Source organism: Nuphar pumila, chromosome 5 (genome assembly GCF_984573655.1).
Source record: "Nuphar pumila chromosome 5, dmNupPumi1.hap1.1, whole genome shotgun sequence".
Classification (NCBI taxonomy): Eukaryota; Viridiplantae; Streptophyta; class Magnoliopsida; order Nymphaeales; family Nymphaeaceae; genus Nuphar; species Nuphar pumila.
The window spans coordinates 4,272,647-4,344,735 of record NC_143253.1 but is presented as its reverse complement, the minus strand read 5'-3'; the positions used below and the strand labels follow the sequence as shown (position 1 = coordinate 4,344,735).

The window sequence follows — 72,089 nt, the reverse complement described above, 5'->3', positions numbered from 1 at the left end:
ATTTATTTGGGACGCTTACGCCTCGCTTCATAGTTGAGTTGTATGCGTTGCTACGCCTCAATGTTTTCACCAAATTGCTAGAAAAATACATAATAAGAAATTTTTTTAAATAACATGATTATCATGATAATATCACGATATTTATATCCCTGATATTTTGAAAAGTATGGCAACATATTTGTGTTTTTATCGGCCAAGGAAAAAAACTGATAATATCGCATTATTTTCAAAAGATCGGCAATATTGATGACTATGGACGAAAAACAAATAACACCATTAGATAATGGCACTAAGCTGGAAACAGAAGATCAACCCTATAGTGTCCTTTAGCCTTAAAGCTTTAGCAAAACTCAAACGGCAAAAAGGATGCTTAGAGCTCTTGTAAGCAAGCAAGCCATCCACTCAGAAAATTGAATGAAAAAGAACTGTTAACACAATGGAATGTCATCTGCAGCAATAGTATGACCACAACAGCATCCTTACAGGACCATATGCCTACCTTTCAGAAATGTTCACATGTATTGAGATGATACAATAGAATATTGAGATGAGAAACTACATGCACAGCCACAAACCATGCATATAAACTCCCATGCAACACAGATAGTGAGGTCGATTTAAAAGATCCACACAGGCAAAACAAGACCTGGTTAGCAAATGTAATTAGTTATTAACATTCCTAGCAACAGATACCTCTAAAATAGCAAACTATCCAAGTCCTTGACTAAGTTCCATAATGGTCACCCAGGTCCTCAACAAAATAAGCAAACTGATAATTTGCTTCATGGTTAAAGCCTTCATATACCGGAGTCACCTGATTAGAAGCCACATGCGCATTGGCAGCACTACCCTTTTGTGTAGGCGTTACCCTGGGCTTAACAGAATTTTTGCTATCCAGAGGAAACTCTGCTGAGAGCCTACCCATTTGCTGCTGCAAATACACAAGTGGATCACCATTTATCTTCCCTTTGGAATTCTTCTTTCCACTAACCATCTTGAACTCCAACCTGTATAGCGCACAAGCATCACAGTTGTGCAGTTCATATTCGTAAAGATGCCACTCAAACTGGCCTACTGGCTGAGGATCCATGTAGTATGACCTCTTCAAACCTCCAAAATCCTTCATCACTTGCTTCCTTGATTCATGCCAACCACGGCCACTATAATCTGGCAGTGACCGCTGCTTCCTGTTCCCACTTTCAAAGGCCCTTCTAGGCTTATCAAAGAATAACCATTCTCTCAGTGTTTCCCCATCAAGAACAGAGAGATCAAAAAGCTCTGCAACAACAGAGAATACACATATAATAGATTTCAGATATTATTTTGCTTTACTGTGGGATTATGAAAACCTACAAACAACAAAATAAACTGCAAGAGTAAAAGACAGTAATGAATGAAAACAATTCAGTCATACCAGGTGCATTCCATGGTGACTTTGTGGTTGCAGCACCTTCACACTCAGGAATACCGACATCCTTTCCTTGTGTTTTAGCACTCAGAGCTGCGAACAAAGGTCCATCTTTTAGGTCAATGCCTCCAGGTCGAAGAACAGGCTTCATCCCAGGTGGGCCTTCTTTCAATGCAAGACTAGCATGAAAATTGCTGCAGTAATCTCGATACCATTCTGATCCTTGAACAGGCCTAGGGCAATCCCATAGCGCACATTTTGGACCTAAAAAGGCTGCTGGAGGGGGGCTGATACCAGGAATATAAAGTATAGATTCCTCAACCTGTCGTTGGCCAGCATCCGGGAAACTAATGCAAATATCATCAGGAAAATCTTGATGCAAATCGAAGTTAAACTGATCTAATTCCGTGGTTGCCAGAAGGCTATTACTGCCAATAGCATGCAGCAGTCCCTCTCCCAGTGGGCATTCACATCGATCAACCACCTCGTGAAAGCTGTGCTCGGCTTGTGTATGATTCACATAATAGTCCTAAACAATCGAGCAACAATCTTGTTATCGCTCCATTAACAATAAGAAAACATGGTACTCAACAACTCTAAACAAAACCACGAATGAATACTAAAAATCATCAGCGACAACAGAATAAACTATTAGGGCAAGAAAACCTCCTTAAATAGACACGATTCCCCACCAAATGATCTTCAGACACAAAGAACAAAGTTAGGCAACTTGCAATAATGACAACCCTGATCATGATTTGACTGAATTGGTTCAAACCCAAAATTCCATTTCCTACCTAATTGCCAATATTATACCCGCCGCAATAAAAAGAACTAACCAAAACTGTAATGATCAATTCATCATAAATTGGTTCATGCTATGTATAAATTGATCAATCTTACTGAACTTGATAAACGGTTTCGGAAAGTTGCAAACAATAATGACCATGAATCGAAGTATTTTGAATCACAGAATGTATGAGAGTACCCCAATCTTTGGGCTTACAGGAGCAGGCGCTAATTTGCTGGTGGCATCATCATCCTCTTCACAGAGCTGCAATAGCCGACGGATATCTGATGACAGATCCGACGAACCCCTACTTGCCTCCTGAATTGCAACATAAAGAAACAGAGAAATAACAACAAAAATATGAATCCCGGAACGAACTGAATAAAAAAATAGAAGGAAACCACATGATTCTTCAAGTGTTACCAGCAACGAATTCGCAGGAGAGGGCTCGTTCAGCTCCGCCTTCCACTCGCGCAGCATCTGCTGGACCTGCTCCTCCAGAAGGGCCACATCGCTTGTCCGGCTCCCCTTCCTCGCAAACTGCAGGTTCGTGAAGACCCCCTCCAAATCATCGACCCGGTTTCGAGCCTTGTCCTTGAAATTTCGGTGCGATGCCGATCTCGTGTGGCCGTTCAATCCCTTACCCATCAAAAAATCCTTTCAGAACCGTACCCTCCTGTTCTCCTTCAATAACCGAACAATTCCCCCCAAAAATTCCCGCGAGACGCCTAATTCTTGCGGCCGTCGATGCCCTTCCTCATCCAAACCCTACACAAACACAACACACAATCAAAACCCTAGTTCTTCTTCCCAATTCCGCCAGAAACCCCCACAAGGCGCGCAATTCCAGCCTCCGTCAAAACCCTTACCCCTCAAATCCTCCCGGAAGAACCCCGCACGAACTCAAACCCTAACTTTCCTTCCTAAAAACTCCCGCGATCGCCTACTTCTCGCCGCCGCCTTCGAATCCCTTCTGATCAACACCCTACAGAAACAGATGCAATTCCAAACGCAGTTCTATCCAAACACGGAAGCAAAGAAAGTTAGAAACCACCAATTACAACTTCTCCACGCATCGGTTCTCCTCTTCCCTTGCCCAGAAACCAACGGCAGCAGTCTCTTGCAGAAGAGTCGATAAACCCGAATCCGGGAGAAACGATCGAGGAGGGATCGAAATCGGGGAAGAAGAAGGGAGAGGATCTAGGGTTTGTGGATAGAAGACGAGAGAGTCGTTTCCACTCGCTCTTTCTTCGGAGGCAAACTGCAGATGACTGAAACTAAAAGAGGAGGTTGTGTGAGAGAGAAGGAAGACGCCCCCGCTGGTGAGGGAAGACCAGGTGCAGTCGCATTGCATGCTAAAAGTGTGGTGCTGCAAGCTTTGAGCCCAGCACGTTGGGTTCTGTGGGGCCCAACAACAAGATGGTGGGTCAAGATAAACAAGCGGTTTTTAGTGTGCAAGATGACTGCACCTGATCCTTACTCTCGAGATAGTAGTAGTGCGGCTGCTTTCCCTCCAAATTTCTTTTTTGCCCCCTGGCCCCGCGAAAATTCTTTTGCCGTTTATCAGTGTAATGAATGACGGATTTACCCTTTTATTGGGGACGATGGCTTCCTCCTAAATGACTTGTCATTGATGAAAATCTTTGGATCCAAACTGGAGATTTTAAGTTTTTTTTGCTTCTTTTCGAATCCTGTTCGATCGCAGGAAAAACTTTTGGAAGAGAAAAGTAAGGTTCTCTGGCAAATCGCGGGCCCATGCATTTTATCAAATACGTGACGCGTGGATAAAGTTTCTCTTCTTTTTTTTTTCCTTTTTTTTGGATGAATGAAAAAGACATGGTTGACATCTATATCACAAAGACACGGGAGGATACGGATACCCTATTCAGATATACGACACAGATTAGAGCAAATTTTCAAAATTATAACATGAGGACGTGTGTGTATTGCAAACTAGTAAAAAAAAAATCAAATTTTCTAACTTATCATGCATTAATCCTAACAAGCATCCGCTGATAAGTAACTAACAGAAATTTCAAATTTACAAACACAAATTCAATACTAGGGATGGCAGGAGGAAACGGGGCAGCTCTGCTTCACCCCGTTTATCACCCCGTTTAGACCGGAGATGGAATACATAAAACGGGGATGGAGGATAAAATCAAAACTTGTGTAGGGATGGACTTATGCTTTTCTCCGCCCTGCCCCCATCTCATCCCGATCCTCGTCTTGCTATGCCCCCACCCCCTCCCCGATCCTTCTTTAGAGATGGCAATGGGCCTAGGAAAAACGGGATCTACCCCACCTCGCCCAGTTTGATCTGAGAGATGGAGGACATGAAATGGAGATAGAGGCAAGGATGGACGTTAAAATCAAAACATGTGCCAGAATGGAGGCGAAAATGAAGGGCAGGATTTTGAGATGGGGCGAGGGTGGAGACCTTGTCCCCTGCCCCCGCCCCGGTCCACTGCCATCCCTAATCAATATATTTTTTGAGGGGAAAGAAATGATGAGGAGGGAGAGGAGAGGATAAAGGGGATCCTCCAACTGAACGCCTTTGTTTCTAAAACATACTGTTGGGATACAGTATAAACCACCACGTTGGTGGTGGTTATCCATGATGTTGGTAACGCTACCCATAAAGTGCTCATTCCGTTAAACCTGCATAAAATCAGAGGTAACAATTACTCATTCGTTCCCATTTTGTGTTTATAAACGGGTATCCATGAGCGACCCTTTGGATGTACAAAATACAGAAACATTGAGAAGGGAAGTGAGATCTTGTTCACTGATTGCTGAAGGAGCATGCGCTCATTGGAAGGCTGCAATCCGGCTGAGGAGCGGAGCTTTCCCTTACTCTAGCCACCACTTGCTCCAGCCGATCTCCAGTCACCGGCAAGCACAGCAGCCCGTCAATGGTTGCCTCAGGTATGCTGTCATTAGTACTTTGTGTTTTCTGTTTTTTACGCAGGGCCACCGCCTTTTAGGGGAAGCGATGTGTTTTGCCAGACGAGCAATCCCAACAATGGGTTATGGGCCCACACCAGTCTTCCATTGCGGGGTGTGTTTTCTGATCGTCCAGCAATGCAGGTCGTCGTGGGACGATGCTGCAGCCGGCGACTGTCGTTGTTGGGTGATATGACAAAAAAAATGGCTTACCTCCAGATTTTTTGGGGGTTTCAGTTGAGAATGGTCGTCGCCGACTGTTTTCCCTTCTTCCTCTATCTTCGTTAGGGCGCTGCAGAGTCGTCGGAGCTGTCGCCGATGACTGTCGAGTCGTCGGACCTCTATAATTTTGTTGTATTTTTCCCTTGCCCCACCGTCAAATGCCAGTGACCATTGGGTCACTGACGGTGGTGGTTGCCGTCGGAGTCATTGACAATCGTCCGATTGCCGAACCGTTGAAGTCGGCAGCAACAATCTGCATTAGGGGAGAGAGAATGAAAGAGGCGAAATAAGGTTTCAAAAACCCTATTTCGCATTTTCAGTCTTCATTTTTAAACAGTTTCGGGTTGGGTTCATTTTTTGAACCGGACCCGCCCCACCCGAATTTGATCCATAAAGTTGATTTGGATCGGATCTGAGATTCGGGTGGGGGACCCGTTTCTGTTTAGATCCCTGACCCGCAGGGATTTTGGGTCCAGATCGGATCCGTGATTAGATTTGATCCATATTATCTGACCCTATCCAAGAAATTTTCTTTGGATCAGATTCGTTTCTCGGGTAATGGATCCAAATCCATATGACCCTAACTTGTTATGTTTTTGGATTCGGATCGGGTCTGTGAGATCTGTTTTTGGATCTCTGGAACCACATCTTATCCATAAAGTCTCTTTGGATCGAGTAGTAGTTCAGACCTGAACCTGATGACCCGTACCGACCCATAATATCTAATTGGGTCGGATCTGGATTCAGATCTCCGAATCTCAGATCCCAAATCTGAAAACATCCTCTAGATCGGATCTTGGTAAGCCAGACCCGGTTCTTTTAGTGACTGATCTAAAATTCGATTAAAACCGGATTATATGGTTCTGGATTCGTCAGTCTGACAGAACTGGATCCGGATAAACCATAACTGGGTACGGACCGGTTCAGCCGGTTTAACCTAATTTTGAACTGATCCAGATCTCTCTGGAACCGATTCTCATACAACTAAGACCGGTTCATTGGTGCAGAGACCGGTTCAGAGTATTACAGACCTGGTTCGGTATATTCTGAACCGATTCAGAGCTTGATTCAACTGGTTCATACGGTTTTAGGACCAGTTCGTGGGTCATTTAACAGGTTCATGCAGTTTTAAGACCAATTTGTGGGTCATTTAACTGTTTCATGTGATTTTTAGGACTGATTCATGGATTATTTAACCAGTTCATCCAGTCTTTGGACCGGTTTATGGATCATTTGACCGGTTCATTTAGTTTTCAAACCATTTTTAAGGGTCATATGACCGGTTCATTCGGTTTACGGACCATTACAAGATGTTTTTCATATTGGCATTAAGGATGGTTAGATGACTTAGTGTGTTCACGTCACCAAAGTGACTGCATACACGTATGTCATCAAAGAATTTTTTATACTATCATACAATTTAAGTCGATATCCACATTGTACTTAGATTCATGAAATGATAAACGACCCAAAGATAGTTTTATCATGTTTGGAATTTAAGTAGGGTAAAATAAGGTAAATGTGTCGAGATACATCACACATGTGTATCCAAAGGTACCTTGTGTTGATGGTCTAACTTCACAAGAACCTTAGTTTTACCGAATATGGTCGGTAGGCGAAGTGGTTTCGCGTGTCGGAGCTCTTACCAAAGTAGAAGTTCGATGACCCCCTTCACTCACCTGGAAATAAGCATATTAAGGGCCTTTATTCATTTGCTTTTTTCATTAAAGTTTTAGTCTCGTACGAATGTTTCTTGATATGTGTCTTTTGTCGTGCAGTTTCTAGTTTTGTGATTTTAGATGACTCAAGCTATATACATTTTCTTGATGGATCTAACTTTAATGATTGGAAAGAAACTATTCTTTTTACATTAGGGTATATGGATCTAGATCTGGCACTAAGGATAGAAGAACCTGCTGCCCTCGCTGATCAGAGCACTGCTGATCAAAAGATTGTTTTTAAGAAGTGAGAGTGCTCGAATAGGCTTAGTCTGTTGCTTTTGCAATCTAAAGTGGCTAAGAATATTCGCAGTGCTATCCTACAATGCAGAACAGTGAGAGAATTTTTGAGTGTCATTGAGGCACAATTTGTGAGTTCAAACAAGGTCATAGCCAGTACCCTGATGTCAAAACTCATATCTATGAAATATACTGGAGAGGAAAACATTTGCCAGCATGTTTTGGAGATGAAAAATATAGCGTCTCAGCTAAATGACATAAAGCTCACTATCTCTAATTCTTTCCTAGTGCATTTAGTTCTAACGTCCTTACCTTTGGAATACAGACCTTTTAAAATCTCTTACAACACGCATAATGATGAATGGACGTCCAATGAACTTATGTCTAAGTGTGTTGAAGAAGAATAGAGGTTGAAAGGGGAGAAGGTTCAGAGTGCACATACGGCTTCTCATACATTCAAGGTAGGACCAAGAAATGATGCATTTAAGAGAAATACTAAGAAGAAGCCAATTGGGGATAAGTCATCCCAAGACAAGCAATCTGACTCTACTTCCATAAGGTGATTCTTTTGTAAGAAGAAGGGACACAAGAAAGCAAATTGCATAAAGTACAAGAAATAGTTGGAAAAGAGAGGTAATTTGTCATTTGTTTCTCATGAATGTAATTTATTACAAATTCCTGAAAATAGCTCGTGGATTGATTCTGGTGCTACTGTTCATATTTTCAACTGTCTGCAGTTGTTCCTGAGCAAAAGGGAACCAACAATGCATGAGAAGAGCATCTATTCGGGAAACAATATGCGTTCACATGTGAAGGGTGTTGAAACCTGCATGGTTACTCTAGATACAGACATAGTTTTAGATCTTCATGATGTCTTTTATATTTCATCATATAATAGAAAGTTAATTTCAATTTCGATGTTAGATAAATTTGGATATTGTTTTAAGTTTGAAAATTCTAAATTATTCATTTATAAAAATTCAATTGAAATTGGTTTTGCATTAGTTTATGATGGTTTATATAGATTGAATGTGAAGATCCAAACTCAGAAGTCTCTGACTCCTAAATACGCATTGGTTGGAAATAAATGTAGCTTGATAAATGATAAATCTTATATGCTTTGGCTTCGAAGGTTGGGTCATATATCTGAAAAGAGAATAAAGAGACTTGTAAATGAAGGGATTTTGAAATCTCTAGATTTTACCGACAATGACCCATGTGTTGATTGCATAAAGGCTAAGCATGCAAACACTTATAAAGAGGGTGTCAAACACAGCAATGAGATATTGGAGATAGTCCACACGGATGTATGTGAACAGTTTTCCCCTTGTTACACATGAAAAAAATATTTTGTCACCTTTATTGATGACTATTCTCGGTATATGTATCTCTACTTGATCTTTTAAAAAACTGATATTTTTCATATATTTAATAAATTTAAGAAATTTAAGAAAGAAGTAGAGAAACAAACTGATAAGGTTATTAAGATAGTCAGGTCTGATAGAGGTGACGAATATTATGGTAGATTTACTGAGATGGGGTAAAGGGAATGATCATTAGTGCAATTTCTTAAAGAGAAAGGCATTGCGCCTCAATATACCATGCATGGTAGTGCCTATCAGAATGATGTAGCTGAAAGAAGAATTTGTACGCTTAAAAAAATGGTCAGAGCCATGTTGAATTATTCAACACTTCCCATAAAGTTGTGGGGTGGAGCCTCAAGGATTGTTGTACATATTTTGAATAAGGTTCCTACAAAATCTGTGCCTAAAACTCCTTATGAGTTATTGACAGGTAGAAAACCATCACTGTCTTATATGCACATATGGGGATGCTCTGCATAAGCTAAGTTGTATACCCCCTACATTAAAGTTTTTGATTCAAGAACAACCAGTTGATATTTCATTGGTTATCCAAAAAGATCAAAAGGGTACAAGTTTTATTGCTCATCTCACTCACCACAGATTTTTGAAATGGATAAGGCAAAATTTCTAGAAAATGGTTCAGTAGGATTGAGTGCACTTCAAAGCCTTGGTTTTGAGGAAGTACAAGATCCAGTTTTATCACCTGTTAAGGAAAACATCGAAAGATACCATATTATTATTCCTAATGATGATGTGATTGATCATTCAGTTGTTAATACACAAATCCAAAGTGAACCTATTGTGGACAATGCAGAAGAGCATGAACAGGATGATCAGGTTCAATCTGAGCTTGGAGAATGACCTGTTTGGGGATCCACAAGGATTAGGAGACCTGCTATACATCCTGATTATGTGGTGTACCTTCAGGAGCCTGGTGATTTCATAGATATGGATGATGACCTGTTGACTTTTGTGAAAGTTGTTGAAAACAAACAATCTTTGCACTGGATAAAAGTCATGAAAGAATAGTTAGACTCTATTGCTAAAAATCAAGTGTGGAATCTTGTCACGTTACCTGAAAGAGTAAAACCCGTAGGGTGTAAATGTGTCTTTAAGATCAAGAAAGACTCCAAAGGTAATATAGAGAGACATAAAGCAAGATTGATTGCTAAAGGATTCACCCAGATGGAGGGCATTGACTATAATGAGACATTTTCTCTTGTCTCAATTAAGGAGTCAATGAGGATAATTTTGGCTCTCGTAGCTTATTATAACTTAGAGCTACATCAGATGGATGTGAAAACAACATTCCTTAACGGGGATCTGAATGAAGAGGTATACATAAAACAATTTTTTGGTTTCTCTGAAGATAATCATTTGGTTTGCAAGCTTAACAAATCAATATATGGACTTAAACAGGCCTCTCAATAGTGGTATATTAAATTTTTCCAAGTCATTGTGACTTTCGGATTTACAGAAAATATTAGTGATCAATGTATATACCTTAAGGAAAGTGGGAGTAAGTTCAGTATATTGATGTTGTATGTGGATGACATCTTACTTGCAACCAACGATATAGCGTTACTTTCAGAGACAAAACAATTTCTTGCATCACATTTTGATATGAAAGATATGGGTGAGGTTGCTTATGTTCTTGGCATTGAGATTCGTCGAGACAGAGCAAAAGGTTTTTTAGGCTTTTCCCAGAGATCCTATATAAAAAAGGTGTTAAAGCGATATGGGATGGAGAATTGTTCTTCTAGTTCTATACCTATATCAAAATGTGACAAGTTGAGCCTAAAGGATTGTCTATAGAACAATATTGACAAAGCACAGATGAGTGCTTATCCATATGCATCAGCTGTTGGCAGCTCGCAGTACGTGTAGACATGTTCTCGACTGGATATTTCTTTTGCAATAGGGGTGCTTGATAGATTTCAGTCTAACCCAGGTTTACCCCATTGGAAGGATGCCAAGAAAGTCTTGCGGTACTTGCAAGAGACAAAAGACTATATGTTGATGTATCATAAAGTTGATCACCTCGAGGTCATTGACTACTCAGATGCGGATTTAGGAGGATGCCTTGATAGTAGGAAGTCTACTACTGGGTACGTCTTTTTACTTGCTTGGGGCACGATCTCTTTGAGGACTGGAACGCAAACGACCAATGTTGCCCACATCATGAAGGCAAAATTCATAGCATTGTACGAGACTAGTTCACAGGCTATATGGTTAAAGAACTTTATATCACAGTTAAAAGTGGTCGATTCCATTGGAAAGCCACTGATGGTCTACTGTGATAATGAAGTTGTAGTGTCCTTTTCTAACAATAACAAAAGTACTATGTTGTGCAAGCATATGAAATTAAACTATTTTGTTGTTAAAGAAAAGACGAAGAATTATTTAGTGCATATTGTTAATATTGGTACCAAAGAGATGATCATTGATCCTCTTACTAAAGGGTTAGCACCGAGATTATATTCCGAACATGTAATGAGAATGAGATTGTTAAACTCTTTTTTGACATATGCACATAAATAAAGTGATCATTTTCAGTTTTTTTATTCTCATTATGGTTGTTGTTAATTTCATAAGGATTAAAGATTCAACTAAGGACCTATAGAATAAAACAAAAAGGTCATTATATTCATCAAGTTATTCCCATAAAGTTTTCTGGTTAAAGGATTTATCGTCGGAATAAGTGGGAGAATGTTAGAATAAAGTATAAACAATCACGTTGGTGGTGGTTATCCACGATGTTGATAACACTCCCCATAAAGTGCTCCTTCCGTTAAACCTGCATAAAATAAGAGGGAACAGATACTCATCCGTTCCCATTTTGTGCTTATAAAAGGGTATCCATGAGCAACCCTTTGGATGTACAAAATACAGAAACATTGAGAAGGAAAGTGGGATCCTGCTCACTGATTGCTGGAGCCTGCGCTCGTTGGAAGGCTGCAATCCGGCTGAGGAGCGGAGCTTTCCCTTACTACAACCACCACTTACTCCAGCCGATCTCCAGTCGCCGGCAAGCACAGCAACCCGTCAATGGCTGGCTCAAGTACGCTGTCCTCAGTGCTCTATGTTTTCTGTTTTTACATAAGGCCACCGTCTTTCAGGGGAAGCGATGCGTTTTGTCGGACGAGCAATCCCAACACATACAGGTCCTGGCTCACTATTGATAACCACACAAAACTTAGACACATTTCATAATGCGATGAAATCAATTTCAGAGAACCCAAAATGCTGAATGTAAAACCCGAGATTTCTTATTTGAAAATATCTCAAATTTTTCAATTTGGGCCTAGATCCACATTACGGATCCAGGACCCATAAAGGGGGGGGGGTAATTAGGATTGATTTTTTTTTTAGATAAATGAAAATTTTTATAATTTAAAATTTTAATTTAATTTGAGGATCCACAGTGGATCCATTTGGATCCACTTGTGGACCCATTTCGTTTTGGGGCTGGGTTGCGGGTCCCGGGTTCGGACCCGAGCCCCACCCCAAACTAATAGCCTTTTTAAAACAGAAAGGGCAACCCGATAAGGGTTGCCCGATAAGCCCTAGCAGGAAAGGAAAGGGGGGAAGGGGGGGTTACGCAAGGCGTAACCGACCTCCCCCTCCCATCTCGGCGAGGAAGGAGGGGGGCTGGGGTCGATAAAAGGGGGGTGAAGAGAGGGTTATGCCCTCTTCACTCGGGCTCTCTCTTCCCCATCTTTCCCCATCTCTCTCTCTCTCTCTCGCTCGCTCGGTGTGCGCACGCCGGAGGGCAAACCACCATCGTCAGGCAGCGTGGGCTACCGGCTGCCATTGAAGGTCGCGGCAAGCAACATCCACACTCCCTTCTTCACGACAGCAGCCTCCAGCCACCGGAAAACCACCGTGAAAAAAAAAAGGTACGAGTACCTCTTTTTGATTTCAAATGGGGCATCAGTGGAGGTTTGATTTCATGCAGCAGTCGATGGAAAATCTTGGAGAACAGTTCCACTGTTACTCCCTTGCACCTTCTGTGCTATGGTTGTATTGAAGAAGAAAAAACAGATTTAAAACTTTCCCTGCATGATTTGGGGCCCAGGTATGCAGTCGGTTGGTTTGGGTATCTTTTTAAAAAGGAACTTTTAGTTGTGCAAAATAGGTTATGTTGTAGATTGCTGACAGCATACACAGGCCCACACTGGGCCTGTGTATATGCTATTAAGCCCTACTGGCTGAAGAATATTTGAGGAAAAATTTGAAGCTTAACCAAAAATTTGTTGGAGAAAATTTTGTCTTTCTGGCTTATTTTGGTGGTGTTCTAATGTTGGGATTTTAAAATTTTAAATCACGTTTTATATTAGAAAGTAAGGAGCATGGTTTCTATCTGAGTGCATTCCTTTACTTCATCAACATTAAAAGTTATTAAGGCTTCTAGTTGGGAGACTTAGTTATTAAGCTTACACACGCTTCCAACATTATTATTCTTTGTATATCTGCTTACAATTAAATAGGAAAACGTGCATTGGCAGATGGTTATATTGTAATAGATTGATTGATCTTATAAAATTGTTGTTATGATGTCCTGTGTATATGCTGTTAAGCCTAGACATCAAGGTCGGCTGGGCTGGGCAGAGTTGCAACAAAATCATTTATAAAAAAAAAAACAGTTTCTTGTAGCAGGTATGCTGTTCTTTCTGATAGCATACACAGGCTCAAACTGGGCCTGTGCACATGCTGGTGGACCCAGCCGACAGGGTCGGCTGGGTTGGACTGGGTGTTTTTATCTTTACAAAAAAAAAATATAATAACAAAGATGCTTAAACTGTTGGATCAAGTTATGGACAATAAGAGAAGGATGAGATTTAAGTTATAAGCCTTTTTGGGCTGATTTGTTTTTCTACACATCATGTTTAATCTTGTTTTTGTTATATAGATAACAAGTATCAATTTGTATTTTTTTTGTACATGAATATATATCACTATGATGCATGTACGTATCTGTGATCCATACAGTGTATGTTCTCTTTCAACCTGAATCAAGTCAACACTCTTTGTGATCTATCCTAATCTTCCATTATGAATATAAATATTTTCTTAGCTTCTGATCCATCCTTGTTGACCCATTTTGTGTTTTCATGTACCGATATGAAATTTTATAGAAAAACATTCAGATTTATCAAGCTGATAGGTATTCTTATTTTAATTTGAATGGTTAGAATATTGTTGATATTGTTTAAATGGAATTTGGCACCAGATTTATCATGCTGTTAGGCATTCTGATTTTAATTAGAATGGTTAGAATAAGTTGATATTGATTAATGAAGTTTTGCATCAGCATTGTCATGTTGATAGATATCTTTTATTTGAACTTGAATGGTTAGAATGAGATGATAATTCATCCATGGTTTGATTCTGATATGTCCTAGAAATTAAATATGGTATTGAAATTGTGATCCCTGCCTTAGTGTTCCGGTGATCAAATGAATCATCGAGGGTTTGGTAAACCCGAGCTGTGGGAATATTTTCCCTTACTCATTTCAATGCATTTCAAAGATCATGCTTCATAAATATTTCAGCTTTATTGCACTGTTCTATATGTTTCCACAGGCCGGAGTCCTGTGATGACTCTCGCGAGGTAGATGCGAGCTTTTGTCTTTCTTTTGCATATGATGTTGCAAAACTTAAGAAATTAAATCTTAATAAAAATTAATAATAAAGCACAGTGTAATAAACCTTCTGGGATCACCCATCTGGAGAATGGGAATCTTAGAAATCCGGTCTTGGGGAGACTGTGAGGATACAAAACTCCGTGTGCTTAATTTTGGTCCCCTGAACCCGATATTGAGGTTCCTTCTCCTGGCCACGGTTTTAGTGAGAGTCCGCCACTTTACCCGGGAGTGGTGTGTTTGACACAGCTGTTGTTTTTTGGTACCAAGGAAGTGGCACTTGTGGGCGTGGGGTGTCCCTGGTGTCCCCGACATTAGATGTGGAGGTCTAATGTTCCGAAGGTGATTCGGTCGAGGGATAAGTTGGAACCCAGTAATAAAATACAAATTGTGTGCTAAGCTACCCTGGGAACCGAACTTAACCTCGGGGTTTGTACCCGTTTGGTGTATCCGCGGGCAACGGTAATTAAAAAGAGAAACTTAAGCATTTAATAGGGCATGCATAAGGAAACAAAGGACTTAAATGGAAGATAATAAAATGCTTCATGCATTGCATAAAAGACATGCATTTTTCCTGTTATGCATTAGATCATGCATACTTTAATGGTTTCCTTACTCAGTGCATGAGGGTAAGTGTTGAATGTTTAATTCTTGTTGCATGCTGAAATTTTAGTAGATGCTGCTGCTTTACTGTCTTTGCATGCTTAGCAATTATGATTGTTGCATGAATAAATTCTCAGTTGCTATAAACTGTCTTGTATGTCTTTCTATTAATTGTTGCATGATATCTCATCTTCACTCTTTATCTCACTTGTTTCATTAAGAAGTAGCTGTGCTCAGGATTTCGATTCTGACACCCTACTTTGTTGGTTTTTCGCAGGAACAGGTGATCAGTGAAGACGACAACTACTGCGAGGGCACGAGAGTCACAACGAGTTCTGACAGTCTTCTTTGTGGATAGAGTGGCTCTTTGTTTTGGTTTTTCAATCTAATGTTCTTGTTATTTGCTTATTGTCATCAGTAGTTACTTGAGTCAGACACTTTATTTTGAGATTAGTTTTTAATTCATGAATAAAGGTAATGGTTAATTATGGATGTTAATTGCAAGTTCCTTTGTGGTTTGTGACTATCCAGTTGGAATTGGAACTGTGAGGACCCCGGGTCTCTGGAAAGTTTTCCGCACTGTTTTAGAAAAAAAAAACCGCATTTTCAAAGGGGATGAGTTGGGGTCGTTACAGGTTTGGTATCAGAGCGACCACAAATACTTGCAATTTTATCGTCTTTTAATGTTTAATTCTCATAATTGGGATGTGAGCCCTGTCCTGAAGCGTCAACAAGTGTTGACTCGTCCTCTAGAGCAGTCTTCTTCACTGGTATGTTGCTTAATACTTTTACTTACTTTATATTAGTCCTGTGTGATTATGTTACTTAAAATTTAATGTTCTTTGGTGTGAATTAAAAGTCTGATGTGATTCGGGAATGAATACTGTTCATGATCAATCCTAAAGGGGTAGTGTTAATAATAGTCTAATTTGAAAAAGGTGGTGTATTGTAGATGTCGCACTATACCCGTAGAGGCGCTTCGTCTTCTACTGCTGCTCCCACGAACTGGCAGGAGGAAAGAGATTTCATGATGGAGACCATCTATACCCTAACAGAGACTATGGCGGCACAAGCTGCACAAATGGCTCAAGCGGCACAGGCTGCACAGGCAGCCGTGCAGGCAGCCGTGCAGGCAGCGACTCGTGACCCTCCGGTCAACATTGTTCCCAACGCAGGTGGCGTTTCGTTCAAGAGGTTTCTGAAGTTGGACCCGCCTTCCTTTTCAGAAAAGGCAGACCCAGAGGCTGCCAAGAGATGGGTCGAGGAGATTGAGCGGGTGTTTGACGTCTTACTGGTCCCTGAGGAGAGAAAGACACCCTTTGGCACGTACCGCTTAAAGGGCGATGCCATGAACTGGTGGGACACCCTGCGAAGGGTGAAATTTGCTGATTGGGATGAGATTCCTTGGGAAACGTTCAGGGAGGAGTTTCTGGACGCCTACTTTCCCCCTTACGCCGAGGAGCAGATGCAACAAAAATTCCTCGATCTGACTCAGGGGACCATGAGTCTAGTAGAATACACTACTAAGTTCCGGAGTCTTGAGAAGTATAGCCCAAACCTCTTCAAGAATGAGAAGGCAAGGGCGGCTAGATTCGTGCGTGAACTGAAGGACGGGTTGCGGACTCGTGTGCTCGGGGGTCGTCCTTCTACCCTGGCCGAGGCGATCGAGTCGGCCACCGCACTCACCGAGGACTGGGAACGATCCAAAGGTGGTTTTCAGAAGAAGAGTGGCAGCGGAGGAGGTTCTTCAGGCGGGACCAGGAAGAATCCTCCAACAGGAGGGGGAGTGCAGAACGGGAAGAAACAGCGGACCTGGGACGGGCGACAGCAGGGTGCGCAACAGGGCCGACCTTAGCCGCGAAGACAACAGGGGAAGGCCCAACCGGCATGTCGCAGATGCGGCAAGAATCATCCATTAGGTTTTTGCCCATCGTTTAAGGGGGTATGCTACCAGTGCCAACAGCTAGGGCACATTGCCCCCTTCTGTCCGAACAAGCCTGCGGTTTTGGTTGGACAGTCGCAACAACCACAGCAGCAGAGGCCTCAACAGCAGCAGGGTTAGCGCAAGACCAATGGACGGGTCTACGCAGCAACAACAACCTCCCAGGATGATCAGGCTGATCTGATCGAAGGTATATTCTTAGTCGCCGAACACTTTGCACGTGTTATGTTTGATTCGGGTGCAACACACAGCTTTATTTCCTCTTCGTTTGCAAAGTTGCTTGATGTGGTTCCATCTAGCCTCGAAAGGGCTCTTGATGTGATGTCACCTATGGGTGCATCCTCTTCCTGCGGGAAGTATTTTCCGTCCGTATGCGTGGTGATAGAAGGCCATGAGTTGTCGGCCGATTTGGTCATTTTGGATATGACATTCTATGATGTCATCTTGGGCATGGACTGGTTGTCCAAGCATAATGCGACCCTCCAGTGTCGGGGCAGGAAGGTAATCTTGGAGCACCCCAACTTGTCTGCATTGTTGTGCCATCCGACGAGACCAACCGATGGGGTGAAAATCGTGTCAGCTTTGAAGGTCTCCAAGTACCACAAGAAGGGTTGCATGGTATTCTTGGCTAGTGTTTCTGCTCAAGACAGTCAGGCGCCGTCCTTGGAGCAGTTAGACGTTGTCCACGAATTCCTGGATGTTTTTCCCGAGGAATTGCCGGGTTTGCCTCCGCATCGAGAAATTGAGTTCTCGATCGAGCTAGTGCCTTGTACAGCACCAGTTTCTCGCGCTCCGTATCGCATGGCACCTACTGAGCTAGGGGAACTGAAAAAGCAGTTGCAGGAGCTTCTTGACAAAGGATTTATTAGACTGAGTGTATCCCCTTGGGGTGCCCCGGTCCTCTTTGCTAAGAAGAAGGATGGTTCAATGCGACTTTGTATTGATTACCGCATGTTGAATCAAGTGACGGTGAAAAACAAATACCCTTTGCCTAGGATCGATGATTTGTTTGATCAGTTGAGAAGGGCCAAGGTGTTCTCGAAAATCGATCTTCGTTCAGGATATCATCAGCTGAGGATTAAAACCGAAGATATTCCTAAGACAGCGTTCAGGTCCAGATATGGGCATTATGAATTTCTAGTGATGTCTTTTGGACTTACAAATGCCCCTGCGGCATTTATGGATCTGATGAACTGGGTTTTCAAGTTGTGGCTGGATTCTTTTGTCATCGTGTTCATAGATGACATTATGATATATTCGGAGAGTGTGGAAGATCACCGAGAGCATTTGCGACTCGTGCTGCAGACACTGAGAGAACATCAGCTTTATTCTAAATTCTCAAAGTGTGAGTTTTGGATCGATAGGGTGATGTTTCTTGGTCACGTGATATCCGAAAGAGGTGTAGAGGTTGATCCAGCCAAGGTGGAAGCCGTTTTGTCATGGGAACAACCGAAGACGGTGACAGACATTAGGAGTTTCTTGGGATTGGCGGGTTATTATTGTCGATTCATTCAAGATTTCTCGCGTATAGCGGCTCCGATGACTCGGTTGTTGCAGAAAGGAGTGAAGTTCGAGTGGTCCTCTCGCTGCGAAGACAGTTTCCAAGAGTTAAAGAAGAGGTTGACCACAGCGCCGGTTTTGACATTGCCTTCCGAGACAGGTGGTTTTGTGGTATACAGTGATGTGTCGGGGACTGGACTGGGCTGCGTTCTTATGCAGCATGGAAAGGTCATAGCATACGCTTCCCGACAGCTAAAGGTGCATGAGAAGAATTATCCCACGCATGACTTGGAGTTAGCGGCAGTAGTTTATGCGTTGAAGATTTGGCGCCACTACCTTTATGGGGAAACGTTTGAGGTCATGTCCGGCCACAAGAGCCTCAAATATATCTTCACCCAGAGGGACTTGAATTTTAGGCAACGTAGGTGGTTGGAATTCCTAAAGGATTACGACTTCTCCATCGCTTACCATCCGGGTAAGGCGAATGTGGTGGCAGATGCACTTAGTAGAAAGGCGTCAGTCACAGCGGCTAGCTTGATTGGACACGGTTGAAATCTGGTCGAGGAGTTCGTGTGATGGCAACCTTTTTCTGATGACTCTGAACGCATCCTTTGTGCCGGGATGTAGGCACGACCAGAGATCATAGACCGAATCGAGGAACTTCAATCAGAAGATCCAGACTTTGAGAAGTTGTGCGATAGTGCTCAGAAACCAGAAGCGCAGTTTCGCCGGGAGGAGGGCGGAACCATTATGTTCGGGGACCGATGGTGGGTTCCAAAAGCATTACGGGAGGAGTTGATGAGTGAAGCTCACAAGTCGAAGTATTCCGTTCACCCTGGTTCCACCAAGATGTTCAAAGATCTTCAAAGGACTTATTGGTGGAATGGGATGAAACGGGACATCGCGGAGTTCGTATCTCGGTGTCTTACTTGCCAACAAGTGAAGATTGAACACCAGAGACCAGGTGGACTTTTGCAGCCTCTTGAGATTCCAGAGTGGAAGTGGGATGATATCTCGATGGACTTCATCGTAGGGCTGCCTAAGACCCGACGACAACGAGATGCCATATGGGTGATTGTGGATCGTTTGACAAAGAGTGCTCATTTTCTTCCGATCAGGATTAGTCAAAGCTTGGAGAGTTTGGCCGATCTCTACGTAGAAGAGATTGTTAGGCTTCACGGAGTGCCTCGTTCGATAGTGTCAGATCGGGATCCGAGGTTCACATCTCGATTTTGGCGCCAGCTTCAGAAAGCCATTGGCACTACCTTGAAGTTCAGTACTGCTTTCCATCCGCAGACAGACGGGCAGTCAGAGCGAACGATTCAGACGCTCGAGGACATGTTGAGAGCGTGCGCTTTGGATTGGGCCGGTGATTGGGACAAACATGTGAAGCTTGCAGAGTTTTCTTATAACAATAGCTTTCATGCTAGTATTGGTATGGCCCCGTATGAAGCACTGTATGGCCGATCATGTAGATCACTGGTTTGTTGGGATGAGGTTGGAGTGAGAGCAGTAGAGTCTCCAGAAATCGTCCAGCACTATGCGGATCAGGTGCGTTTAATTCGACAAAGGTTGATTGCAGCTCAAAGTAGGCAAAAGAGTTATGCCGATCAGCGGCGTAGAGAACTCAGTTTTGAGGTAGGCGATCACGTGTTCGTTCGAATCTCGCCTACGAAAAGTGTCTTCCGGTTTGGAAAGAAAGGAAAGTTGAGTCCTAGGTATGTGGGACCCTTCGAAGTCCTTGGACGTGTCGGAGAGACTGCGTATCGAGTAGCCCTTCTTCCTCAGTTTTCGCAGATTCACGATATTTTTCATGTCTCGATGTTGAGAAAGTACGTGCCTGACCCCTCGCACGTAATTCACTATGAGGCGATCGAGGTACAACCTGACTTAACAACGGACGAGAAGCCGATAGAGATTGTGGAACGCCAGGAAAGGGTACTGCGCAGTAGGACGATTCCGTTCGTAAAGGTGCGATGGCAGCATCATGGGCTAGATGAATGCACCTGGGAGCCTGAGGCAGACATGCGTCATCATTACCCTCTTTTATTTGGTACGTGCTAATTTTGCGGACGAAATTCTTTTAAGGGGGTAGGGATGTAAAACCCGAGATTTCTTATTTGAAAATATCTCAAATTTTTCAATTTGGGCCTAGATCCACATTACGGATCCAGGACCCATAAAGGGGGGGGGGGGGTAATTAGGATTGATTTTTTTTTTAGATAAATGAAAATTTTTATAATTTAAAATTTTAATTTAATTTGAGGATCCACAGTGGATCCATTTGGATCCACTTGTGGACCCATTTCGTTTTGGGGCTGGGTTGCGGGTCCCGGGTTCGAACCCGAGCCCCACCCCAAACTAATAGCCTTTTTAAAACAGAAAGGGCAACCCGATAAGGGTTGCCCGATAAGCCCTAGCAGGAAAGGAAAGGGGGGAAGGGGGGGTTACGCAAGGCGTAACCGACCTCCCCCTCCCATCTCGGCGAGGAAGGAGGGGGCCTGGGGTCGATAAAAGGGGGGTGAAGAGAGGGTTATGCCCTCTTCACTCGGGCTCTCTCTTCTCCATCTTTCCCCATCTCTCTCTCTCTCTCTCTCTCTCTCTCTCTCTCTCTCTCTCTCGCTCGGTGTGCGCACGCCGGAGGGCAAACCACCATCGTCAGGCAGCGTGGGCTACCGGCTGCCATTGAAGGTCGCGGCAAGCAACATCCACACTCCCTTCTTCACGACAGCAACCTCCAGCCACCGGAAAACCACCGTGAAAAAAAAAGGTACGGGTACCTCTTTTTGATTTCAAATGGGGCATCGGTGGAGGTTTGATTTCATGCAGCATTCGATGGAAAATCTTGGAGAACAGTTCCACTGTTACTCCCTTGCACCTTCTGTGCTATGGTTGTATTGAAGAAAAAAAAACAGATTTAAAACTTTCCCTGCATGATTTGGGGCCCAGGTATGCAGTCGGTTGGTTTGGGTATCTTTTTAAAAAGGAACTTTTAGTTGTGCAAAATAGGTTATGCTGTAGATTGCTGACAGCATACACAGGCCCACACTGGCCTGTGTATATGCTATTAAGCCCTACTGGCTGAAGAATATTTGAGGAAAAATTTGAAGCTTAACCAAAAATTTGTTGGAGAAAATTTTGTCTTTCTGGCTTATTTTGGTGGTGTTCTAATGTTGGGATTTTAAAATTTTAAATCACGTTTTATATTAGAAAGTAAGGAGCATGGTTTCTATCTGAGTGCATTCCTTTACTTCATCAACATTAAAAGTTATTAAGGCTTCTAGTTGGGAGACTTAGTTATTAAGCTTACACACGCTTCCAAAATTATTATTCTTTGTATATCTGCTTACAATTAAATAGGAAAACATGCATTGGCAGATGGTTATATTGTAATAGATTGATTGATCTTATAAAATTGTTGTTATGATGTCCTGTGTATATGCTGTTAAGCCTAGACATCAAGGTCAGCTGGGCTGGGCAGAGTTGCAACAAAATCATTTATAAAAAAAAAAACAGTTTCTTGTAGCAGGTATGCTGTTCTTTCTGATAGCATACACAGGCCCAAACTGAGCCTGTGCACATGCTGGTGGACCCAGCCGACAGGGTCGGCTGGGTTGGACTGGGTGTTTTTATCTTTACAAAAAAAAATATATATAATAACAAAGATGCTTAAACTGTTGGATCAAGTTATGGACAGTAAGAGAAGGATGGGATTTAAGTTATAAGCCTTTTTGGGCTGATTTGTTTTTCTACACATCATGTTTAATCTTGTTTTTGTTATATAGATAACAAGTATCAATTTGTATTTTTTGTACATGAATATATATCACTATGATGCATGTACGTATCTGTGATCCATACAGTGTATGTTCTCTTTCAACCTGAATCAAGTCAACACTCTTTGTGATCTATCCTAATCTTCCATTATGAATATAAATATTTTCTTAGCTTCTGATCCATCCTTGTTGACCCATTTTGTGTTTTCATGTACTGATATGAAATTTTATAGAAAAACATTCAGATTTATCAAGCTGATAGGTATTCTTATTTTAATTTGAATGGTTAGAATACTGTTGATATTGTTTAAATGGAATTTGGCACCAGATTTATCATGCTGTTAGGCATTCTGATTTTAATTAGAATGGTTAGAATAAGTTGATATTGATTAATGAAGTTTTGCATCAGCATTGTCATGTTGATAGATATCTTTTATTTGAACTTGAATGGTTAGAATGAGATGATAATTCATCCATGGTTTGATTCTGATATGTCCTAGAAATTAAATATGGTATTGAAATTGTGATCCCTGCCTTAGTGTTCCGGTGATCAAATGAATCATCGAGGGTTTGGTAAACCCGAGCTGTGGGAATATTTTCCCTTACTCATTTCAATGCATTTCAAAGATCATGCTTCATAAATATTTCAGCTTTATTGCACTGTTCTATATGTTTCCACAGGCCGGAGTCCTGTGATGACTCTCGCGAGGTAGATGCGAGCTTTTGTCTTTCTTTTGCATATGATGTTGCAAAACTTAAGAAATTAAATCTTAATAAAAATTAATAATAAAGCACAGTGTAATAAACCTTCTGGGATCACCCATCTGGAGAATGGGAATCTTAGAAATCCGGTCTTGGGGAGACTGTGAGGATACAAAACTCCGTGTGCTTAATTTTGGTCCCCTGAACCCGATATTGAGGTTCCTTCTCCTGGCCACGGTTTTAGTGAGAGTCCGCCACTTTACCCGGGAGTGGTGTGTTTGACACAGCTGTTGTTTTTTGGTACCAAGGAAGTGGCACTTGTGGGCGTGGGGTGTCCCTGGTGTCCCCGACATTAGATGTGGAGGTCTAATGTTCCGAAGGTGATTCGGTCGAGGGATAAGTTGGAACCCAGTAATAAAATACAAATTGTGTGCTAAGCTACCCTGGGAACCGAACTTAACCTCGGGGTTTGTACCCGTTTGGTGTATCCGCGGGCAACGGTAATTAAAAAGAGAAACTTAAGCATTTAATAGGGCATGCATAAGGAAACAAAGGACTTAAATGGAAGATAATAAAATGCTTCATGCATTGCATAAAAGACATGCATTTTTCCTGTTATGCATTAGATCATGCATACTTTAATGGTTTCCTTACTCAGTGCATGAGGGTAAGTGTTGAATGTTTAATTCTTGTTGCATGCTGAAATTTTAGTAGATGCTGCTGCTTTACTGTCTTTGCATGCTTAGCAATTATGATTGTTGCATGAATAAATTCTCAGTTGCTATAAACTGTCTTGTATGTCTTTCTATTAATTGTTGCATGATATCTCATCTTCACTCTTTATCTCACTTGTTTCATTAAGAAGTAGCTGTGCTCAGGATTTCGATTCTGACACCCTACTTTGTTGGTTTTTCGCAGGAACAGGTGATCAGTGAAGACGACAACTACTGCGAGGGCACGAGAGTCACAACGAGTTCTGACAGTCTTCTTTGTGGATAGAGTGGCTCTTTGTTTTGGTTTTTCAATCTAATGTTCTTGTTATTTGCTTATTGTCATCAGTAGTTACTTGAGTCAGACACTTTATTTTGAGATTAGTTTTTAATTCATGAATAAAGGTAATGGTTAATTATGGATGTTAATTGCAAGTTCCTTTGTGGTTTGTGACTATCCAGTTGGAATTGGAACTGTGAGGACCCCGGGTCTCTGGAAAGTTTTCCGCACTGTTTTAGAAAAAAAAAAACCGCATTTTCAAAGGGGATGAGTTGGGGTCGTTACACTGAAGGCTATCCTCTAAGGCAAACTGTTCATCTCATTTCCCAGACCTACTGACATGTTTTTTATTCAAAAACCTTAAAGTAAAATTTGAATATTTATTCCCAAAAGGTAAATGTTTGCTAAATTAATTTTGGATTCAGGTCGGAATCAAATCAACGTTTTTAGGCTGAATCTACTCCATAGTCAGATTAAAACTCGATATAATTGCATTTGTTTACAACTAAAGATCAAGTTTTCAATCTTTCTTACTAGATCCAATATTACCATGTATATTTTGAATCCGGATTGAACCTTACCTTGTCGAATCTGATTGAAATGGGGGCTCAGACTTGGATTGGGTGGAATCTAGCATGATTCAGCATGTATGCAATCTGTTTTCACCACAAATTTTGAGCCGTCCTTATGTTGCCATCTAAGCAAAACATGGACCATAACAGTGGGTCTGGAAAACCAGACGAGCAGCATGCTGTTAGGCTCGGCTTGAAAATTGAGCTCGGCAAGCCTAGCTATGAGCCAGGTCGTTTAGATGAACAAGCTGAGCACAAACATGGCAAGCTCAGCTCAGCATGTATAGGCTTGTTTTACATATTATATACTTATATACTTTATATTATATATATTTTATGTATGTTATATATTATATGTGTTATATATATATTATTTATATTTGATATATTGTGAAACAGAAAAAAATAATTATAAATAATAAAAAAATGAGCCAGCTCATGATCTGCTCACCAAACTCGGCTGGTGACCAGCTCAAGCTGGGGTGTACCCTCTCAAGCTCGACTCTTTGGGCTCGTAACAGGATAAAAAAAAAGGTGGGGCCCATCCAATAAGTGGAATTGAGTGAGGCCAGGTTGCCCAAAACTGATCCACATGAACCAATCCTACACAACATACTCGTGTATATATATATATATATATATATATATATATATATATATATATATATATAGATAGATAGAGAGAGAGAGAGAGAGAGACTATCCAACTTTCACTTTTTAAAGTTGAGCGTGAAGGGGAAGCTGGTGGCTCCCCCCGGTCCAAAAAGTAAAGATATAAACACTGTTATAATTCATTTTACATTTATTACCTGGTTTAGTAAAATGTCATTTCACGCTAACAACACACTAGCGTGGTGATACCAAAAAAGATTGAGAAACATGATCTCAAACTAATCACCCTAAAGCCAATAAAAGTAAGTTATTTACCAAAAATTGCAGGGTAAGCCCTCAGCAGACAGAACAGCGACCGTAAGTACAGCAGGCTGAGCGAACGCGGCTAGGTCTCTGCCCCTGAGGCGGTTTCTGTGAGTAAAACAAAAAGAAGAGCGACATTATCCTTTTATAGGATAACTCACAAAAAAACTATTCACTTGGTGTTTTGAGTTATTAGGGAATATAGAAACTACTCATCATGCCACTTCCGTGTTTTAATGTTTCACAACATCACTGATTTACAAAAAACCACCTATTTTTATTACATATTAACAGAAAGCTGCACAACACTTTTCTTATTATAATTAGCAGCCTTTTTAAAATAATTTATGTTTCAAAGACATTCTTGGCCCAAAAAACATTTGGTTGACCTCTGTTTAGTTTTAAACGACAGGGTCAAAATGTCCTCATTATTGTCAATGAATCAGATTTTATTTGATATGTGGTTCCAATTAGTTGCATTTGGTAAGCTAAAACCATATTAATTATAATCTGCGGATGTGATTTTGATTTTTTTTACCGAATCCTACAAATATCAGAATTTGATGGATATCCAAATCCGTTTATATCTAAAAAAGCAGATCTGGCACTAGGTTTTCACCATTCAAATCCATTCAGCCAATATCTTATTAGTCCAATATGGTATCAGCCACACCCTATCCGAATCCAAACCGTTTACATCCCTACCTCTGGATAATTTAGGACAAAGGCCGGTGGTGTAATAAGTAATAACCATAGTTTTCAGAAATATCTGATAAATTAGGATCGTTGTTAGAAATATTCAATAAAAAAAGAGAAAAACGAAAACCCCACTACAAGATGATCCCCGTAAGGCCGGGTTCGTGGGGCCCACCCGGGGTTTTCCCTCGCTTCGGTATCTCGTCGTAAAAAAAAGGAAAGAAAAGAGAAGGGAACCTCCGCGATCACATACGTGATCTTCCTCTTCTTCTTCTTTTCAATGGCGGTCGATTTCAGAACTGCGAGAATGGATCCCTCTTCCTCCCCGTCGCCGTTTTCCGTCGATCTCAGCGGTAAATTTCCGGCCGTCGACTCCCTTTCCGACAAGAACCCCCCCAATCACCTCTCTCGATCTTCATCGACGTTCGAATCTGTAGATTTGCATACGTCGTTTCTAGGGCATCAGAACTCGACTTCTTCCGAAAATCTTGGGGCTCAGAGTTACCTGGGAAACCAGAGGAGACTGGGTTTCCTCGAGAATTTTAGGGCGCGAACGCTCGATAGCCCGTTCCTACCGTCCGTGCCGCCGTCGTTCTTATCGGAATCGGCGGAGAAAAATCAGAATCCGTCGAGGCATTTGCTCTTCAAGGTGAAGAAGTGTTCGACTTTGCAGAAGGGGAAGGTTTCTGCTTCGGGCGGTTCCGGCGGCGTCCTCGTCGATGACAAGACGATCGGTACAGCGTCGGATGATCCGTTTGGATTGAGTTCAGTGCCTGGTGAATCTTTTTCGGATTGGAATGGCAGTTTATTTGGAAAATCTGGTGATCACATTGGGTTGTTTGGTTCTGATGGTTCTGGGGTTGAAATTGGCTCTGGTTCTGATAATTTGCACGGTTTTGAGAGTGACGGGATGCCAGAAACATGCAATTCGGATGATTCTAGGGATCACGTTAGCTCAGATGAATCAAGGGATCAAAATTTCATGGGTGATTTGAGATTTAGCGATGTGGGTGGTCGTAGGATCAATAATGATTTCGTATTCGGCGATTCTGTTAGTGGTAGAGTGGGCAGTTTTTCTGCGTTTGGAAGAAGTGGTGATGAGAATGTGGGTGCTTCTTCGTGCTATGTGGGTGTTTCTAAACAGACAACAGTTCTGCGTGAACGTATTTCTGGTCAGAATCCGTTTCCTTCAAGAGTTGGTTTGGATAAAAAAGACTCAAGCTCATTGAGTGGCTTGGGTTCGGGAGGGCCTTCCTTGCGGATGGACAGCGATGTGGGGATTAGCTTGAATGGAGGTCGTTTTGGAGTTTCCGATCGCAGTGAGTTTGTACTCGGAAGCGGTAGTCAGAAGGTTTCTCTATCAAAACAGAATCCGACGAGCTATGGAGATGCTAGTGCAGGTGTGCCATTCTCGGAGATGGGGAGATTGAAGATTGATGCTGTGGATTCAACTGGTAGACTTCCTCATTCTGCTGAGAATGGGATACTTGAGGAGGATAACAAAGGCCACAGAGTTGGAGATCAGAATAGCAATGATCCTTCTTTTACATTTGAAGCTGGTACTGGGGCGAATTCAGTTGCTGGTGGCAGCATCCGAGGTTCAAGCGAGCAGGTCAAGGAAGCTGCATTTGATTTCAAGGCTTGTGAGAGAAGGTCCACAGATGATGTTTTACAACAGAATGGTTTTTTTTTCGGGGCTAGTGGTATAAAATCATCAGTTTCATCTAATCTTTCTGCTAATCTGGGATCTGGTCTGCACGAGGAGATGAATAAGGCGAGTACTCGTGCCGAAGCATCAAAAGGTAATTCAGATGGTCGTTCTCATGGGAAATCCACAGCCTTTCTGCCTGATGAGTTGAAGAAGTCCACTATTGAAACCAGATTGCAGAAGCATTGTGACACATATTCGAGGGATAATATTCCTACTCTGAATGCACAAAGGACCTTCAGCTGTGATAGCAAGGATTCCACCATGGGCAAGAATGTCACCGAGGAAATAAGTTTCCCATTTATGGGAGATGCTTTTCTGAATAGAAGCTTTGTCTTTGGGTCTAGTGCTTCAGCTAGTTGGTTTCAGGAAAATGTATCGTCCAATCCGGTTGATGAGGTGGGAAAGTTGAAACTTAAAATGGGATTGCAGGATGGCAGTGGCACATATTTAAGCGGTTTCCATCCTGCACCTTCTGAGGCAGGGATCTTCAGTAAGGACTGCTTTCCGGGTGCAAGTGAGCCAGAGGTCGGGGAACCTGCGTTTGCTTTTAAGGTCGGTCAGAGCATATCCAGAGGTGATCCTTTTCAGCAGAATGGTTTTGTTTTTGGGTCTAGCCGTGTGAAAGCATCAATTTCAAGTAAAAACGCATGTAGGTATCCTCCTGGAAATATGGGATCTGCATTACATGATGAGATGAAGAAGCTGAACACAGAAAACACGGGAAGTAGTTCAGCCAATGCGGGTACAAGTGATAATGTTCCTTGTCCCAGCATGCCAGGAGCCTCTAGCAAGGGTAATAAGGGTCCAACCCTTGAGAAGAGCTCAAGACATGAAGGCAGGACCTTGGTCCCGGATAATGTTCCCCAGGAGCATGATTTTTCTGCTGGGACTGGTGACGCAAAATCTTCAAATAGTGGTTCAGATGGTCATTTGCACGGCAAGTCAGTATCTAGTCTGCCTCGTGAGACGAAGTCATCAAAAACTGAAGGTGGCATGCATGTGAATGGTAACATTCCTGCTCTGCATGTGCCAAGGGCCTTCAACAGTGATAGAAAGGATCCCACCATTCGGAAGGACTCTATATACAAGAGCAGTTTCTCAGTCTCAGGCGATGCTTTTCAGCATGAAGCGTCAGCTCCAGATGAGAATTCATCTAGTGAGTTTAAAACAAACTCAGCATCCAGTCTTCCTGATGAAATGAGCAAGTTGAATCTTGAAAGCGAATCAAGGAATTCTGGTAACATGCACTCAAATGATAATATTCCTGGTCCTACTAAGCCATGGACCTTTGGCAGGGATAGCATGCATCCCACCAAGGGGAAGATTAGTGCACATAAAAGTGGATTCTCAGTTGTAGATGATGTTCCTCAGCAGAATGTTTTTGTCTTTGGTTCTAGTAGCGCAAAAAAATCAGTTTCAAATGAGAATTTAACTGGTCATTCTTTTGGAAGCTCAGATGCTACCCTGCATGATGAAATGGGCATGTTGAATACAGAAAATGAAACTCCGGATTTTGATAACGTGCTCCCTAGTGATAGTAGTCGTGGCTCCATTGGTTCTAGAGAACTAGGAGATTACAATGACCCAAGTAAGGGGAAGAATTCTAGTAGTCCTGTTTTTTCTGTTGCCAGATCGCAGACTGGTAAAGCCTATATTCGTCCTAGACAAGGTCATGTTTCACAAGCTGCTGATGGCATGGCTTTTCCAGTTCAGGGAACAGAGACAGCTACCTCTTCTTCTCGATGCTCTAGTGAGGATATTGATCCATCAAATGTAGCCGAGAAGAGTTCTTGTGATCCTATGGGGTCTGAGACAATTCCATTAGCTTTCACATTTGGAGGTGGAGGAGAAAGGGGATCTGGCCCCTCTGCTCAACCAAAGGAAGATTCAAGGCCCAGTGCAGAAAGTGCCACTGGGTCTGAGATTCCATCATCTGCTGGAATTCCATCTGAACTGCCTGGTTCTTGGGGAGGAGTAGACGAAACACTTGCAGATCCAAGATCTTCAAAAGTAGAGGGTCCGCATCTACAGAAAGATTTTTCTTGGACCTTTTCTGAGAATCCTTTTGCAAGTATGGGCAAACAATTTGAATGTGCAAAAGGAGGGCGGAGTAAAACTGTTGGGCCAAAAAAAAAGGGAGGGAAGTCAAAGAAACCTGCTGCAGCCAAGTCAAGGGAGCAATCCTCTGTTTTGCTGGAGAGAAGTTCCCAGGATAAATTTGAGTTGGATTCTGCAGGTAGTTATTCACCAATGGATTTCTCTCCTTACAGGGAGGCATCACCATATGGTGAATACTCAAGGGCAACTTCTGTAGCTTACGGTGAATCTGTCAGCCTTGGTGCTGATTATGCGGCGAAGGATTCACATCATTCTGTTTCCACTGATGAGATAGATGTGAAGGTAGGTGACGGAACACAGCCCTTCTGTAATGATGGGGGTAAAAAAACAGGTTACTGGAAACCTATGCCTGAAGAATTGAGTGGTGAAAATGCCAAGCATTATTTTGATAAAAGCACGATAGGTGTTGACGGCTCTGTATCAGATAGAAATGGCACTTGGTGGAGTTCTTATGATGACAATATTTCTGCTTCAAGACCTGCAAATGAAGGGCTTAACTTTAGAACGGCAACTTTGGATGCAGAAAGTGGGGGATGCACGACAACTGGTGAGTGCTCTAAATTGGATGCTGCAAATCTAGAGAAAAATGATGGTTCAAAGTTCGCTTTTTCTTCAAAAACGGAAGGAATTAATGAACCCACGTTCACCTTTGCTGCATCACTTGCCCTACAGTATCCATTCTCGGCAGTAAAGAACCATCCCAGAAGAAAACATCGGACAAAAGCTGACAGAGATGCGTATGGATCCAACTCAAGTGCGAACTATCTTATTGATTCCCCTGTTGTGAATCTATTTCCACTTGCTGGTGGTGGTCTTGGCCAAACTAGAAGTGAAAAAGCAGCTCCATTAGTAACTCGAGGGAGTGGGGAGCAGTATCCTGAGACAACATTAAACCAAAACATATTTATGGATGTAAAGTCAGCAGTGAGACTAGAACCTATACCACCTGCTGATGAAACTATGGGTGAATCTGGTTCTAAAGTATCTATCGTGTCTCCTGTTCTATTGAATGCTAATGCATCAATGCCCACGCCAATTGCAGCAGCTGCAGCACTGGAAGCTTGTGAGAAGTGGCGACTCAGGTACATCTTATGTCGATTCCATTCCGTTTTTTAAATGTTCTTTCTTCTTCCCCCACCACCTTCTTGATTTTCATTAACTTATGAATGTGTAGATTTCTTTTTTCTTAGTGACTTTGATTCTATTTATGACAGGGGAAACCAAGCTTATGGAAAAGGGGAATTATCTATGGCTGAGGAGTATTATACACGTGGATTAAGTAGTGTTCCTCCAAATGAGACATCTAAAAACTGTACAAGGGATTTAATGCTATGTTATAGCAATCGCGCCACGACTCGCTTTTCTCTAGGCAGAGTGAGAGAAGCACTAATGGATTGCATGGAAGCTATTGCAATTGATTCATCCTTTCAAAAGGCACAACTTAGAGCAGCAAAGTAAGGCTAGTTTTAGGAGTCCCTTTCTTTTTGTGTGTTTCTCCTATTTGATCATGTAATCTGCTCATTCATGAATTTATTTGCACCCTTTCTTTACAATGGTAGTGGATTATTGTCTGGACTAGTCTCATAGGCATATGAATGTGCCAAATTCTTCTTGGAATTGAGTTTGTGCATGATGCTTTTAGTACAGTCTACTAGAGCTTTGCTTTACAAGATGCATGTGATGCTGTAATATGTTCATGTTTTGCATGAATTGTGGTTGGCTTTTGCCTGATGCTTTTAATTGGGTATATGAATGTTCCCTCGTGGCTTGTGCCAGGTGCTATTGGGTCCCTGATTTGGTATTCGTGACTTCTTGCTTGTATAGCTGTGTAGTATATCATTACTTTTTCTGGTGCTTAGTCCTCCAGAATCAACTTCAAATCTTTTATTATATAACTTTTGAGATGATTGATATGAATGCATATGGTACAATTCCATTACAATAGGTCATTTGACAATCCTTTTTTTTCTTTGAAATGATTTCATATTCTTTAGTGTATGTGCATCTGCATGTGTCTCCCTTCTACATGAGGGGTTATATATTCATGATTTTGGAAGGTTACTAGTTTATTCCTTTGCCCCCATGGTTGGTTCATTGTAGGCTCCTTTTTCCACAAGAGGGCCTATGTACCATTGAGTTGGATATACATAACTCTTTATTAAGTTATTCTTACTTTTGGTCTGTTTTCCTTTGGTGCTGCTCCAATGACACTTTTGAATATTGGAATGCTTTGTTGTTTTTCCTTTTTCAGTTGCTATCTTGCCCTTGGGGATGTTCAAGATGCTTTGGCATACTACAGTAAATGCTTGCAACATGGAAGCAACTCAAATGTAGATCAAAAGGTTGTCACAAAAGCTTCAAATGGTTTACAAAAAGCCCAGGTAATTTTAGCACCATATTAGTTGGATAATTTAATGATACTTTGTGTTTCTTATATTGCCATGTTTGTACTTTGTACTGAACGGGGCGAAGTTTCCTTGTACCATGCATGTCCATCAAGTGGTGTAAAAGCATGGTTCCTGACTTATGAAAAAGAAAAGGGAAAAGCAGAAGTTTATTATCTAAAATGGAAAAGGTTATATATATATATAAAGTTATGCATCATGAGACATGAACATAATATAAAACCAGTCTAATTGTACAGGCATATCAATGCACACATCTATTCTTGATTAAACATGGTACATAATTGCATAATCATGTGGACTTTATGCTTATAACAAGTCATTACTTCGTAATGTGATTCTATTTTCAATTCACAACTTCATAGCTATAGCATAATTTGCATGGCTAACCATAACTTTTACTGTGTTATGCATCTGATTCAAAAGCTTGCAGTTATGTTCCTGGGATGTGCCTTCTTGAAGATGCTATTTTTTTGTTGTCTTAAATAGCTTAAACTCAAACGGAAACATTAAGCTTTATCTACAAATTTCATGAGTTTATGTTATTTTCTTTATTTTTAACCACTATGATTCAAGCTTATGAGAAAGTTTAGAGTTTTGGCTTGACTGATTACCTTTTAGTTCTTTCGTTTAAAAGAAAAAGAAAAAGAAATGTTTGATATTGATAGACTACCTTTTAGTTCTTTGTTTAAAAAAGAAAAAGAAATGTTGAATATTGGTATTAAAGCCATAACTTGCCTTTCTGATTGGCAGCAACTGGATAAGTACATGGATCAGTCTTCTAAGCTTTTACAGAAGACGACTTCTGATGCTGCAGCAAATGCATTGCAAATTATTGATGAGGCTTTATCAATAAGTCCGTTTTCCAACCACTTAGTTGAAATGAAGGTGGAGGCCCTTTTAATGGTTTGTGCATCTCTGCTTTCTCAGTTACTATGATTTCAGTAGAAGTCATATTTATTGTGATTTGCAAACATAATACATAAAGTTTTATCCTCTTCCAGTGGTCTTGTTTGGACAAGTGAATCTTAAAGTTGTTTTAAGTTGTTTGGGTATATGATAATTTGTATTCTTAGGGTGCTGACACGTGCCTTCTTTCTTCATCTGCAGCTTCGCAAGTATGACGAAGTGATTCAGTTATGTGAACAGACTCTAGAATCTGCATATAGAAACTCTGCCCTTATTAGTTCCAACTGCAAGACTCAACATGAGGATGGAACGGCTAAAGCAGAAAGGTCTGCAGTAAGGGTCTGGCATTGGTGCATGATTTCAAGGTGTTACTTTCTTCTTGGAAGGCTTGAGGATGCTCTTGACTTGCTTCAGGAGCATGGAATAGGGGATTCTGATGTACAAAAGTAAATACATCCTCATTCTTTACGTTCAAAAGTTTGGTTATTTATGCTTGATTTTCATGTAGATTTATAGCCAAAAATATCGAGAAAGATTTAATGCAATTAAAATCTTTGCAGGTTTAGTGTCAAGACTGCAGAATCTTCATTGACATTGCCTGCCGTTATTCGTGAACTATTACGCCTCAAAGTATTATGATCACTTCTTCATAAAGTCTTCCTCTTTGTGCTTGAAAAGTTTGTCTTTGACTTGTGTTTATTTTGGCATTTTGAGAACCTATTTTCTACTCTTAGCTTCCTGTTTTCCAATTATATATGCTGAAATCCTTTTATTGAAGTAACCTTTGTCTTTTTTCTTTTTTTCTTGCTTTTGGTAGCTGTATTTATTTTTTCATTGAAGCATTGACATTTTACAAGCTAAGGTATCTTGAATTCCATGCATATGAAAATTAATACCTGAAATATGATCGTGTGAGTACTTGCAATTGTTTCTTATACTTTCAGGGCATGTCATACTTTCAGAAGTCTGTTGGTGTTTCCAGCATTTTTGTTAATCCTTATAACTGATGATTTAATACCAGCATTATCTAGTATTCTGAGCATATTTGTGAATGTTAGTAATTTATTATACTGTATGACATGGAAGTGCTACATGTCAAGGTGGTTCCTGAGAAAACTGTAGATTTACCAGAAAATAATTGCAGAAATAGAGAATGACACAACAGTCAATATGGGGGCTGTAACTTGCACGATTCCCAATGAGGGAGGTTGTGCCCTATACTCATCGTTATATATTGAAAACATGACAATAATAGCCCTGTTTAATATACAGATAGAACAGTTACTTACAGGGGTATATAATGTAAACAAATAAATACCTGTCACATGGGTGCGGGTGCGACACGGGTGCGGCGCAATTTCAAAAATTTTGGACACGGGGTCACGGCTATATATAACAATAATAATAATAATAATATATCCAGTGTGTGCATATATGTGGATATTGTCCTCTAAAGTTTGGCACCAGCATGAGTGTTTTTACAAACTTTGCAAATTATACTTTTGCCCTTGAAGAAAGGGGGGTCCGGGGGCTCCCCCCGGCGCGGGTCAGGGGGGGCGTAGGGGGGCAGCGCCCCCCGGAATTTTTTTTCTGGGGCTTATGTTTGAGACTCATGCTATATATATATATATATTAAAAAAATATATATATAAAAAGATCATTTTTTTGTTTTTTGCCCTAAAAATGGACATTTTTGGACTCGGTCAATGTTGATCGAGTCCAAAACGAGAACGGGCTTGGCTTCGATTTGTTGACCAAGTCCGACTCGTCGTTGACCAAGTCCGGGTCGTGTCCTAAGCCGCACCCATATCAGGGTGTGTCGACTCAGGTGTTGCGCCTTCCTAGCCGAGTCCGTGTGACTTAGATAAATACACAGCCTAATAGCCTCCCTCAAGTTGTACTTTGTTCTTTATCATGGACAACTTGCTCTTCAAAAGCCAAAATCTTTGTTTAGTCAACCCTTTTGTGAACAGATCAACCAGTTGATGTTCCGTAAGGACAAATCTAGCATCCAACTCATGACCTTCTAATAGAATGTTGGTCTATTTCAATATGCTTTGTCTTCCCATGATAAATTGGATTTAAGGATATCTTAATTGTACTTTGATTATCACAAAGTAGGATAAACTGCGAGATCACCTCTCCTAAATCATTTAGAAGATACCTAATCCAAGTAATTCCAGCTCTCAACATCCATGGACCGGTATTCAGTCTTTGTACTGGATCTAACTACTGCCCTTTGTTAACTAAATTTCTTCAAATGAAAATACAACAGCCAGATAGCCATATGTAGATCTCCTCTCATCTGGACCTCCCACCTTAGTTGTCAAAAGCGTCGACTAGGTGCAGGGCCACTGCCTAGGCTTATGAGTCTAGGCGATAGGGCCCTATTTTCCCGCCTAAGTGTTAGAATGTTATGATCTCCAGGTTCACCTGTGCAAGAAAAGTGAAAACACGATAATGAAAAGAGGTTGCAGAAAAACAACACATTAAAGTCTTCTCATTGTATTGGGGTATGAGTATTTAATTAATATATACTTTTAGGGTACAAAAATACCCTTTAATAACAAATAGAATTACAACACTATGTTTGGATCTGGATCCGATCCAGTACAAAGGTCTGGTCTAGTCACTTCTTTTCAGCCTCCCTCAAGTTGTGCATGGTCTTGAACCATGAACAACTTGCTTTTCAGAAACCAGAATTTGTCCTTTATGAGCCCTTTGGTGAAAATATCCGTAACTTGCTCATCGGTTCACACAAACATAGGCTCAATCTCCTTTTCTTCAACCTTTTTCCTGACGAAATGTTGATCTATCTCAATATGCTTGGCTCGACTGTGATAGATGGGATTAAAAGACATATTAATGGCACTTTGATTATCACACAACAGAAGTGATCGAGCAATCAGTTCTCCCATCTCTGTTAAGAGATGTCTTATCCATGTAGCCTCAGCAGTGACACAACCATCGATCTATATTCAGCCTCTGTGCTCGACCTAGCAACCGCCTTTTGCTTTCTACTGCTCCAAGACACCATGTTTGACCCAATGAAACTACAATACCCAGATACTGACCGTCTTTTATCTGGGTCACCCGCCCAATCAACATCAGCATAAATAATGATTTCATGGCCATTTTGATTTGATTCACTTTTCCTGTACACCAGGCCATCACCAACTGTACCTTTTAGATACTGTAGTATTCGCTTAACTGCCTCCATGTGCAGTGTATGAGGTTCATGCATAAACTAAGATACCTGATTAACCGAATACACGATATCTGGTCTAGTAAAAGTTAGGTATTGCAGCATGCCAACTATGCTGCGATACTTTGTGGGATCCTCATATAAATCTCCTTCTTTAGAACTCAGTTTCTGATGGATGATATTGGGAGTTGCTAATGACTTACAATCTTTCATGCCTGCCTTACTAAGAATATCCATGGTGTATTTGTGTTGAGTAAGAGTAAGGGTATCACATGTCTTATCAACTTCCACCCCGAGAAAATTTCGCAGATCTCCCCGATCCTTCATTTTGAATCTCTGATTTAATAACTTCTTTACTTCCTCAATATGACCTATGCAGTTCCTTGTGATAATAATATCTACGTATATCAATAGAAGAGTGATAACATTTCGTTCATTGTGAATAAATAATGAGTGATCTAGAAGAGACCGAGAGAAACCGTGCTTCTGTATTTCCAGTGAAAAACTCTCGAACCATGACCGAGAAGCTTGTTTCAATCCATAGAGTGCTCTTTTCAACTTGCATACATACTGATTGGCATCTTGTTCTGCGTAACCAGTGGGTTGCTCCATATAAACTTCCTCCTTTAGGTCCCCATGTAAAAAACATTTTTTACATCTAGTTGGCTCAATGTCCATCCATGTTCAATGGCTAAACTTAAGACAATATGAATGGTCCTCATCTTAACAACAAGACTGAAAGTTTCATCAAAGTCCTGTCCTTGTTCTTGTGTGAACCCTTTAGCTACAAGTCTAGCTTTATACCTTTCAATGCTCCCATCTGGTTTATATTTTATCTTGTACACCCACTTCGATCCAACCACATTTCTATTTAGTGATCTAGGCACAACTTCCCATGTACCACATTCATGTAAGGCTTCCATTTCTTCATTCATCGCTTCGATCCATCTTCTGGAACTCGCAGCTTGATAGAATGTGAGAGGCTCATCTTCTTTATTTATGGACGTTAGGAACAGTTGAAAATCCAAAGAAATTTTTTTATAGCTTACCCACCTGTCAAGCGGATGTCGGGATGGATGAGGGGCCTTTCTCATGCCGGGTGTAGACAATACCCTTATACCTTACTGGCTCAAAGTTTTGTGTAGTAACCTCTTCTGGTTGAGAGTCATCTGCTGATTCCCCACATACCTCTTCCTGACTGCAACCTGTAGGACAATCATCCTTAGTATTGGAGAAGAGTTCTAAATTTAACCATGGATAGTACACCTCAACACTGGGACTTGGAGTAGCAACATGAAGGTTTGAATTAGCAGGTGTATTGTCAAAATTCATCTCGTCAAACACGACATTTCTTGATATTTTGACACGTTTGCTTAATGGATCATAGCAGCTATACCCCTTGTAGTCTTCAGCATATCCCAAGAACCTGCACTTTAAGGCTTTGTCCTGAAACTTATGTCTCAATGAACCATCAATGTGAACATAGCAAACCGATCCAAACACACGTAATTCATGATAGTCAGGATGAACGCCAAACAAAGAGAAGAATGGTGACTTATTTTCTAAAATAGTCATGGGCAACCGATTTATCACATGGACTGTGGAGTGAAAAACTTCTGTCCATAAGGTGATAGGGAGATTGCTTCCATGCATCATGCTCATTGCACTCTCAACAATATGTCGATGCTTCCTCTCAGCAATCTTATTTTGTTGAGGTGTATGTGGGCAAGACACTCTTCTCTTTATCCCATTATGCTGAAGGAAACTAACAAAATCATTAGAAGAGAATTCACCTTCTCCATCACATTGAAAATTTAGAATGTTGGTAGAGAAATGATTTCTGACAAAGGAGTGAAATTATTAAAACAATCCAAAAACTTGTATAGCGTTAATAGCTATAAATGAAAATAAGGTAATATTTACTGCCAGAAACAGAAGCAATTGGGGCAGGACCCCAGACATCAGAACATATGACCTCAAAGGGCATTGAAGCTCTCTTATTGATTGAATTGAAAGGCAAAACACGACTCTTACATAAGTGACAACTAGGACACTTTGTATCGCTGGCTTCTGGACTCAGACTGGATTTAGGAATGAAATTATTCAAGACAAGTTTTTCAATAAAACGACGTCCACAATGACCCAAACGACTATGCCAAAGAGTTGGCTTATTGCATTCAGAAATGGCAAACACATAATTGGAAGAAACAAAAAATGGATGTTGATAATGCTTTAAGGATGAACAGGCAGAATGAACTGAGAATGAAAGATCTTCTTGGAAGACGTACATGTTGCCTCGTCTCTTTCCTTCAGCGAATGTCTCCCTCGTGCGAAGATCCTTGACATAAACAGAAGAGGGAGTAAATTCAACTGAGGCATTAACATCATCAACAAGTTTTGAGACATAAACAATATTCTTTTGAATATTAGGAGCATGAATAACATTTGAAAGATTAAGAGAAGATTTAGACATGGGTATAATGGTATTTCCAATATGTGAGATGGAGTGATGAGAACCATCTCCTGTGACTATGCTATTTTTTCCAACATAAGGAGTAAGATTCAAGAGCTTACTCGCATCACCCGAGACGCGGGTCGCGGCTCCCGAGTCAACATACCAAATACCTTTGTCATTTTGTTTTATGTTCAAGCCTGCCAAGGCTGCCAATAGCAACTCCTTTACTTCTCCATCCCTCTTAGCCTCTGTTTGTGGGGTTTTCCCCTTATTTTGAGGGTTGAACCAACAATTTGCTTTAATATGCCCTTTCTTATTGCATAGGAAGCAAGTAGGAGTGGGCCTTTGTCCCTGTATATTGGGCGTTGGAAGTAAACCACGACCTCCAAAAGCATTCCTCCCTTGTCCTTCCCTTCCTCGAAAAGAATTTCCTCCTCTACCTCTACCATAAGTCAGTCCGGTGGCTGTTAAAATATATATATATATATATACATTGAAATACCCGATAGGGGTATTCTTGTAATTCTGCCCATGTACCTTTTTATTTTTCTTTTTATCTTTTTTCTTTTTCTTCTTTTACTTTTTCCTTTTTTTGTTTTTTATTTTCTTTATTTAGGATGACCACAATGGGCCCCACTCTTGTAGTCGTTGGGGCCCCAACGGTCAGATTTCTGACCGTTGGAGCTCCCAACGACTACAAGGGAGCCCCCTTGTAGTCTCTTCTTTAGTGCCTCCCTCCTCTATAAATAGAGGAGGTGTTCTCCTTCTTATGTATGAGTTTTAAACCCCTCTCTTCCTTTCTTCATTAATGTTCAACTTATGACTTTAAGTCATTTCCATATTTGAGAGTTTTGTGTGTGCATATTCGGTGTTTGTGTTCTTGGCTCTTGTAGTCACTCTTAAAGAGTGACATTTGCTCTATTGGTGCTTCCGCCTCTTTTCATTACATGGTATCAAAGCAAGGTTGGTGATTGGCCTCTTCTTTGGAATGCGTGACTCATTTATTTGAAGAAAGGAAGGACTTGTTGGTGCCGATGGAACGTGACTCTAAAATGGAGCTTTCTTTTAAGCTAAATGGGTCCAACTATCTCATGTGGGCCTCCGCGATGGAAAATCATCTTAGTGGTAAGAAACTTTGGGGTTTTGTTATGGGAACTACTCCCGAACCCTCTCTTGTTCTCACCAAGATCGAAAATGAAGTTGAAAAGGCTTTAGATGGCGATGAGCGCATCAAAGCCATTAATGATCATCAATCCAAAATTGAGGATTGGGAAAGTAACCATGCCAAAATCTTGGCATGGTTTATGAACAATGTTGACCTTAAAAATTGTGCTAATATAGCCAAATTTAGAAGGGCCAATGAGGCTTGGTTTTTCCTGAAGGGTATGTATACCCGAAAGGATCTTGCTCGACAATTTTTTTGTCAAGAAAAAATCCGTTCCACCAAACAAATGGACATGAGTGTCCGAGACTATTTTAGTTCCTTAACTCCCCTTTGGGATGAACTTGCTCTTCTTGAGCCTAAGTGGGTGGCTCCGGAAGATATTGAATTAAGGAGGGAACAAATTGAGAAAGAACATTTCTTTCAATTTCTTCATGGTCTTCGCCCGGAGTTTGAACAAGTAAGGGCATTTCTTCTCCATAGAAGCAAAGCCTTACCTATTGAAGATGCCCTCGCCGAGATATGTCAAGAAGAAACTCGACTTGGCTTAAGCATCAAGAGTGATGAAGTTTTGGCCGTTACTAGGCCCGGATCAAATGTTAAAGCGTATAGACCTCCCCATTTTAACAAAAATAATAATGGGCCTAGAAGGGGAATTATATGCCATTATTGTAATGAACCGGGTCACATTAGACCGGTTTGCCCAAAACTCAAAGGAAAGGTTGCCGCGGTTGGGGAAACTTCCCCGAAGAAGGAAGAAAGTACCAAAGAAGGAGATATCAAAGAAACTCTAAATCACATCTCCGAAGTTCTTCAACATCTTCTCAAGACTTCTCCTTCAACATCCGGGGCCGCCATTGCCTACTCTTCATCACCTCCAGGTATGTGGATACTAGACTCCGGTGCTTCTTTTCATATGACATCTCATAAAAATTCCCTTTCAAATATTTTTTCCGAACCTATATCTTCTTGTGTGTCAACGGCCGACGATACATCACTAAGCATTGAAAGTATTGGATCACTTGATTTTAAAATTTTTTTTGTTCCTAAAGTAAGAATCGTTCCAAAAATAAATTTAAATCTTTTTTCCGTATCTCAAATCACCGATCATGGATGCCAAGTCTCTTTCTCACCTAAGGATTGCACCGTGCAGGATCTCCAGTCAGGGAAGCTGATTGGGCAAGGCCATAGAAGGGGTGACCTCTACTTTATGGATTTTTTGACTCTTCCATCTAAGCCATTGTGCAATCTTGTAAAAGACAAAAGTATTGGAATATGGCATGAGAGACTTGGCCATCCAAATTTTGTAAAAATGTATCTTTTTCCGTTTTTGAACAATACTTGTAAAGACAATCACATGACTTGTAAAGATTGCATTTTTGGGAAATCTAAAGCTATTCCATTTCCACAAAGAAGTTACTTTACTACTCGGCCATTTGAACTTATTCATTCCGATGTGTGGGGACCTTCCCCTATTTTGTCTAAAGGAGGTTTTTCGTATTATGTGGTATTTATTGATGATTTTACTCGATTCACGTGGATTTATTTCCTAAGTCGCAAATCCGAAGTTTTTTCCTTTAAAGAATTTCATGCCATGGTCAAAAACCAATTTTTGGGAAATCTATCTATTCTTAGATCCGATTCGGGAGGCGAATATATGTCCAATGATTTTCAAAACTATTTGAAAGAAAATGGAATTTTCCATCAACGTTCTTGTCCCAACACTCCGCAACAAAATGGACTTGCGGAAAGAAAGCATAGGCACATAATAGAGACCACAAGAACGTTGTTAATCTCAAGACACATTCCAAAATCCTTTTGGGCCGAAGCGGTTCTAACCTCTATATATCTTATCAACAGAACCCCTTCGTCCTCCTTGAAAAATCTTTCTCCATTTGAAAAACTTTACAATATGTCTCCCGATTATAAAAGACTAAGAATTTTTGGATGTAAATGTTTTGTTTTAACCCACAAGAATGATAAACTTTCCCCTAGGGCTATTGAATGTATTTTTTTAGGATATGGCGAAAAACAAAAGGGGTATCGATGTTTTGACATACTTAAAAACAAGCTTTACATCTCTAAAGATGTCACATTCCTTGAAGAGGAAAGTGGTTTTTCGCACCAACCAAATGAAAATATTGATTATTCATTCTTATTCGACTTATTGCCTAAAGAAAACATCATAGATGATTATATTGATCTTAATGAGTCCCTTAGTGAAGATCTTGTTGAACATCCAAACGATGATCAAAACTTAGAAGAAAATGTCTCAAGACAAATTCAAGTCTACTCTAGAAGGAATGAAAGGAATCCTCCTTGTGCCCTTGAAAAATTTTCCCAAAATGAGTCCATCGAAGAGACTTCTCAAAGAAGATCAAATCGGATTCCCAAAATACCAAATAGATTTGTTTCTTATGATTCTTTTTCACCTAACTTTCGGGCATGCCTACTTGCTCTTCACTCTTTTCATGAACCATCTCATTACAATGATGCTAAGCAATATGCTCATTGGAATGAAGCTATGCAACTTGAACTTAATGCTCTTAAAAAGGCACAAACTTGGGAAATCATTGATCCTCCCAATGACAAGAAACCCATTGGATGTAGATGGGTGTTTAAAGTAAAAACTAAGAGTGATGGTTCATTGGAAAGATATAAGGCTAGGTTGGTAGCCAAGGGATATGCCCAAGAGTATGGGGTAGATTATGATGAAACCTTTGCTCCCGTTGCTCGAATGACTAGTGTTCGAGCCCTTATTGCTATAGCCGCAGTTAAAAAATGGCCAATTTTTCAACTTGATGTCAAAAATGCCTTTTTGAATGGTAATTTAAATGAAGAAGTGTATATGGAACCTCCTCCAGGTATGGGACTTAAATGGAAAAATTTTGAAATTAAAAAAGGCTTTATATGGTCTTAAGCAAGCACCTAAAGCTTGGTATGATAGGTTTAGTAACGTATTAATAAATTTAGGATTTTCTTCTTGTTATACTGACACTGCTCTTTTTGTTAAAAGGACAGGTAATTCCATTATTATGCTTCTGCTGTATGTTGATGATATGATCATTACTGGGAATGACAGAAAGGGAGTAAATGATGTAAAGTCCATGTTAAAAGAAACTTTTGATATGTCTGACCTTGGTTATTTGAGATATTTTCTAGGGATTGAAGTGGCTTATTCCCCGCGAGGATACATCCTATCTCAGATGAAATTAGCTGCAGAAATTTGTGCCAAATCAGGAATATCTGATGAAAAGAAAGTTGAGACTCCCGAAGTCATTAATGCAAAACTGAGACTTGAAGATGGTGTTCTTCTTGAGGATCCAACCCCCTACCGTCAATTAATCGGATCTCTCACCTATCTATCCATCACACGTCCAGACATAGCTCATGCGATTCATGCAGTAAGCCAGTTTCAGCATGCATCTACTTCGGTTCATATGGCAGCCGTATTGAGAATTGTCAGATATATCAAAAATACTATATCAAAGGGACTCTTCTTATCCTCTTCCTCCTCTCTTGAATTAACTGCTTTTACTGATGCTGACTGGGGAGGAAATCCCAATGATCGTATCTCAATAACGGGTCTTTGTATTTTTTTAGGTGAATCTCTCATTTCGTGGAGATGCAAGAAGCAACAGAAGGTTTCACTGTCATCCACTGAAGCTGAATATCGGGCCATGACAATGACAATTATGGAAATCGTATGGCTCAGAAGTCTCCTTGCTGACATGGGCGTCCCCATTTCCACTCCCACCAAGCTCTGTTGTGACAACAAAAGTGCGATTTACATTGCTAGTAATCACACCTTTCATGAGCGGACCAAGCATATTGAAATGGACTGCCACTATGTTCGAGATGAATACCTCAGAGGGACTATCTCATTACCATATGTTACTTCAGAGCATCAACTAGCTGACTTCTTCACCAAGGCGCTCCCAACTCCACGATTCATGTTTCTCCTTAGCAAACTTTCGGTCTTCTCCCCCGTAAAGTTTGAGGGGGCGTGTTAAAATATATATATATATATATATATATATATATATATATACATCCGTATATATATAAGTATATGTATACATATATGTATATATATATACATTGAAATACCCGATAGGGGTATTCTTGTAATTCTGCCCATGTACCTTTTTATTTTTCTTTTTATCTTTTTTCTTTTTCTTCTTTTACTTTTTCCTTTTTTTGTTTTTTTTTCTTTATTTAGAATGACCACAAGGGGCCCCACTCTTGTAGTCGTTGGGGCCCCAACGGTCCGATTTCTGACCGTTGGAGCTCCCAACGACTACAAGGGAGCCCCCTTGTAGTCTCTTCTTTAGTGCCTCCCTCCTCTATAAATAGAGGAGGTGTTCTCCTTCTTATGTATGGGTTTTAAACCCCTCTCTTCCTTTCTTCATTAATGTTCAACTTATGACTTTAAGTCATTTCCATATTTGAGAGTTTTGTGTGTGCATATTCGGTGTTTGTGTTCTTGACTCTTGTAGTCATTCTTAAAGAGTGACATTTGCTCTATTGGTGCTTCCGCCTCTTTTCATTACAGTGGCTAGCACATCCTGAGTCCCTGAATGCGTATGGGTGTCCTCAGAAAACCCTTTCAGGGTCATTTCATACTGCAGAAGTTTTGCACGAAGATCTTCAAATTTTGGAAGCTCTGGGAGACACTACAAGGACGTCACCAGAACATGATAGTCTGACCCCAATCCACTCAAGGTTTGTTGCACCTTGTCTTTATCACTGACGAGACATCCTACAATAGCCAGCGGATCTGTGATGCCTTTCATTTTATTCAAGTACTCCATAATAGATATCGAATCTTTCTTCAACATTTGAAATTCTCGCTTGAGAAAAACGATTCTCGCTTCAGAGATCTACGAATATGTCTGAACTAGCTTGTCCCATAGTTCCTTGGCCGAACAATCATCGGGAATGACTATAAGAACTTCTTGTGAGAGTGTTGAGGTGATGTATGCCACTAATGCTTGATCTTTTTTCACCCAAGCAACATAATCTGGATTTTTGAGAAGAACATTAGATTGCGCCCCTTTATCGTCCTGCTTTTCATGCGAAGTGAACTCTGGAGGGGGTGAGACTGATCCATCCAGATGACCAGAGAGATCTTGACTCCTTATAAAATGAACAATCTGCCTTTTCCAGGTCAAGAAATTTGAATTATTCAGCTTTTCATAGACTAATTGGCTAAGAAAGTTAGAGGAGAGGCCTGACTGTGGGAAAATTGAGTCCATTGGAAGATATTGTGGGAAGAAAGAAAAATTTCAAGAAAAATTTCTGAACCAAAATTTTAACTCACAAGGAACTCAGTTACTTGAATATTCTGTCCTTTTTTTTTGGACAGATATGTTGTATTCGGGTATGATCAGAAAGAAAAACTGATCAACTAACTGAATATCAACATTAACGCAGTTCCAGATTAAGTAGAAAGATGAAACGAGAATATAAATATTTCAAGATAAAGAATATTGCAGTCTGAGATAGCAGAAATATGAATTTCAGAGAGTATAATATTCAGATCGACGGTAAAGAAAACTGACTATCAACAGGAAAAAGGTTCCAGATTAAGAAAAGAAAAAAAAAACATGCAAGACAGGGAGTATTTCGAGATAACAATTATGCAAACTGAAAACTCCCAAACATTAATTTCAGCAAGCACATGATTCTGGTCGACTATCAGAAACTGATTGATGTCTCTTCACGTCAAGAGACTCACAAAAAAAAGGACGTCAAGAGACCCAAAACGAGGACCCTTTGGTTTTTGAATAGGTTAACTGATTCTGAATCTCTAGAGATTTAGATTTGAAGAAGAAAGTAAGTCGGTTCTGAAGAAGAGATAAGAAAAGGAAGACGTTGACGTTCTTACCAGATTTGCAAACAGAGAATAAAAGAGGGAGAAGACGCAGAAATCTGGTTCTTACCAGATCTGCAAATAGAGAATAAAAGAGGGAGAAGACGCAGAAATATGGTTCTTACCAGATCTGCAAACAGAGAATAAAAGAGGGAGAAGACGTTGAAATCAGGTTCTTACCAGATCTGCAAACAGAGAAGAAAAGAGGGAAAAGACGCTGAAATCGGGGTTGAGGAAAAATCAGATCATCTTCTCTCTGTGATCATTCCTTCTGGAAAAACAATCTCAGGCCCAGTCTAACACTGCTCTGATACCATGTTAGAATGTTATGATCTCCAGGTTCACCTGTGCAAGAAAAGTGAAAACACGATAATGAAAAGAGGCTGCAGAAAAACAACACGTTAAAGTCTTCTCATTGTATTAGGGTATGAGTATTTAACTAATACATACTTTTAGGGTACAAAAATACCCTTTAATAACAAATAGAATTACAACACTATGTTTGGATCTGGATCCGATCCAGTACAAAGGTCTGGTCTAGTCACTTCTTTTCACTAAGCCCTGCCTAGCCAACACCTATGTCACATTAGGTACGAGTGCGGATGTGGTGATGCGACACTTTAAAAAAACTTGGGTGCGGGGGTGCAGGAAGGATATATATAATTTTTAACAGTTTTAAGTTAACACTATGTGTATTTGTGTACATTTATGTATTTATATATATAATATAGATAAAAATAGACTTGATTAGAGTTAACTGAATCTACTTTTGGATAAAAATGGACCTCTGTGTGGTTGACTTCACCTAACACAAAGGAAACTGTGTCCAAGTGTCGCACCCGCCTGGGTGTGGGTGCGACATGGGTGTGGTGCCCCGTTAGAAGAATCCGTGTGACATAGGCCAACACTTAGGTTGTCCCCACCTAGGCTTTAGGGACATGGTGGTTATTTTTTTCTTTCTTTTTCTTTTTCTTCTTCCTCTCACTCCAAATGCTTTCTTTTTTTCTTCTTCTTTTCATTTTCTTTTTCGCCTTATTATTTTCTTCTTCCTCCTTTCACCACTCGATCTTCTCTTTCTCTTTTTCTTCTTCTTTTTCTTCCTTTCCCTTTTTTCCTTATTTTTCTTTTTTCCTTCTTTTTTTTTCCTTCTTCCTCCTCTCACCCCTCCATTCTTCTTTTTCTTTTTTCCTCTTTTTTTTCTTTTTTCCTTCTTTTCTATTTTTATTCTTTACATGTATGCATGTGTTTTTCACAAGTATATATATATATATATATATATATATATTAATGTTTGATACACTTGTGGGTAAGGAAACCCTTAGTAAAAAAATTTAATGTTTGCTACCCTTGTGGGTAAGGAACCCCTAGTGAAAATTCTAATATTTTATTTTTCTCTATTTTTTTCACATCTTACCCTTCAGTTGTGATCTCTCTCTCTCTCTCTCTCTCTCTCTCTCTATATATATATATATATATATATATATATATATATATATAGGGTAATGTTTGCTACACTTGTGGGTAAGGAAACCCTTAGTAAAAAAATTTAATGTTTACTACCCTTGTGGGTAAGGAACCCCTACTGAAAAATCTAATATTTTATTTTTCTCTATTTTTTTTACATCTTACCCTTTGGTTGTGATCTATATATTCAGTAGAAACTGACCTTTGGATCATGTTTTTCTAATCCATATGCCAGATTTTATGAGGGTTGAAAAATCAATGGCCTGTGATGCACCAAATTTTCAAACCTCAAATTAACATATTTTTACGCTAAAAAACTATGATCCAAGGGTCGATTCCTACTATTTTGACCATGTTGAACACATCCATGAGATCAAATTTGGTCAAAAAGACTTTCCCCTATGAGTGGTAACTAGGGGGTTCCTTACCAACGAGGGTAGCAAATGCTCTCTCTCTCTCTATATATATATATAATGTTTTATGTTCAATGTTATGCAATCTTATGGATTTTGCAATATGTTACATTGAATTACACACTTTATTCATAGTTATGTTGAATTACACACTTTATTCATAGGGTACAAAATTTTGGGTAGGGGGTAGGCTCTGTTAGGTTAAGACTAGGTAATTAGGTCAACTCGGGTAGACAGGGTCTGGCTTTCTGACAAGCTCGGGGAGAAAAATCAAAACTCACAAACGGTGCCACAGAAAAATCCCAAATTTTGAGGGATGATTCTAGATACCTTGAACTAAGTTCGGTTAAAATTTTATAGCTATACGACAATGGAACTAGGAGATATAATTTTAGGAAGTGACAGGTTTTTTTAGGGTTATACAGGGAGATTGGGTTTTGGATCTGACATACCCAAATTGAAAAATAGAGTTCTCCATATAAAGAGCTCTATAAATCATGAAATTTAGAGGATTAAAACTGGACACCTTAAAGAATTGAGTCCAAATTTTATACTCCGATTTTTCACAGTTTGGGCTGGGTGTATTTTAGAAGTTTGACGAATTTTTGGGTTCCTCAAAATTCAGGTTTGGTTGAATTGGTTTGGGTAGGCTCTAACTTAGGTTTGGGTCAAGGGAAGGGCTTGGTTGACTTATTGGGTTTAGGCTGACTTAGGTGGGGTCTTCTACAGCAGTTGGATTGTCAGGGAGAGGTCGGATGCACCACGACTTGGCTTGAGAAAGGGGAGACCGTCGGGGACTTAGTTTTGACCACGCCGGTTTGGGTGTGCCTTGGCTGCGACCTTGGTCCATCTGGTGAACTAAGTCAATGTACCGAACTCATTGATCATTCTGTTTGAAGCTCAACCCCAATAAAACTGCCAACAATAATTTCTTGTTCGGTCCACTTTGAGATCCACTATGTCTCTTACTCTGACTTTGATTGCTTCTTTGTTCTTTATTCTGTGCTTGTGGGTTGTACCTTGGATCATCCTTGAACCAACAATTTCCTTTTGCATGCCCAGGCTTCTTGCATATGTAACATGTAGGTATTTCGTAGGCATGCTCGGAGTGGGCATGCTTGGAGTGGAAAGTAAACCTCATCTACCTTGGTAACCTCCACATGCACGGCCACGTCCTGCTTGGTAACCTCCTCGTCCACGATCTGTATTCCTTGAAGAAGTGTCAGTAACCAATGCATCATGAGAGCCTGTATTCGCTTGTTCTATCTCTCTAGGTATCCTTTTCATTGACATTTTATAGTGCAACATTTTGGACTTCAGTTCATCAAAAGTGGGGAGCTGGGGAAGATATTGCAATGTTGTAGAAAGCACATGAAACTCAGGACCCAATCTGGGTAAAGCTTGCTAAACTTTGTCCTTGTCTTCAACTACATATCCAACAAGTGCCAGCTGATCTGGCTTTTGATTTTATTGAAGTAATCCAAGATTGAAATGGATGAATAATTTTTCAAGAGCTGAAACTCTCCCTTCAAATACATCACCTTTGTCTCTGAAATCTGAGAGCATGTTTGGACCAGCTCGGTCCACAAATCTAAAGTTGTGCAATCATTAGAGATTCTAATCAATACCTCTTGAGAGAGGGTAGAGGTACTCACTTCATCCAACTCACAAATTCTGGATTTTGAATTGTCTTGATAGACAAAACATCTCCTTTGTTATCATTTTCTTCCTGCAAAAGAAATTCTTGGCGGGATGGGAATGAAACCATCCATATGACCACCGTGATCTTGACTTCTAATAAAGAAAATTGGAGTTGGTGAGTTTTTAAAAAACAAGCTGATTTAGGAAGTTGGAAGAGATGGTGGACTGCAAGGAATTCAAATCCATTGGAAAATAACTGATAGAGAGAAAATCACACGAATACAAGTCACAGACACAATATGTTACTGCAGAAACTGAATCCGGAGAGCCTGGGCACGGGCAGATAATGTAACACTCAAATGAAAATCACACAATAATATCAAACACGACAAAAATAAAGCCAACTGAAATTGATATGCATTTTTTTTTGCATATCACTGACAATTCTCAAACCAGAGGCAGCAAATCAGACGATGCTGTCAAATCAAATCTGAACAGTAGTCAACCAATATTTTGCAGCCCGTGAAGCCCAAATATCAAGATCGTGTGAAAGGAATAAAAGAGAGGACAATATTTCTGAAAGTAATATTCCAAATAAGCAAGAAAATAGACTGAAGCAATATGGAAGAAACCCAAAACAGAATAACAAGAAGAATGTTTAAGAAAAAAGGTATAAGGTCATGATTTCAAGAGAATAACTATGGCAAAGTAGATTGGAAATGACAACAACAACAACAACAACAACAACCAACCACCAACCCACCAACCCACCAACAAACAACAACAACAATTGGGGTCGGCAATATGAACCAAAAAAGAAAATCATTTTGGGTCTTCCACATGAATCCTTCTCCTCCAATCATTTCTATCCAATGTCATGTCCTCGGTAAGGTTCAATGCATTCATATCCTTTCCTATCATCTCCATCCAAGTCTTCTTAGGCCTACCCTGACCTCTTTTAACTAATATATTTTTCCATGTCTCCATCCTTCTAATTGGAGCATCATTAGGCCTTCGTTGAATATGTCCAAATCATCGTAAATGATTCTCTCTCATCTTATTTTCAATGGATGCAATGCCGACCTTCTTACGTATCTCCTCGTTTCAAATCTTATCTTTTATTGTATTTTCACACATCCATCTAAGCATACACATCTCAACTATACTCATTTTTTGAATATGATGTCTCTTGGCAGCCCAACATTTCGTACCATATAGTAAAGCGACCCTAATCGTCGTCCTATAAAACTTTTCCTTCAACCGCAATGGCATTTTACGATCGCACAATACTCCAGTTGCACTTTTCCATTTCATCCACCCAACCTTTATCCTATGATTTACATCTCCATTAATTTCTCCATACTTTTGAATGATAGATCCCAAATATTTGAAACAGTCATCCACCGGTATTTCTTGATCACCAAGCTTCACTACACTCCCATCACTACTTTGTTGCTTACTAAAACGACATTCCATATATTTTGTCTTACTCTTACTCAACTTAAAACCTCTTGCTTCCAATGTCTGTCTCCATAATTTTAACTTAGCATTAACCCCAGCTCTAGACTCATCAATCAAAACAATATCATTAGCAAACAACATATACCACAACACATTTTCTTGAATTGATCTCGTAAGCTCATCCATCACTATAGTAAATAGGAAAGGGCTTAATGCAGATCCTTGATGTAACCCAACCATTATAGAAAAATTGGTTGTCACCCCTCTACAAGTGCGAACATTGGTTACTACTCATTCGTACATATCTTTAATTATACTAATGTACTTGAGAGAAACACCTTTCTTCATCATTGTCTACCAGAGAACACCCCTAGGTACTCTATCGTATGCCTTCTCCAAATCAATAAAAACCATATGCAAATCTTTGTTCCTCTCTATATCTCTCAATAAGTTGTCTAAGAAGATGTATAACTTCCATAGTTGATCTTCTAGGCATAAAACCAAATTGACTCTTCGATATCATGACAACCTTCCTCAACCTATACTCAATCACCTTCTCCCAAAGTTTCATAGTATGACTCATGAGTTTTATACCACGATAGTTTGTGCAATCTTGTATATCACCCTTATTCTTATATAGGGGCACCAAAGTACTCTTCCTTCACTCATTAGGCATCTTATTTGTCCGCCAAATCTTGTTAAAAGGATTTGTCAACCATTCTAAACCTTTCTCACCCAAGCATTTCCAAGCCTCGATAGGTATACCATCTGGGCCAACTGCCCTTCTTGATTTCATTTTCTTCAAAGCCTCTGCAATTTCTTTCTTTTGAATCTTGCGCATGAAGTCACGATTCATCTCATGAAAAGGAATGGAGAAGTCTCCAAGATCCTGAGCATGACTTCCATTAAATAGCTTATCAAAATAATCTTTCCATCTCTCCTTAATCTCCTCATCTTTGACTAAAACCCTTTGTGTTTCATCTTTGATACATCTAACCATACCCAGATCCCTCGATTTTCTATCTCTCATCTTTGCAAACTTATAAATATCCTTCTCGCCCTCTTTGGTATCCAACTTGTCATAAACCTCCTTATATACCTTATCCCTTGCGTTTCGAACTACTTTTTTAGCTTCCTTCTTTGCTATCATATACTTCTCCAAATTCTCATTATCACGACTCTTACTTAGATTTCTATAACACTCTCTTTTAACCTTAATAGCTAATTTGACATCATTGTTCCACCATGATGTATCCTTTCCTAGCGGTGCACCGCCTTTAGACTCACCCAATAGCCACCTTTCTCATGCCACCCGCTATCTTATTCCACATTGATTCTGAATCCTCCTCGAGACACCAATCAACTTCCTTAACTACATGCTCTACAAACATTCCTTGTTTAGCTCCTTTCAGTGCCCACCAAAAACACAAATCGGAATCAAGAGCGGAAGAGAAATAAAAGGAAACATGGACAAGATAGATGATAAGAAAAGAGGAATAAAGAAGCAAGAAGATTACCTTAAAAAGAGACAAAAATATCAATCTTGATGGTGTAAAGATGTCACGATCACCAAACCCTGGATCTCATGCTTTGATACCATGAGAAAACTGTAGATTTATCAGAAAATAATTGCAGAAATAGAGAATGATACAACAGTCAATATGGGGGCTATAACTTGCACGATTCCCAATGAGGGAGGTTGTGCCGTACATCTCTTCGTCATATATTGAAAACAGAATATTTTACATGACAATAATACATTCAGGGTATATAATGTAAACAAATAAATACACAAATATGGGTTGGTGGGATGGGTATGGACCCAAACCCAAATCACGTCAGTGTTAAAATACTTTATTCTTACACACATATATACATATGTATACATATTAATGTAATATGTAATACCCTCTAGGGGTATTTTTGTCTTTTCACTCATATGTAATAGGTGCTTCCCATTAGGGGCAGCTTTTCCTATTTTTTCCTTTTATTTTCTTTTTGTCATTTTGTTTTTTGTATAAGGGCATTAAGGTCAAATGGCCTTAGAGCCATTGGGAGCTCCCCAACGGCTCTAAAAGCTCTCTTGTAGGCTATTTAAGGGGCCTTTGGCCCCTCTCTATGTATGCTTCTCTTTAGCATTCTAATACAAAATATTTTTTATTTATTTTATGCTCTCTTGCTCTTTGTGAGTGGTTTGTGTTAGCCATTGTGGCTTATTGTATTTTGCCCATTAGTGTCTTTTGTGTTTGTGAACACTTTGTTATATTGTAGCCCTTTAGTGACATTGTTTTTGTTCACACTTTGATTTTATTACAGTCACATCCCAATAGTTCCAAGGGAAAAGGATATGGAATTGAGGAAAGCAACTTGTTCTAGAGTTTGGGATTACTTTCTAGAACCATCTACAAAAGCTCAAAGTTGTGCAAATTTGTCATCAATCAATCCAACAAATATATAGAATTGTCAACAAAGAAAAGTCCAGCTTATCTTCAACCATAATAATTAATGGCAAATTTTAACCCATTATGAAAGTACTTTTTATGTGAAGACAAATTGCTATAATTTCATAGCTTTTCACTTCAGGCCTTACTTTTGGTTATAATTTTAGGCCTAAAATTCTAAAAGCTCACATGGTTGGCAGAAATACCTATTATACCTTTTGGATAAGATATCTCGTATGGAATAAAGGTTATAAAACAGATAATCTAGTGCACAGTTATCCCTTGTTAATCCAGATTAATCCCTAAACTCTTGATAATTTACAGCCACAGCCTCCTCTAGAGTCTACTTTTCTGATGATTCTAGAGGATTTTCATTAGCTTGAATCTTATCTAAATTGTAGCTTGAATCTTATCTAAATTGACATCAATCAAACTTGAAAGTATTGGCACAGTTTTTCTTACCTTTACAAATGTTTTAGACTGCATGCCTTTGGCGGGGGACAAGTTTTGTTTCCCTTGTTCATGAATGTGTTTACACGATTACTACACCGAAGAGAGTCTAATAAATGAGTGCTGCAGCTACCAGTTACAATTTTGTATCTTTCGCAAAACTATTTGTGCATAACGCCTCTTTCAAGCTCTTGAGTTCGATTGATTATTTCACAATTGCCATTTCTGCAGTTGCAATTTGTGATCTGCTCGCCATCTGCCCTTAACTTGCACATGATATTGTGCAGAAAATCTGAATTTTACATTTTTATACTATATTTGAACATAAAATTTTAATTTACTTTATTAAATCCTATAAATGTATGGCCCTACTATTTCTTCTCTTCATGTGCTAGAGTAGTTTTGAATATTTTGTCCTCTCCGGTATGGAATTGAAATCTGCGAAGCTGCTTGTTATCTCTTCTTTGAATTACACAGGATGTCATTGAAAAGAAGAGTGTATCTTTTCATATTATGTTTCAGGATAATTTTCATCTTATCTAACTAATCCTGCAAGGGTATTGACTTACATGTGTCTTTCGTTGTATCCCTTTAAGTCTGCTGGGAATGAAGCATTTCAAGCAGGAAGGCATGCAGAAGCAATTGAACATTACACTTCTGCCTTAGCCTACAATATTGAATCACGACCTTTTGCAGCTATATGTTTTTGCAACCGAGCAGCTGCATATCAGGCATTGAACCAGATCACGGATGCCATTGCTGATTGCAGTTTAGCAATATCTCTTGATACAAACTATCCAAAGGTATGTCATTGAGGTGGCATATCATCGTGCTATCGTGTTTCTATAAATGATTTGTGAAACTCCAATTTGGTGCAGAATTGGCATATTGACCTTGCTATTGGATTACAAAGTACAAATAGTTTATTCTTGTTGAATTTGGAGCCATTTTTGGCAAAAAATAGATATTTTGGTGTGTTGCCTCGTTTGGCACTTTCGTGTACTCATCTGATGAATAAATTGATGTCACTATGTGTTAAGTATTTATAGTCTTGATGATCGAGTAACGAGAGCATTATGACTTAAAAAAATATATTTATGTAATGCCTTTCATCTCTCTTCAATGAATAAGGAAAGCTACTCTATCCAAGTCTCAGAAAGTTAACAATATGACATTTTCTATTGCCTTTCCCTATTTAAAGAAGACACAATCCTTGAATTCAGAATGTAATTGGATATCTCTATGCACTCTTTCTACATGATGCATGTAAGATCCAATATTCAACTACCATTCCATCGAACTGCATGTTCATTTTTTGACATGTTCCCGAGCCTGCTTTAAGTCTGGGTCAACTGTTGGGGAACATATAAATTCAAAGGGACTAGAGATTCCTAAGTGTGATCACTGATCAAGCTAATCAATTGACTATGAGCAAACTCTTCAACCCCGTGTCTTTGTTTGATCATTGCAAAATACCTCTCTTAATGTCTTCTATAATGTAGAACCAAGACACCCACTTGCCATATTGGTTTTATTGAACTTTATAAAATATTTTCACATTGTTCTACTAATCAAAATCAGGCATATTTGAATCATTAAGATAAAACTTGAGAAGGACGGGTTCTCAGAGCAGAACTGCATAAAGAGATCTAGGTTAGGATTTTGTTTTTTCTCTTCTCTCCTAATCTAAAATGTTTTATTAAAAGGGCTATTGCTGACTCCAACTTGAGAGATGACTTTGTAATGAAATGGTGATATTCAAATATCACCACCAAAGTCCACAAAATACACAAGTGGACAATCAACAAGAGAAACACTTGCAATGGAGTTCACACACAAAACCCTCAAAGGGGTATTCTCATAAAGGAGATAAAAATATTATTTTGTTGATCAAAGAAATGCAACAAAATGCACTGTTACAAGTGAGGGGTTTCAACCCTTTATATACACATCAAGGAACACCTAAGAGATGTTGGATCTGGTCCAACGACCGTTGGACCTGCTCCAACGTCTCTATTTGACTAGTCAACATTATGTTAACTAGTTCAAATAGAACTAAAAAGGAACTAAATCCTAATACTTATATATATATATATATATATATATTGAAATGAAACAATGAGTCTTCACACCTCACTCAAGAGGCACAAATCACACCCACAAATCGTCTAAAACACACAAACCACTAAGGGCTTAAGAAGAATGCAATCACAAAGTGCACATGCACAAGTCCACTATGGGACAATCCAAAAAGCACTAAGGCTTACACAAACACAAAAGTGTATACAATATCAAACGAGAGACAACACTTAAAAATAATGAAATTATTCATCAAGGAGCTTCAAAGAAGCTTACTAATACAAGGAGACTTTAGCCCTTATTTATAAACAAGAGGTGAAGAGGAAGCCTCCAAAATAGACGTTGGGAGGTTATGACCGTTGGAAGTACTCCCAAGGACTATGTGGAGGCATATTACAATAATGCCCTTACACAAAGAAATAAAAAATAAAAAATAAAAAAATAAAGGAAAACCTATTTTCTAACTTGTACAAAATGACCAAAATGCCCCTGGTGGGCAATCTAAATTATATTATTCATTATAGTTATATATATCTTAAATATATCTATAACTATATATGAAGTTATACATATAACTTAACACCCCACTTCAAACTTAAGGTGATATGACCGTAAGTTTGCAAATACAAAAGAACCCTTTAAGTCTTTGTCATGTTTCTTCATTAGTTCCTTCCATTGAAGGATGTATATAGTCTTCAATATTTCTGTTAATCATTTTCTCAAAAACAGCTCTTCAATACTTGGGAACCTGTAAATAGATTAGCAAGCTAAATATCCCAACTATACAAAAGGACATATATATCATAAACACGAAGAATATTTTAAAATATTATGTATTCAAAATATATTGATATTATGGAAAGAGGCATAAATCATTAATCACTTTAAACATTTATGAAAATATGCACAATACCCCAATACTTCGAAATGAGAAAGTAAAACCTACTAGGAAAACTTAAGTCATGCATAAGATATGAAAAACTCAAGAAACATCCAATAAATAAAAAAATAATTTTAGGATAATCAACACATATTTATCAAGAAAAATCATATTAATGCATGCAAGACATGAAATAGGATTTGAGTAATATTGATACCATGAATAAATGACTCACAAAAAGGTGTTTAAATCAGAGTTACCGGAAGCACCCCTATAGTAGGGGAAGCGCGCTTCCCCGATACGCGCTTCGGAAGCGCGAAACGTCGCGCTTCCGAAATGCGTGGGGAAGCATCCCCTTTAAAAGGGAAGCACGCTTCTTCCTTCGCTTCCCCCACGCTTCCCTCTTTTTTCTATTTTATTTTTTATTTTTATTTTTTCTTCTTTTTCGCTTCCCCCTCGCTTCCTAGGCCGCTTCCGAGACGGTTCGTGACTCGCTTCTAAGTAGTCCCACGCTTCTCGCTTCCTAAATTTTTTAAAGTGCCTCGCTTCCCGCTCCTGCTTCCTCGATTGACAACCATGGTTTAAATCATAAAATCCCATAAAAAAGAGTGTTTGACTCATAAATAGATTTCCTTTTGAGAACAAATCATTTTTACACAACAGAAGATATAAAAAATAATTCAAATCATTCAATAAAAGTTAAGATAAGACAAATATAACAAACATGGATCAATCAAACGTTATGTTTTAGAAGCAGTATTAATCATGCATATATGAATGAATCATGCAATAGTTTAGAGCCAACTCGATTTGGCTGGAGCCTGTGTGATGGCTCATTCGATTGTGGGGTTCGTCAGTTCAGCCCCATTGTAATCGTGATTTCTGCTTTTCTTTTTGTTTTCCATTTTCTGCAACACTGTGTTGCGGTCTGGATTTCCGCTTATCCCAACTCGATGACTTCCATAAAAGAATCGTTTGTTCCAGTCCAAGCCACCACCGGCCGTCAGTCCTCCGCCACCTCTGCATGACACCCCAACACCGAAAGGGTATCCCCGTGTTCCCCGTCTCTTCTTTTTTATTTTCGTCTGGTATGCTTTGTTTACTTTTTTTTTTACGAAATAATATTTTTTGCAAACAGAAATATACATGCAAAACACACAAGGCAGCCCTATCATGAAACAAATTTAAAGTGTCCTTAATCATGCAATTAAAGCATATTTGATGTAAAATGCATGAAAATATTTCAATAATCATTTTCCATGTAAAGATAAATGAGTAGTAAAAATTCAGAATTTTTGTGGAAAGATTTAAAAAATCTCATATAACAAATGAATTGTGTTTGGAAATCTCAACAATAGTTTGACCATCACAAGCAATCACCTCACTAGACTTGCAATCTTCATGTCAACGACTAAAACAAGAGCATAGACATAAAGCCACTAAAGGGCCAAAGACACACACGAAAGTGTATATAAACATCTTTTGTCTATGTATAATGGCACTCAAAACAAATAGATCAGCCACTAGAACAAGAGCATAATCATAATGTCAGCAATTAGCTAAAATCACACACGAAGGTGTGAACAAACATCTCTTGTCTACTTATAATGACAATAAAAAAATAAGTGTATCAACGACTAGATCAAGAGTATATTCATAATGCCAACAATGGGCTAAAAAATCACACGAAGGTGTGAACAAACATCTCTTGTCTATATATAATGACACTTAAATAAGAGTCATAACAAGGAGAAGACACTTGATGTACGAAAGCTTGTAATGGAAATACTCTAATGTCATAAAAAAAGAATATTAATTTTAACAATCCTTCAAAACACCATGGTTTCAAACAATAGATTGTCAATCACATATAAATAGAGTTATAAGCATCCATAATAATAACAATGGTCAATCAACAAATGAGTGATACTTAAAGAGATAATTAACCAGTTAGAATCAAACCACAAGTTGACAATCTAAACTGACATAAAACGAGGTGCACACAACTCACCCCAACAAACATCTCTGAACAAATAACAAGACCAAGAGAAAGATGCATCATAGAAAATTTTTTGATGGACAATTCAAATGCCACAAAAGGCAATACATACTCACATAATTTAGTTTCCAAATAGGTGAGTTCATATCAAATATTCAATTTGAAAAAGCAAGTTTCAAATCAAGTCCAATAAAGTTAGGTAAAAACCTTGTAAAGATTTGTGCAATCATATCTACACAAGATATTAATTTTTAATTTTTCATAAACCTTGTAAGTAAAGACAATCAAGGTTACATCAATAACAATGAAGAATGAGTATGACCAATATAAACAAGCTATATAGAGAGAGAGCTCAATCTAGATTATAAGTTTGTTATGAGACAACAATGGTATACAATATAAAAGGGTCCAAAATTTACAAAGGTTCTCAACAAACCATATACAAGACCAAGAGCATACTTGGAACACCCCCATTTTAACCTTAATTATTGTTCAAATTTTAAAATTTTGAGGCCAAATTTTTTTTATAAGTATAAGTGAATCAAATCTTATAATGCAAAGTATGCCCTGATTGGCTTGAATAAACAAATGAACATGTAATATATTAATAAATGAAATTCAAAATCTAGAAACACATTTCTAATTTAGAGATAAAAAAATGAGTTTTTTATTTATTTATAATCCTTAAAAATTATGGGTTTTACATCCTACCTCCCTTAAAAGAAATTTCGTCCTCGAAATTTATACAATCATTCAAATAGGTGAGAGTATTCATCAGGTCATTGACCCTTCTTACCCAAACCATCTGGCGAAAAAAAGATCACATAATAAATATGAGTCTTAGGCATATTTCTAAGTTAACATCAACAACATTTCAAACATCACACATCATACAAGTCTTTCACATTTAATATTGACATATTTCATATATGTGCATCAACAAGATTTAGAAACGGATACCTTACCTGCGACAGTCGTCTCATTCGCATCTCGTGGTCACTGTTACCAAACTGCTCTGATACCAATTTTGTAACGCCCCAAAAATTTTAACTTTAATTATTGTTCAAATTTTGAAATTTCGAGGCCAATTTTTTTTTGATAAGTATAAGTAAATCAAATCTTATGTAATGCCCCAAAAATTTTAACCTTAATTATAGTTCAAATATTGAAATTTTGAGACCAATTTTTTTTTATAAGTATAAGTAAATCAGATCTTATAATGCAAAAACGATTTTTAAAAACGGTTAAGACTTTGGGCACAGTTACATTAAAGATAACAATCAAATCAAAATGTACGGGATATATACATTTTAAACCACGTACAATATAAGATTGAAATATAAAGAGTTTTAATTTCATTTCAAATCAGAGTATGAAAAAATACTTCAGTTTCTACATGATCAAGTACTTAAAACGAAAAAATCATGAATACTAAAATTGCAAGGTAAGAGTGGACCCTCGAGGATGCAGCTCGACCAACCCTTTGCTCCAACTACTCATCATACTTTACCTGCATTACCTGTCCCTCATAAAATGGGGTCAGACTCGCTAAAATCTGGTAAAGCAACCCAAACTCAAACTCAAAGAAAACATATCAAGCATTTAAAGATAAAGATATACTATTCATCCATCGTCAAGTGATAGACAATAAAACAACGTCTTATGAGTCATTCATTTCAAGCATTCAAACATAAAGCATTTAAAAGCATTTCATCACTTAATATTCTATTCAACCTTAACTCATGTAATAAAGCAATATCTATATGCATTCAAGTCATACAAGTCATCGCATATATATATATATATATATATATATATATATATATATATATATATATATATATATGCATCTAAGACATTCAGATCATTGCATTATTTTCATATGCATTCATAATTCTTATAAACAATAAGTCAAATCACATCTGACCATTCAAGCGTGAAACACATGCACATACCTTATAAGTAATTTAGTTAGATATTCATGATACATAGGGGTGATATATTTACTCAGACAATCATAATGCAATCATTTGCAATGAAACTATGTAGGCGTGATGTATCATTCACCTAATAAGTCAAAACTAGTCATTTGTAGGCGTGATGTGTCATTCACCTATACGCTAATATAAGCGTCACAATCATAACCTCATATCAAGATCTAAAATCAATAAGGATCTGATTATCATATCTGAGTTCAATATACAATCATGCTATAATAGAAAAACCAAATCTATAGATTCATAACTGACTATCTCAATCAACTCAGAAGATCATCACAATTCATCATAGCATTTCATTTATTCATAATAAAGATTTACAAAATCCACACCGGATCACTTGGTCTGGGAAATGTACAACCTCACAAGGAGTTACCGTCCTAGACGGATGGTCTGCCAGGTCTTGGATAATGCACTTCCTCACAGGAATATACCGTCTTCGCGGGCTACTCGCTTTTGGACAATGCACTTCCTCACAGAGACTTACCGCTCCAGCCGGATTACCTGATCTGGTCATGCACACCCTCATAGAGAATCCTTTAGGAACAGTTCCTCAACGGGTACCTTATCCAGTGAAAACTATTGTGATACATGCGTCAATACAACTGACCACTCTCATGGTCGATAGCCATCAATATGGGCATAAGCATGTATACAATCAAAGCATTACATCATACATCACTTTATATGACATTAAAATTATAAAATCACACATTTAACCGATAAGGCTTCATGAACCAAAGTTTACTATTGAACTTGAACATTTATCGCATGCATTCATAATTTCATTTCATGTGGCATTTAAATCATATCATACAGAAGCATATTATCCTATGCATCATATCATCGTCACAAAGAACATTGCACTTCGTAAATTGAACCTCGAAGCATGCATAAAAAAACACGAGTTTTATGTATGCATACGTGAACATGCAGATTTCATAATACGAAGCAATTAAACCTCAACATGCATAACTCCTACGTAGTTCAAGATTTGTACACATGATAAAGGTCATGCATTTTTCACTACATGAATCGATATATCACCTTAGATATAATTGTGTAAGGGTTGGTCAAAATCTCATTGACCATCCTACCGTACATCATACGCATATATTTCTCAAGCAAACAAGACCTATGTCACATGAGTACGGATGCGGGTGCGAGGATGCAGCACTTCCAAAAAACCTGGGTGCGGGGGTGCGGCAGGGGCAAAAATGTAATATATATATATATAATATAATTTTAAAGTTTTAACAGTTTAACAGTTAACATTGTCATAATATCATTCATCATGCATGCAGTATATCAACCTAAATATCAAATTATCAATCAAATAAGTAAAGCAATTACATAAATCAACCTAAATATCAATCAAATAAGTAAAGCATAAAAGAACTAAATTACATACCAAAGTATATCCTGACTAAGTAATGGATGTTAATAATTTTCTTCTTCATCATCAAATGCATCATTAGAAGGAATACTGGGCTCAGCTAAATCCATGTTTGTTATGTTGAAATCATTGTCTCCCTCAAAGTCATACTCTTCTGGGTTTACATCCCAAAATTTGGATGTTCCTTGTCTGCGTTACAAACCCAATTTGAAAATGTTAAATATAATACAAGTATATTTAAATGAAAAACTAAGAAATAATCAAATAACTAAGAGAGCAAATTAGTACATGTATTCATCATTGGTTCGCGAAAGTAATCGAATATTTGAATGAACATATACTAAATCCTCTGCACGTTTGTTGGTGAATTTGTTTCTCTTCGTGTTGTGGATTTGAGAATATGTGTTCTAATTTCTTTAATCTCCAGCAACCTCTCCACATTTGCCCTCTCTTCTGCAAGAAGTGTGGTTCGTATTTTTTCTGAACTTAGAGTCACATAACCACTCAAATTACAATTTGCCAAGGATGTTACTAAATGCTTCCAATAAGGATTTCTAGCCGCATTAAATGAGAGTGAACCAGAATAAAAATACCTCCCAACTTTTCTATCCAATTCTTCACTTCTATATGTATTGAATGATGCTTGTATCGTTCCTCTACCTCCTACGTTGACTTTTCTTTTCTTTTCTTTTCAGCATCTTCTTGGTGGCTTGCAAATGTTACACTAACTGCACAAGAATCGGCCATTGCCTTTCTCTTCTCATATTTTTTTTGTATTTTCTTGTATTGTCTTCGCATTGCCTCATCAACTTTTCTGTAAGCTGAAATGCCATGTCCTGGTATCTTCAACAAATGAGCCTTCACTCTTCTGTAAGACCCAACAAAATCTTAGCCCCAATACAAAAAACAAATGATCTGTTTTTCAATTAGAACCAATACAAAAAATGATCTGCCTGAAAACATTTTCAGAGGAACACCACCATGATACATCTATACGACAAAAAATAAAAATAAAAAAATGGAGGTTTTGTTAGTGCACATTGTTAAATCCTGTAATCCAAAATAAAATGGAGGTTTTGTTAGTACACCTCCCCTGCCGAAATCAGAGGGAGCAGGGGGGGCTCGGCCCCTCCCCTACCGAACCACCTTTAGAGCGAGAGGGCGTAGGGGGGGCTCATCTCTTCCCCTGCCGACCCAACAAGAGAAAGAGGGCGTAGGGGGGGCTCGGCCCCTCCCCTGCCGACACAAGCAGAGAGCGAGAGGGACGTACCTGCGACGAGGGAGAGGAGGAGCTTAGGAGGTGGCATCGGGGCGTCGGGAGGAGAGGGCTCGAGCTGAGTTGCGCGGGAGAGGAGTGGAGTGATTTGGGCAAAAAACTTTTTTGCCCTAATCACTCCTTTTCATTGGTTTTTTTTTAATGTCCGAAATGTGGACAAAAATGACCCTGGGTGCGTTGACTGCACCCAGGGTTATGTTGACCGCACCCGGTGCCGCACGCGCACCCGCGTTGCGTTGCGTCGCGTCGACGCGGGTGCGACACCTGCTTTGCCGAGTCCCTGTTACTTTGGAGCAGCCTATGTATATATCCAGACTATGTCACAGGGATTCGGCTAGCAGGGTGCCGCACCCGCGTCGACGCGACTCGACGCGGGTGCGGGTGCGGCACCGGGTGCGGTCAACCCGATCCTGGGTGCGTTGACCGCACCCAGGATCATTTAGGTCCATTTTATTTTTTGGATTTTTTTTTTAAAATTTGCCCAAATGGGCTGCGATTTTTTTTAAAAAAAAAATATGGTGACAGCTGTGAAATTTGAAAAAAACCCGCCGACCCCCTTTATATATATATATTTTACATTTTTGCCCCTGCCGCAACCCCGCACCCGGGTTTTTTGGAAGTGCCGAATCCCCGCACCCGCACCCGCGTCCGCACCCATGTGACGTAGTATCCAGATTACCTCCACATTCTGCTAGGACATTCTTGTATGCCTTTTGTGTGTTTACCTTATTTACTTTTAGGAAAATTATAAAGCCATCAACTCTCCAATGTAAACCTTATAATAAAGTCTTTTATCCATTTTCTTTTTTGACTCCCCAGAGTTGGTAGCTTATAATCCCATTGTCACCAAATTCTTATGTCAGCTTGGCTAGGGTTTGAAGACAGAGAATTGACTTAAGGTAGGAATCAAATCAGGGACACCTTTGATCTCATAATGCTGGTTTGCCCCTCTGATGAAAGGATTTCTGGGTCTTGGAGACAGGAAAATTAAGTTTTTTCTTGCTTCTGCTGAACTTGCATTTGATGCAGTCAGTTCTAAAAGGTTAAGGCTTCATCATTGAGCAAATAACCAGTTTATTACCTTGCCAGAACGTCCCTAGATCTGCTGAGAATCATATATATCCTCACCTATGCTTGACAAATCTGTAGTCAAGGCCTCATCTGTTGTTGGTTTCTCTATAAATCATCTATAGGAGTCTTTACCCTCGCTTCCCTGCATGAGGCTCATGGGCCCTCAAAAAATCTGTTTCTGAAATATTTACTGATTCTGGCACTTCAGCTCGACCATCCTTGCCATCTCTTTTTCCAATCTAATCCCCAAAATCCTTGAAGAATGGATAGAAATAAGGCCATAAACTTGTTTGTATGCATGTATGATCGTGAACCTTGCAAAGTTTAGATCAAAACAATCTCTGAAAACTACTCATATGTCTGCAATGGTCAATTGGCAAGAAAGTGGATCCTGGATTTTCCAATAGTTTTGTGGTAACAGTAGTTCCTCCAGGATGAGATATTTCTCGTCACTTAGGACAAGGATGTAGAGCAGGTTTATATTGTTCTACTTCTGTCACAAACTGAGGAAGGAAATGGCAAAGATCGGGTGGGGGTTATGTGCAATTGTGCATGTTATAAGCAATTCCTTGAGTTGTTAAATTGAATGTAACTGGTTAACTTTTTATTCTCTGATGAATCGATGATCCTTTCTGTGACCTGAACTGATCTGTGGATGCGATAGTTGTGCTTGGATGATCCTCTATGTGGCCTGGATTGGTTTCTACATGGGCTATATACAACATGGTAGGAGGCAGCACGGAGGTTGACATGTTACCAGCCTCTCTAGAGACTCGATTTTCAATATTTGTTTCATAATGGAGTAATATTGTCTGTTTGCCAAAAGAATCCTGATTGGATTTTAGTGTAAATATATATCGGCATGACTCAGAGAAAATCCTTATTTGGTTACAAAGCAGTAATGAATCTCGCTCACACACTCTCTCATATGCTTTATTTTGTAGTCTTATTTTTCCTCTTGAGTGATGCTAATGTGAGAATTACGATAAATGATAGAAACACTCTCAGAGGTGAAAGAATGTCTGGGAGATAATTTGACTTGGTCACCTGAATGAATCCAGTGACTTCAAAGAAATACAAATCACTTCCCTATGAAAGATGCAGACAGTCTTTGCATCAATAACTGTCATGGATCACCACCAATTACTTGTAATTTCCTAACTATATGTGGTATGTTTTAGGCACTTTCTCGGAGAGCAACATTGTATGAGATGATCAGAGATTATGGCCAAGCATCTAATGATCTTCAGAGACTTATCTCACTTCTTGAAAGGCAGATCGAGGACAAGCAAAACCAAACTAGATCATTAGGAAGATCAGGAAGTACAGTGAATGATCTAAGACAAGCTCGACAAAGGTTTACTGCTGTTCAAGAAGCCAAAAAAGAGATTCCTTTGGACATATATTTAATCTTGTGAGTATATCTACTTTTCCTATGCTTGTGCTGGTAAGATCAATACATCATGATAAATTTATATTTGTGATATTTTGAAAATATCATGATAGTTTATCTTCCAAATAGGTTATAATTTTATAGTGATATTGCAGTATTTTCAAAATCATTAATGCCTGTGGTCTAACCTATTTTTTCAGTTGCAATTTTTGCCTGGTTTTGTTAGGACTGGTTCTTTAACTCCTAGATGGATCTCTAAGCTGCAATTGTGATGGAAAAACAAGATTCAACCAGAAAATTCTACCGAGAAATTAAAGCATGTGATATCAGAGTCCATCATACCCCATCTTTGCGGTTATCATGGTCCATTAAATGCAAATATGTCATGTGTAAAGTTATTTCAATGTGGAAATCTACTTTTTCCATTATGAGATGGTGGTGATGAGTGGGCTACTGAATTTTGTCATTGGAAAATATATTTAAACTTGCTTGCTTTGAAGCATGTATATTATTAGATATACTATGATAATTTGTCTGATCTAGTGGGATACTAATTGGATTGATAGAAATAGACAGAGATTACTCTAGTACAAAGTTACAAACCCTTTATGTTACCAACTACAATCTCTCTCTCGTGTATATATATATATATATGTCTTTCTGCCTTTTATTATGTTTCAAGGTCTTTATGAAAATACCAAAATGTCATGACAAATTGAATGACCTACAAAATTGAAGTTATCAGTTATCGTGATATTTTCTTGAGAAATTGATGTTTTGAAAAAAAAATATTTCTTTAAGTTCACAATTTTATTTTTTATTTTAAATCAATGCTGAGATTTTGCTGTGAAAACCCTGTCAATATTATTGTGGAACCCATAATTTGGTGTCTCTGCGCATGTGCTTGTATGCGAATGTCCTAATCTCATGAAACTCTTCTATGTCTAAACTTTCATCTTAGTTTCTTCAAGGACAAGAGTGCCTAAGAAACAGGGATGCCCGTGTCTGTGTGTGGTTGCACCATCCCATCATCTGATTAGGATGACCTAATGCTTGGTGTATTTCTCAGGGGAATTGATCCATCATGCACTGCTTCAGAAATAAAGAAAGCATATCGGAAGGCAGCACTAAAATACCATCCCGACAAGGTTGTCTTTTACATTTTCTATTTGAATTTTTTAAATAGCTCAGACCCATTCAAAGTGTCACTGTTAACATGCCTCTGTTGTTATAGGCTGGTCAATTCTTGGTGAGAAGTGAGAATGGTGATGATGGTCTCTGGAAAGAAATTTCTGATGAGGTATACAGGGATGCCGACAGACTTTTTAAGATGATAGGGGAGGCATATGCAATCGCTTCAAACCCCTCCAAGGTCTGCCAACATGCTTACATGGATGAATATGTTTTGTTTTTTGTTTTCTTGCCACAACACTGTGTTCCCCGCTAATCATTATCTTCAGTTCCGGAAGCATTTTAACTTGTAATTAGTTTAGGATCACATGGATACTCCATTTTGGCTCCAGTTCCATATCCCCTCATATACTAGCTATATTGAAAACCTCATAAAAAATGGCGGCCAGCTGTTACCATGTGATAGTCTAGGACTTGTTGCCTGGAAAGGGCAAAATTCAGGCATCATTTTAGTTTTGGTGTTTGGCAAGTTTGGCTTCTTACTTGTCCAAATGATACTTGATATGATCTGAGATAAATTTTTCTCTTGCCCTACAGCGTATACTGTTTGATTCTGAAGAAGAGATGCGGAAGACACAGAAGGGTAGCAGAAGCAACCCATCTCAGCCACCATCTGATTCTCACAATTACCACCCAATTGAGAAAGGGAGCATGAGGACATCAAGGAGAGAGATGAGAACGCATGCCAACACACACTATCAGCGGCAGGATTCAGTTTGGTCAAGCAGGTTCCCCTGAATAACTCAACTGTGTGTTTGTCGTAAGGTTTGTCAATTGCCAAGGCCAGTGTGGTTTGATTTAATTGCCAAGGCCGGTGTGATTTGATTCAATTGCCAATGCCTGTAATGGTTTGATTAAGTGTGCCCTCGCCTCCATGTATCTCACGCAGTGGATATGTGAGGCAAATATGCAAGGGAAAAGACAATTTTACTATATTTCTCATCAGGAACAGCTCACATACCTCTTTAATGGGCTAACAACCCTAGTATGAAGAGCTGCATAGATGTTCATATATGATTGCTAAAAGGGCATCTTCAAAGCGATGAGCAGGGACTTTTCATGTGTAAGCGAGAAATGGAGATGAAGTTTCTGGACGTTTTCCACCATGTCCTACTATACAGTGGCAAAAGCATACAGATTTTTTCCCTCGTTTCTTTGCCGAAGGCCAAGAGTGAAGAGGTGTGGCAGCCGGATAACTTCTGGTTAAGATGTGATATGTAAATTTGTAAACTTATTGGTTTTTAATGAAAGTTGGGTGATGATTTTTTGGTGATGCCTATGCATATTTGCTTCAGGTAGCAATAAATCATGCTAAATATGATCCAATGGTTAGTTGTTGCCTTTAAGTGCATTCAAAGGGTCTAAATGATGTCATATATGCTTTGCATAGAGTTTGGATCATATTCATGCCAAATATGATCCAATGGTTAGTTTTTGCTTTTAGGCATCAGATCATACTAAATACTACCCAATGGTTAGTTTTTTCTTTTAGACATCAGATCATGCTAAATATAATCCAATGGTTGGTATTGCTTTTAAATATCAGATCATGCTAAATATGATCCAATGGTTAGTTTTGAGTGATGACTTTTCTCTAAAGCAAAAGAACTAACAGTGAGTACATATTTTTGAAAATGCATCATTTTTAAAGGTAGTTTGATCTTTCAATTACTTGATCCCTAGTTCAGGTGGTGGGGCGCCGGAGAGATTGAGGCTCTATTTTATGGCCCACTTCTAAGGGGTTAAAACCCCTCGGCCACCCTCCTCGCTATATGTTGTTTTTGAATTAACTGCTAAAACCTGAAAAAAAAATAGTTTAATATTTGCAGGCTTCCAAGCCATGTCCATGGGTACTCCACTGTAATTCATTGCTTCGTATACATTCTTGATAGAAAATATTTATGAAATAACCAGTAAACCATACTTAGCAGCGATATCCACTTGGTGCAATCTCCAAATTGAGAGAGAGAGAGAGAGCATGCTGCTTTGGCCTTAAAGGAACGCATGCCCAGGTATCGAACTCGTGACATTCTTCAGCTTAAACACCTTAACTTCTATTGATCTAAGAAGGTTTAAAGTTAGATTAACCCATATAGGGGCCTGAACCATTGTTGAGGCAATTCTTCTCTCAAAGAAGCGGTCAAGAACTCTGTTGGCGAGAAACCACTGGATCCAAGACATGCTAGGCACTAGTGACGTGAAGACAATTACTCTACTCACACTTGCGCCATGTTTGGCTGTGATTAGGATTTACATGCTTCTTTGTTATAGACGAGGTGTGCTCAACGTGGGCTGATCCGAGCCAAGTTCGGATCTGGTTTCATGGTGCTCAATGCAGCCTACAGGCTAGGGGCGGTCTGGTTTGTCTCAGCTGATTTTTTTATTTATAACCCAAAGAAACTGCACCCTCCGTGAACACCTGGTTGCTCTGGCTCAGCTTGCCATACCTATGGTCATCGTGCCAGCGGCATAAAACTCCGAGGCTAGGACCCCTTCTCCCAAGGCCTATGCTGGATATCTGCTTGTGCAGATGGGCAATGACCATGGAACACCAACCCAGCTTGGTTGAGGTTTTGGACCTTCCATCCGGCATCAGAAAGCCAGGCTGGGTAGGGCATCAGCAGGCTGGTTGTCCTGCCCAAAATATTACCTATGTTAGTATGCTTGCATTTGGGACGACTGGGTTTTAGATAGGGATGTCAATGGGTCAGTGTAATCCGATATCTGACCCGAATCTAATTAAAAGTCTGATTCAGTATTAATTTTACGTTAAAATCTGAATCCTATTAAAACCTAAACCCGATTAAGTGTAAATATCGGGTTTTAGACTAGTTGGGTTTGGTTTTGGTAATGCCTAGATCTGACCCAAATCCGACCCATTGACATCCCTAGTTTTAGACTCTTGGCCTGGCCATTTGTGGAAATGAGTAGATCCAGTGATCAAGCTCGAGTATTTGAACCCCCAAAATGCAACACATGTACATTGTCCTGACCGTGCTTGACGAACATACTTACTAGTGATATTTTTTTATTACATGGAAAAACCCGGACCCTAATGGCAGGTAGATCATAGATCGACTGCAAAAAAGGGTAGATAGGACACCCACAGGATTCGAAACGGCCTTGGCCCAACCCCCTTGGAGCCACCTATTAACAATTTTTAAAATCACTTTTCAATAAAAAGATCAAAAGTTTTGGAAATCACTGTTATATTCAGCAAATCGCAAAACACGACGTTAACAACGTCCGTGATGTGCGAACAGAGAGAGGACATGTGTTGTGTTCCGGAGACTGGCGTACTTTGTAAGATATTGGGGCCCGCTCACGGGATCATGCCCCTTGGCCATGTTTGAAATTGAATTGCGAGCCCCCCCCCCCCCCCCTTGCCACTCACCTTGCCCTAACTCCGGTTTTCTCCAGCACCGGCGAGCTTCCTTAAGCCACGTAGGTATTCTCTCTCTCTCTCTCTCTCTCTCTCTCTCTAGCACCAGTGAGCTTCCTTAAGCCACACATGTCAAGGCCGTTTTGCCAGTATCAGCTGGCGCCTCTGCCCGTGCTCCTATTTTGCACAATTTTGCGATGGCTTCTGTTGACATGTGTGGCTCTCGTAAGCATCAATTTTTTGAGAACTCGTAGTTCATCCTTTTCCGATGCAGGCGTTTTGATGGTCTGACGGTTCACGTTATGGGTTTCGATGCCCTATCCTATCGAGCTATCAACTGCATGGTGATCCGCTTGCAGGGTCCTTTCCTCCTACCTCCCGCAGACTTCGTGTTTCGTCACCCTTCGCATCTGGCAGTCGGCCAAGGTTCGTTTGGAGAGCCGGTTACTTTTACCTCTAGAGACTCATCTCTTGCGGGTGTTGATCCTACAGTAGGGCAAAGCCATCTCTTTTCTACGCTGGGTATCGAAGTTGATGAAGTTGTCCGGCTTCTCGATGTTTCTCTTTCATCGCAACAGCTGCTTCATATCTCAGGCGTCATGCTCGCATATGTTGTTGTGGTCTACGACCTTCTCCCTTCCTCTGCGGCAACCCAATCTGGGGTCATTCTTCATATGCCGACTCCCAGCTCGTTCCATCAATCAGGTCTTGGGGCCTGTTATGCCCGTCGAGGGCATCGTTGCAACCCGCACCCCTCGGCCTCTCATGCTGGTGGTTCTCCTCACCGTTCAGCCAGAGCTCGCACCCCTCGAAGTTTTGCTGACTTTCAGCTATGAAGGCTCTATGTTGGAATATCAGAGGGTTGAATTCTCCCGACAAGCGTCTGTTCCTGGCAAACTGGATTCGCCAGGAAAAGTCAGATCTCATTGCCCTATGCGAAACAAAAATAGAAGACGTCTATTGCTCTGTCGTTTTTGAAATTTGAAGAGGGGCAGACTTCTTCTTTAAGCCCGCGGTCCACTACGCTGGTGGTATTCTTATTCTCAGAAAGCCTTCTCTAGGTATCTCTCAAGTCGACGATGGACTGTTCTCTTTTTCGATTGCCCTATCCTTGAAAGCGGGAACCCATACAATGGTGGTCACTATTATCTATGGCCTCAACTGTCCTCTCCTTCGACCAACATTATGGTCTGATTTGAGTAGGATTATCAGTTCTTTTGGGGAGCTGCACCTTCTTATGGGGGACTTTAACTGCTTGTTGTCTATTCATGACTCAAATCCTCTCATTTCTTTGACTGCCTCTATGTGGGGTTTTCAGGATTTTATCCAACAACAACAACTTTACTTTGTTCCTCCTACCGACGAGCCTTTCTCGTAGACAAATAGAAGGTTTCATCCGTGCTACAGGCTGCTCGACCGAGTGCTTTTCTCCCCCAATTTGCTAAAGATCCTCCCCAACATCACCTGGTTCCTCCTTCTGTCTCGGATCATAGCCAGGTTGTCACTCGTTAGGGGGAAGGTTTTACCTCTGCAAGGACTTTCGTCTTTAAAAAGTGGTGGCTAAAGGAGCCAAACTTCGAATTTGTGGTCTACCGTTCATGAAGCAAGCCTTCTACTGCGGTCAGAGCCATCGCCCGGTGCCATGAGAAGCTTTTCCACCTCAACCGTGACATCAAAGCTTGACTT

At 39.6% G+C, this 72,089-nt stretch overlaps 2 protein-coding genes across 4 annotated transcripts; one reads left to right on the top strand and one right to left on the bottom strand.

Annotated features, from left to right (window-relative positions):
• Nucleotides 1-402: 402 nt before the first annotated feature.
• Nucleotides 403-3,451, bottom strand: LOC149836534 (transcription factor VOZ1-like). Of its 3 annotated transcripts, none has more exons than XM_090005414.1 (5): nucleotides 3,068-3,443; nucleotides 2,622-2,966; nucleotides 2,397-2,516; nucleotides 1,415-1,937; nucleotides 403-1,278 (listed from the first exon to the last, which is right to left on the bottom strand). In XM_090005414.1, the coding sequence occupies exons 2-5, from the start codon at nucleotides 2,844-2,846 to the stop codon at nucleotides 725-727; spliced, it is 1,422 nt and encodes a 473-aa protein (XP_089861540.1). In that variant the 5' UTR covers nucleotides 2,847-2,966; nucleotides 3,068-3,443; the 3' UTR covers nucleotides 403-724. The 3 variants fall into 3 exon arrangements, with proteins under 3 accessions (XP_089861540.1, XP_089861541.1, XP_089861539.1); XM_090005415.1 differs by having other exon boundaries at nucleotides 2,415-2,516; XM_090005413.1 differs by having other exon boundaries at nucleotides 2,622-3,451.
• Nucleotides 3,452-26,260: 22,809 nt separating this feature from the next.
• LOC149836533 (uncharacterized) lies at nucleotides 26,261-68,291 on the top strand. The gene is made up of 11 exons (XM_090005412.1): nucleotides 26,261-30,940; nucleotides 31,073-31,312; nucleotides 32,110-32,239; nucleotides 33,017-33,169; nucleotides 33,374-33,618; nucleotides 33,733-33,802; nucleotides 54,336-54,542; nucleotides 65,619-65,851; nucleotides 66,900-66,978; nucleotides 67,065-67,202; nucleotides 67,559-68,291. The coding sequence occupies exons 1-11, from the start codon at nucleotides 26,310-26,312 to the stop codon at nucleotides 67,757-67,759; spliced, it is 6,327 nt and encodes a 2,108-aa protein (XP_089861538.1). The 5' UTR covers nucleotides 26,261-26,309; the 3' UTR covers nucleotides 67,760-68,291.
• The last annotated feature ends 3,798 nt before the right edge of the window (nucleotides 68,292-72,089 follow it).

What these genes read in the sequence shown, in the direction of transcription:
- LOC149836534 (XM_090005413.1), bottom strand. Translation starts at nt 2,846, where the DNA reads ATGGGTAAGGGATTGAACGGCCACACGAGATCGGCATCGCACCGAAAT. An exon ending in CTCCTGCGAATTCGTTGCTG is followed by an intron (nt 2,517 to 2,621) that starts GTAACACTTGAA and finishes GTTGCAATTCAG; the next exon opens with GAGGCAAGTAGGGGTTCGTC. An exon ending in GTCACCATGGAATGCACCTG is followed by an intron (nt 1,279 to 1,414) that starts GTATGACTGAAT and finishes CTGTTGTTGCAG; the next exon opens with AGCTTTTTGATCTCTCTGTT.
- LOC149836533 (XM_090005412.1), top strand. Translation starts at nt 26,310, where the DNA reads ATGGCGGTCGATTTCAGAACTGCGAGAATGGATCCCTCTTCCTCCCCG. An exon ending in TTGATACAAACTATCCAAAG is followed by an intron (nt 54,543 to 65,618) that starts GTATGTCATTGA and finishes GGTATGTTTTAG; the next exon opens with GCACTTTCTCGGAGAGCAAC. An exon ending in TCGCTTCAAACCCCTCCAAG is followed by an intron (nt 67,203 to 67,558) that starts GTCTGCCAACAT and finishes CTTGCCCTACAG; the next exon opens with CGTATACTGTTTGATTCTGA.